The sequence below is a fragment of the Phyllobates terribilis genome, unplaced genomic scaffold, assembly GCF_046119375.1.
Source record: "Phyllobates terribilis strain yellow unplaced genomic scaffold, ASM4611937v1 Scaffold_1__5_contigs__length_1240528914, whole genome shotgun sequence".
NCBI classification, from domain to species: Eukaryota; Metazoa; Chordata; class Amphibia; order Anura; family Dendrobatidae; genus Phyllobates; species Phyllobates terribilis.
Window position 1 is genome coordinate 1,073,736,199 of NW_027362761.1, and position 72,089 is coordinate 1,073,808,287.

Here is a 72,089-nt window from a genome sequence, read left to right on the forward strand (position 1 = left end):
ATCAGAGCACCGGTCAAGCATCCGATTCATCCGGATACAGTGCAATTCTCTAAAAATCAGAGCACCGGTCAAGCATCCGATTCATCCGGATACAGTGCAATTCTCTAAAAATCAGAGCACCGGTCAAGCATCCGATTCATCCGGATACAGTGCAATTCTCTAAAAATCAGAGCACCGGTCAAGCATCCGATTCATCCGGATACAGTGCAATTCTCTAAAAATCAGAGCACCGGTCAAGCATCCGATTCATCCGGATACAGTGCAATTCTCTAAAAATCAGAGCACCGGTCAAGCATCCGATTCATCCGGATACAGTGCAATTCTCTAAAAATCAGAGCACCGGTCAAGCATCCGATTCATCCGGATACAGTGCAATTCTCTAAAAATCAGAGCACCGGTCAAGCATCCGATTCATCCGGATACAGTACAATTCTCTAAAAATCAGAGCACCGGTCAAGCATCCGATTCATCCGGATACAGTACAATTCTCTAAAAATCAGAGCACCGGTCAAGCATCCGATTCATCCGGATACAGTACAATTCTCTAAAAATCAGAGCATCGGTCAAGCATCCGATTCATCCGGATACAGTACAATTCTCTAAAAATCAGAGCATCGGTCAAGCAGCTGATTCATCCGGATACAGTGCAATTCTCTAAAAATCAGAGCACCGGTCAAGCATCCGATTCATCCGGATACAGTGCAATTCTCTAAAAATCAGAGCACCGGTCAAGCATCCGATTCATCCGGATACAGTGCAATTCTCTAAAAATCAGAGCACCGGTCAAGCATCCGATTCATCCGGATACAGTGCAATTCTCTAAAAATCAGAGCACCGGTCAAGCATCCGATTCATCCGGATACAGTGCAATTCTCTAAAAATCAGAGCACCGGTCAAGCATCCTATTCATCCGGATACAGTGCAATTCTCTAAAAATCAGAGCACCAGTCAAGCATCCGATTCATCCGGATACAGTGCAATTCTCTAAAAATCAGAGCACCGGTCAAGCATCCGATTCATCCGGATACAGTACAATTCTCTAAAAATCAGAGCACCGGTCAAGCATCCTATTCATTCGGATACAGTGCAATTCTCTAAAAATCAGAGCATCGGTCAAGCATCCGATTCATCCGGATACAGTACAATTCTCTAAAAATCAGAGCACCGGTCAAGCATCCGATTCATCCGGATACAGTACAATTCTCTAAAAATCAGAGCACCGGTCAAGCATCCGATTCATCCGGATACAGTGCAATTCTCTAAAAATCAGAGCACCGGTCAAGCATCCTATTCATCCGGATACAGTGCAATTCTCTAAAAATCAGAGCACCGGTCAAGCATCCGATTCATCCGGATACAGTACAATTCTCTAAAAATCAGAGCACCGGTCAAGCATCCGATTCATCCGGATACAGTGCAATTCTCTAAAAATCAGAGCACCGGTCAAGCATCCGATTCATCCGGATACAGTACAATTCTCTAAAAATCAGAGCACCGGTCAAGCATCCTATTCATTCGGATACAGTGCAATTCTCTAAAAATCAGAGCATCGGTCAAGCATCCGATTCATCCGGATACAGTACAATTCTCTAAAAATCAGAGCACCGGTCAAGCATCCGATTCATCCGGATACAGTGCAATTCTCTAACACAGGAAACTATCAATGATTAATAGCTGCTGTGTAAAAAAACAGATTGTACACGGATGACACGTGAGAAAAAATCGTCCCACTTTTCTAGGTGACCCTGAATGATTTTTTTATACTTCGGTGTGAACCTGCCCCTAGCATCGTCTACAACTCGCATTATACTTCAGTGCAGGTCGCATGCGACTTCTCTGCGATTCAGCCTTTTTCACAGCAGAATCGCAGCTGTGAACGGTCTGAACAGCAGCTGGCGCAGAGGTTTCCGGACACGCGTTATGTCCGGCCCCAGAGTTATTCGTCCTCATACAGAGAGCGCTATTTATACAGCGCCCGGAATAGGCCAGTGTGAGCGGCGCCTCCACCGCTACATTCCTATGGACCACAGGAACAAACCATTCCCTATTGATGGTGGGGGGGGGGGTAAAAAAGAAAACACAAAAACTGAATTTTATCTACGCTTGAATGTTAAGCCTTCATCACGAATAGTTTTTCTTTCATTTTACAAGCAGTCATGTACCTTATAGATGACATTTTCATACGTCGGTGTGCACCCTCCTCCCCTGCGTATGCTGGTGGTACAGTCCGGCTCCTCCTTTGTGTTCTGGAGGCAGAATAGAGCAGAGGAAGATGGCGGCGGCCGAGCAGGTCAGTGCGGAGCTGACTAGGTGCCGGTGTGAGAGGGGGAAGCCATGATCTGCCCGGGGAGACAGGCTGCATAGAGGCTGATAGCGTGACTGGTGGGGAGGACGGGACTGGTAGGGATGAGCAGCACACTATAGTGCATTAATGCAGATAATGCAGTGCACATGTCACCTGCTGACTGCCCTGTCCCTAGTGTGTATGGAGTCATATGGTCACAGCCATGTCCATCATTACAGTGAGGTCAGCGCTGAAGACATCGATGGCGCCCAAACCTATAGTATCACATATAAGTGAGAGGGGCGACGTTCCCTCCACCGGTGACAGACGATAAGTCACCGCTCGTTGGGAGAAACCGCACATCACGGCTTATCCACTATGCACTGGAAAAGCTACAAACCTTTCTGCAGCTGCGAACTGTGCACCTGATAATCGCAGGTATGGCGGCGGAGCGGCACATCGCCCCCTCTGCGCAGCGCTCATCAAACGCCAAGTTGGGGTATATTCCCACATGCAAAAGCCATTTTGATTTCAATGGGGAAAAATGTCGGTAAAAACAAAGAATTAACATGTTACTGTTTTTTGGAACACCATAAATGTAAATGAGATTTCACTGGTCAAGTAAAAAAAAATGATTGGCATGCTGTAAACGTAAAGTAATTAAAAAGGAAATGCTAGATTAGTATCTCCTTCTCCCCCCAAAAAAATGCAATCAAAGTGTTTGGTATTAAAATGTTAATAAAAACTACAGCTCGTCATTAGAAGAAGAAAAATCCCTCTCAACAATGAAGAAATAAAAAGTTATTAGTCTTTACAAAGTGCAATTTTTTTTTAAACCAGTAAATTATAGTAAATATATCCGGTTCTCACCATAATCATACTGCCCTGGAGAATTGTGTTGCCAGGTCATTGTTACTGCATACTGAAAAAATGAGGCCCAAAAATCAATGGTGGAATCAGCTTCTTTCACCTGACTTAGAATTTTTTACGGTACATTATATGGTAAAATGAATGGCGGTATTCAAAGCTTCAACTCATCCCACGAAAAACAAGCCCAGGTACAGCTGTGCTGATGGCGCACGGTGTCCGGCTCTCTCCACCACTTCTGTAAACTTTGGATTGGCAGCAAAAAACGCAAGACCGCCACTTCATTCAAGTAAGGGACATAAGTCTGCTATTCTGGCGATCATTGGTGGGCTCAGTGGTTGGACCCCCACCAGTCAAGGTTGTCACCTATCCTGTGGATAGAGGATGATCTAATATAACCAGAACACCCTTTTTAACCCCTTCACAACATCTGCATTCCCGCAAACCACTTTACATGTACGGCGTGATGATTGTGTGGGCTTATGCCAAGCACCAGCGCGATCAAAAGTGGTTATCAGCACTATAGGAGAACTGACGCTTTGCGGGAATGCCGACTATCGGTGCTAGCGCAGATCGCGGGTATTTAACCCATCTGATGCTGCTGTTAATAGTGACAGCGACATTCATCGGTATAGCAGAGGGAGGGAGCTTCCCTCTCTGCTTCGATCGGCCCAATGCGATTGTGATTATGCTGTGCCGATGGTGACCCCGGGCCGAAAGATGGCCGTTGAGGTCACCCAGGTACGGTGGCCTGTAAGATCCTGCTCAGAGCATGAGCTGACACGCCTCCTGTCTATGTGCGATGCACTGAGCTAATGCCCTGCAATGCAAAAGCATTGCAGAGTATTAGACCAGTGATCAGGGCAAGGAAAGTTGATGTCCCATCCTGGGATGAGGTTAAAAAGTAAAAAAAAATATTAAAAAAACAAAAAATCACAAAACAAAAGAACAAAAAAATAATATATATGAATCTAATAAATATATTTCATATATTTATATAAAAACAAAAATAAACAAAGTACATATTTGGTATCGGAACAACCTAAAAGTTAAAGTCACATAGAGGGACTAAGTAAGAAAATAAAAAAAGTTACAAAATTTTTTAACAATATTTTAAAAAAATCACAATATAATAAATATGTATATATATATTATATCCATAAATACGGATTTTTATGTAAAAAAAAAAAACAGTACACATTTGGAATCATTGCGTACGGAACGACCCAACCTATAAAACGGTTCCACTAGTTAACCCTTTCATTGAATAATGTAAAAAAAAGGCAAAAAAATGCTTTTTCATCATATCGCTAAACAAAAAGTGGAATAAAACACGAACAGTCAAATGTAAATAAAAATGATATAGCTGAAAATGTCATTTTTCCTGCAGAAAACAAGCCGCCATACAGCTACTTCAGCAGAAAAATAAAAAAGTTATAGCTCTCAGAATAGAGCAATGCAAAACCTATTCTTTTTTTGTATAAAATAGTTTTTGTTGTGTAAAAGCGCCAAAACATAAAAAAAACTATATGAATGTAGTATCGCCGTAATCGTACTGACCCGAAGAATAAAGTCGTTTAGTCACACTTACCACACGGTGAACGGCATAAAAAATAATTTCTGAATTGATTGTTTTTGTTCATTCTGCCTCTCAAAAATCGGAATAGAAAGCGATCAAAAAATGTCATGTGACCGAAAATTCTACCAATAAAAACCGTAGTTTCCATGTAAATCTCTGAAATACGTGATTCAGACGGAGCCCCCAACGGAAGATTCCCTGTAATGATGCAGATGTGGGCGCTGTCTGGCCTATGATCCAGCGGTGTCTGTCTTTTTAGACGTGCATAAAAGTGCGGTCAGCCACATTTTTGTGCACTTCTGATAAGGACACTGCTGAACAGAGGCCAGACAGAGTCCAGAGTAACTCTGCTGCTTTATTATAGTGAATGGATCCCTCGGGGGCTTCATCTGAATCACGTCACTTGGAGATTTATATGGAAAATCCAATGTAAGTGCTCAGCGTAGAGCTCAGGATAAACGTGATCCCAAATGCTATGTAAAATGTTCACAAAAAAAGCTTCAAATCAATCCACAAAAAAAGAAAGTCCCCACTCAGGTCCATCATCTGTTATCGGAAATATAGAGGTCTTTCATGTTACTTGTAGCACAAAAAAGTTGCAAAATTTCCGCCAAAATTCTGTTATTTTCACAAATCGACGCAAAAAATTTCAGCCTAAATTTACCACTAACATAAAGTACAATGTGTCATGAAAAAACATTCTCAGAATCCGTGGGGTCCGTTGAAGTGTTGCAGTTATTACCACATAAAGCGACAGTAGTCAGAATTGTAAAATTTGACCTTGTCAGGAAGTTAATACATAGTCTCCATAAAGCAGAGTAACCATAGGGGTTCATAAATTGTATGTAAGCCGCTGCCCCATAGGTGATATGTATCTTCTCTTCTATTCTTTTCCTTCAGTGATGGCTGCCTTTTAGACCTGCTGTATTAGGTTTGTGTACCTAATACAGAAAGCAAATGATGGCCATATTTTACATAAATATCAAATTTTTACCCTTAATATCCAGAATTTTATTTCACATTAATGATACAAGGAAAGATGCTTTCAGATCTGTACTGTGTGATATTATAAGAATCGCCCTGTATTGTCGCATTGCCATGGTGTTGGCTTGCTTGGGACAGAGTCATGTTACAGTCAGACCACTCTGATGGCTGTCTGATAAGTACAGGGATGCAAGTAACAGGTAGTTAGTGTAAACAGGTGCTTAGGACTGTTTAGAAAGGAAAGATTGCTCCTGAAAAACAAGTTAGAAGACACAAACAGTTCAAAATGGACCTGTCACCTCTGCTGACTCAGTTCAGCAGTCACTGGCTCCTTCCATGTGAATTATTAGCCTGGATTTCCTTTTTCAGAACTGTGTGTAAGGGCTTATTCACACCTCAGTATTTGTTCAGTATTTTACATCAGTATTTGTAAGCCAAAATTAGGAGTAGGTGAAAAATGCAGAAGTGGTGACGTGTTTCTATTATACTTTTCCTCTGATTGTTCCACTCCTGGTTTTGGCTTACAAATACTGATGAAAAAAATACTGACCAAATACTGAATGTGTGAATGAGGCCTTATGGTGTTCCTCTATTATTCCTCCTGGAGATATAAGAACTAATTGCAAATTAGACACTACCGTTCTCTTGTGTCCAGGAAGAATTTGTTGAGTGTATATAGACGTATCATATACAATGGGAACGGCAATAAAATTTTCAATTTTCTTTTGTAATCCTACCTGAAGAAGGCGCCTCTACTCTGGAAGCTTGCAGATATATATTTTTTCTGGTTAGCCAATGAAGGTATCACTCCAAGAATACTTTTTTTTGTCATTTTTGGCCTTAAAAGTGTTTACATAGATTTTTCTGGCTAACACGATACCTCAATATAATTTTGTATTGTACATCAATTTTCTTTAGATATTTTATGCTACAAGGATGGACAAGTTGTTTCCATTCCCAGGGGATTAAAATATTGAACTTGTTGAGATCTACCATGCAAATAGACAGACTACATCTGCTCAGATACAGACGGTCAATCTAAGAGATTGCAGCTTTCCAGTCTTCCTTTAAATGGAATATGTATGAGCAGAATTTCACCCCCCAGCAATACCTCTATGTGGCCAGTCCATTTTTCTGTTACTGATCAATTAGCATTTCAATTGAAAAGCAAATGAGGCTTAAAGACAATTTGTAGATCTGAAGCCTCTGTCACTCCAGCTCTATTGCCTGCCCAGCGCTGCATCCTCTTGCTTGAATCATGGTGTCTATGTTGAGTGAATTCAGACAAAGAGGCGGTCAGCCACGCTGGAGGCGGTGACGCTGGGCAGGGAACAGAGCTGGAATGACAGAGGCTTCAGGTCTGCAATAGCCCTTCAGTCTTAATTTGAGTTTAACGCACAAAAATTCCATTTTAAAATATTATGTAATGATTATAAAATGGGCATTAAATATGTGTCATAATATAATCAATTACCGGTAAATGCTATGTTTTTCTCTTTTACCTTAGAGCTCCAACGGACCAGTCAAGAAGTCAATGCGGGAGAAGGCAGTAGAGCGCAGAACTGTGAATAAGGAGCATAACAGTAACTTCAAAGCCGGATACATTCCCATTGATGAAGATCGCCTGCATAAAACCGGTCTGAGAGGCAGAAAGGGCAACTTGGCCATTTGTGTGATCGTCCTACTGTTTATCTTGGCTGTCATTAATTTAATTGTAAGTAAAGGCCAGACTGAAAGGTGATGGGTCAAGAGTGATATCTGATATTAACAAATGCTGCAGCATTCTGACGGACCTGCCGCAACGCGCAGCCTAGAGGTGATCCATGAGTGGATCCTATGGGGCCTATCAGGTTCTGCCCATGCCTGGGGAAAACAGCACTGTGTGTTGTGCCATTATTCCCAATGCATGTGTGAACATAGACTAAGCCAATAGTTTTGGGTTTGTTTTATTTTTTTGGCAGAACGACTTTAGGTTATTTTACACTTACAGATATCTGATTACTTTCCCATCAGGTCAATATGAAGCTTAAAGGGAATGTGGCACAATTTGTTGTATATCTAACCCCTTAACGCAAAATGCTGTATAGGTACGTCAGCTTAGGGGTGTCTGTGTGTGGTGCTGATTCAGGAGCTGAGCTCTCTCCACATTTGTCTGACCCTGGCTATATTACATAACCAGCATGTGTGTCTAACAGCAGCAGCCATAGCTAAGCTCAGGTTGCTGCTATTAACCTTTTAAGTGCTGCTGTCAATCTCTAACCGACTTCCATCGGTCTCCAGATACTTGCACTGAAGGGTTACTGTGATAGATGTGTCGGCCTTCTTTAGGCCCCATTACTGCCATCTTGGTACTCCTGTGAAGATCAGCTAATGCCTAAGCTTCATAGGGGACTGAGATTTTCACTATCTCTACGGTAATAGTGCAGTATATAATGTAAGCGTTAAATATTTGAATCACCTCCCGTTTTCCTCCATTAAAAATAAAGAATTTAAAAAAAAATTAACAAAGTAAACATATTCATTGCCATGTCCGTAAAAGTCCGGTCTATCAAAATAATACAAAGTATAAAATGAATGAATTTGTACAGTAATTGTAGTAACGAAAAAAAAAATCCAAAAAGGTGTAATTGTGTTTTTTCAGTCAGTACTCCTCTCTTAAAAAACTGCAATAAAAAGCGATCCTAGTGTCTTACGTACTCCAAAATGTTATCAATACAACCGTAAGCTCAGGAGGCAGTAAACGAGCCCTGACACATCTCAATCGGGGAAAATATAAAAATGTTATCGGTCTCGCAAAATGGCGACACAACCCACATTTTTTTATTTATTCTTTGTCAAACAGTAGAAAATAAGAAAAAAATTTTTTTTTCATATTTTCCACAATTTCCAAAAAAGTATAACTGTTCATTTTTCAATGACACATAGCCTTTAATTGGCATGTGAAAACAGGCAATATTTTGGATTGAAATCTATCCCATCTACCAGAAAACTGATCTGACATGCATAAAAATGTGTAACCAGATATGTGAAAGACAACCCCATTAATTTAAGGGACATTTTGGGTTATTTTAGGGCCATGATACTGGATGAAGAAGATAGGAATTAGTTCTACACTATAAAAATATCTGTAGGTGTAAACCGGCAGCTCCGACCAATTTCATCATGTGTCAGATTGGACTGATTGGTCATAATTCTTTGTATGTTAACCGGACTTATGTACATTCCTGTACAGCAACAATATGAATCCATAGGAACTTTGGGGCCAATTCGTCATTTGCTTTATTTATTTTTTTTAAGTCACTTTTTTTTTGGTTTGGTCTTGTGGCATTCCTTGACGTTTTTTTGCCCCAAAGTCTTCAAACGTGATTCATGAATTTTACACAAAATAAAAAATGCTCTTTATTTTTGTTCTTTACATTTCTTGTGCATTTTTTAGAGCAAAAAGTTGCACGCTCTGCTAAATGTGGTGAAATTTTCACACAAAAAATATTCAGGTGTAATTGAAATCACTCCAGGCTGGGACAGGATTTGTCCAAAAATATCGCCACATTAAGAAAAAAAAAAGTCTCACTTGGTGAATCGCTCACAATCATCTGGAAAAAAAAAAACGCGCTCACATTGGCAAACATAAAAGGAAAAACAAGCGAACACCTATAAAATAGACTTAAAAAAAATGTGCAAATTAAAAGAAGAATTTGACACTAATTAAAAACATCAAAAAAAATAGACAAATCCGAAGCAGATGCAATAATGAATTGGCCCATTGTGTTGTGCCTTCATGATTGACTGTATTCTCCCCTAGAGTCGATCTGCTTTTTTTTAGGATTAGTGTAATGAATTGTCCTTGTGTTTTTCTAGATCACATTGGTAATATGGGTTGTCATCCGTATTGGACCTAGCGGCTGTGAAAGCATGGAGTTTCATGACAACGGCTTACTACGGTTTAAACAAGTTTCTGACATGGGCGTAATACATCCATTATACAAGAGCACCGTGGGAGGACGTCGCAGCGAAGATCTGGTGATCACAGGCAACAATCAGCCTGTAAGTGACATGCATGACGCCTATGGTAGGATCGCCCTGTGAGCTGTACTGACTGTGCTGTAGAATTTTTTTCTATTCTTCCGGCTATAGCTGAGACATCTATTCAGAAATATCCTAATGTTGCATAACCCCTCAAATCAGTTTATAGTTTAAAGGGAATCTGTCAGCAGGTTTTTGTGTTCTAATCTGTGAGCAGAATGATGTAGGGTCAGAGATCCTGATTCCAGGGATGGGTCACTTGTTAGGCTGCTTGTTGTTGCTTCAATAAAATCCAGTGTTTTATCAGTAGGAGATAATCACTAGAGGACTAGTTGTCTTGTGCCATGTAGTCCTCCTTCCCTGTATAATCCCACCACCACCACTGATTGGCAGCTTTCTGCCTATGCACAATGTACACAGAAAACTGCCAATCAGCGGTGTGGGCGGGGTTATGCAGAGGTCAGTATTCAGAGAACTGCTAGATCTGCAGCAGAGAAAACTGATTTTATCAAAACTGCAGCAAGCAGCCCATCCCTGGAATTAATGAATCAATGACACATCACTGGAATTAATAACACATCGCTGGAATTAGGGTTTCTGTCCCTACATCATGCTGTTGTCAGATTACATAGCAAGAACCTGCTGACAGATTCCCTTTAAAATGTTATTTTTAAACTTTTTCTGGCAGCGTTATTAATGGACATTACTGCCTCTATGTTGCAGCATGCTTTGTTTATATATTCACCTGTAATTGCAGTTTTTATTCATTATTTTTTCGCATTAAACGCAGTTGTCCTCCCAGAATGGGTTTTTGGTGGAGTCAAGAAAAAATATCTGCATGACTCTGGTGCAGCGGCCACATCAGCAGCTTCTGGGCCAGTGCTCTGAGAACCACGTCCTACTTGCCTGAATCACCGGTGCCCTTTTTGATTAGTAGGCCCGATATAACTAATGGTGTGCGCACACATGGCATTGGGTCAGGCTTACTAATCAGAAGAGGCATTGGGGATCCTGGAGGGTAAGAGGAGGTTCACAGGGCCTCGTCTGATTGGCCATGGACTAGAGATGGGACCACTGGACCAGGGTCCTGCAGATCTTTTTGATTACAGCTGATAAAAAAACTCTCCGACACGATAGAGCTTCCAAAGTCATAGAATATTGCAAGGTGTCATGGGAACATACAGGTGCTTCTCACTAAATTAGAATATCATCAAAAAGTTAATTTATTTCAGTTCTTCAATACAAAAAGTGAAACTCATATATTATATAGAGTCATTACAAACAGAGTGATCTATTTCAAGTGTTTATTTCTGCTAATGTTGATGATTATGGCTTACAGCCAATGAAAACACAAAAGTCATTATCTCAGTAAATTAGAATACTTTATAACAACAGCTTGAAAAATGATTTTTAAATGCGAAATGTTAGCCTACTGAAATGTATGTTCAGTAAATGCACTCAATACTTGGTCGGGGCTCCTTTTGCATCAATTACTGCATCAATGCGGCGTGGCATGGAGGCAATCATCCTGTGGCACTGCTGAGGTGTTATGGAAGCCCAGGTTGCTTTGATAGCAGCCTTCAGCTCGTCTGCATTGTTGGGTCTGGTGTCTCTCATCTTCCTCTTGACAATACCCCATAGGTTCTCTATGGGGTTAAGGTCAGGCGAGTTGCTGGCCAATCAAGCACAGTGATACTGTTGTTTGTAAACCAGGTATTGGTACTTTTGGCAGTGTGGACAGGTGCCAAGTCCTGCTGGAGAATCAAATTTCCATCTCCAAAAAGCTTGTCGGCAGAGGGAAGCATGAAGTGCTCTAAAATTTCTTGGTCGATGGCTGCGCTGACTTTGGTCTTGATAAAACACAGTGGACCTAGACCAGGAGGTGACATGGCTCCCCAAACCATCACTGATTGTGGAAACTTCACACTAGACCTCAAGCAGCTTGGATTGTGGCCTCTCCACTCTTCCTCCAGACTCTGGGACCTTGATTTCCAAATGAAATGCAAAATTTACTTTCATCTGAAAACAACACCTTGGACCACTGAGCAACAGTCCAGGTCTTTTTCTCCTTGGCCCAGGTAAGACGCTTCTGGTGTTGTCTATTGGTCATGAGTGGCTTGACACAAGGAATGTGACACTTGTAGCCCATGTCCTGGATACGTCTTTGTGTGGTGGCTCTTGAAGCAATGACTCCAGCAGCAGTCCACTCCTTGTGAATCTCCTCCAAATTTTTGAATGGCCTTTTCTTAACAATCCTTTCAAGGCTGCGGTTATCCCGGTTGCTTGTGCCCCTTTTTCCTCCACACTTTTTCCTTCCACTCAACTTTCCATTAACCCCTTAACCCCCGAGGGTGGTTTGCACGTTAATGACCAGGCCAATTTTTACAATTCTGACCACTGTCACTTTATGAGTGTAACGGGTCCGGGAGGCGGAACCTCTGAGCTACTATACAAGGGGGCGGCCCTTGTACGGGAGCGGGTGGCAGTCTCTGGGTGAACGGGTAGGTACGACCTGTGATGGCAGAACCTCCGGGTAGGCTAGCAGGCAGATGGTAGATGTGTGCTCCCAGGTGAGCAAGCGAGAGTCTCTGGAATAGCAGGTGGTCACGGCACGTGACGGCGGAACCTCCGGGCTGGCAGGCAGGTAAGTAACGGAGAAGCGCTCCCAGGTGAGCGGGCAAGAGTCTCTGAGATAGCTGGTGGTCACAGCACGTGACAACGGAGCCTCCGGGCTGGCAAGCAGGCAGGTAGCGGAGAAGCGCTCCCAGGTGGGCGGGCAAGCTGGTCCATAGACAGACTGACCGGAGTTGTAAGGCAGACCGTCGGACCTCAGGCAAGCAGGCAGGTAGCTGATGTGTGCTCCCAGGTGAGCGGACAAGTTGGTCCTTAGACAGACTGACCGGAGTTGTAAGGCAGACCGTCGGACCTCAGGCAGGCAGGCAGGTAACAAGTAAGAAACTGGCAGGAAACTGGCAGGTAACTGGCAACGGGACCTGAGGGCTGAAGCACAGGTGAGACACTGGTGCAAACAACATTGCTCGGGCACCTCCATTTTGGAGGAGGTGCCTTATATATGATGAAGTCCTCCGGCCATTGGCCGGGGACTCCTTAGGACGACGCGCGCGGCCCCTTTAAGAGGAGGGGAGCGCGCGCGCGCGCGCCCTAAGCACAGGGGCCGGGAAGGAGCGCGCGCTGAGAGCAGAGCGGGAGGAGGACGCCGGGAAGGAGCGCGCGCTGACAGCAGAGCGGGGAGAGGACGCCGGGCACGGAACAGAGCGGTGAGGGGAGCAGCGTCCCTGCCTAGCAGAGGGCAGGGACGCCAGCGCTACAATGAGGTAATTACTCTGGAACACTTCAACGGATCCCCCTGATTCTGAGATTGTTTTTTCGTGACATATTGTACTTCATGATTGTGGTAAAATTTCTTCGATATCACTTGCGTTTATTTGTGAAAAAAAACGGAAATTTGGCGAAAATTTTGAAAATTTTAATTTTTATGCCCTTAAATCAGAGAGATATGTCACACAAAAGAGTTAATAAATAACATTTCCCACATGTCTACTTTACATCAGCACAATTTTGGAACCAAAATTTTTTTTTGTTAGGGAGCTATAAGGGTTAAAAGTTGACCAGCGATTTCTCATTTTTCCAACAAAATTTAGAAAACCATTTTTTTAGGGACCACATCACATTTGAAGTCACTTTGAGGGGTCTTTATGACAGAAAATACCCAAAAGTGACACCATTCTAAAAACTGCACCCCTCAAGTTGCTCAAAACCACATTCAAGAACTTTATTAACCCTTCAGGTGCTTCACAGGAATTTTTGGAATGTGGAAGAAAAAAATTAACATTTAACTTTTTTCACAAAAATGTTACTTTAGACCCAATTTTTTTTATTTTCACAGGGGTAACGAGAAAAAATGGACCCCAAAATTTGTTGTGCAATTTCCCCTGCGCATGCAGATACCCAATATGTGGGGAAAAAACACTGTTTGGGCGCACGGCAGGGCTCGGAAGGGAAGGAGCGCCATTTGACTTTTTGATTGTAAAATTTGCTTGAATAATTAGCGGACGCCATGTTGCGTTTGGAGAGCCCCTGTGTGCCCAAACATTGGAGCTCCCCCACAAGTGACCCCATTTTGGAAACTATACCCCAAAAGGCACCTATCTAGATGCATAGTGAGCACTTGGAACCCCCAGGTGCTTCACAAATTGATTCGTAAAAATGAAAGTGGTTTTTTTTTTTCACTTTTATGAATCAATTTGTGAAGCACCTGGGGGTTCCAGGAGCTCACTATGCATCTAGATAGGTGCCTTGGGGGGTCTAGTTTCCAAAATGGGTTCACTTGTGGGGGAGCTCCAATGTTTGGGCACACAGGGACTCTCCAAATGCAACATGGTATCCGCTAACAAATTGTCGGCTCAAATTGTTAGCGGACACCATGTTGCGTTTGGAGAGCCCCTGTGTGCCCAAAAATTGGAGCTCCCCCACAAGTGACCCCATTTTGGAAACTAGACCCCCCAAGGCACCTATCTAGATGCATAGTGAGCACTTGAAACCCCTAGGTGCTTCACAAATTGATTCGTAAAAATGAAAAAGTGAAAAAAAAAAACACTTTTTCATTTTTATGAATCAATTTGTGAAGCACCTGGGGGTTCCAAGTGCTCACTATGCATCTAGATAGGTGCCTTGGGGGGTCTAGTTTCCAAAATGGGGTCACTTCTGGGGGAGCTCCAATGTTTGGGCACGCAGGGGCTCTCCAAACGCAACATGGCGTCCGCTAACAATTTGAGCCGATTTTCCATTCAATTTGTTAGCGGACACCATGTCGCGTTTGGAGAGCCCTTGATGTGCCTAAACATTGGAGCTCCCCCACAAGTGACCCCATTTTGGAAACTATACCCCTCAAGGATTTTATTAAGGTGTATAGTGAACATTTTGAACCCAGAGGTACGACACAGAATTTGATAACATTAGGTCATCATATTGAATAAGTTGTCATTAGTCTTGAGCGCAAGTGCTCGCTACTTGAGTTTGCATCGGGTACTCAGGTATGCACCATGTACAGTGTGTGCTCGAGTGACATGCTCGAGTCCCTGCTCCGCATGTTTCACGGTTATTAGACACCCAAAAAAAAAAATGCGGGGATCGCTCGTGCATGGCAGGCAATCCCCGTAAAGTTTTTTTGGCCGCGAAGCATATGGGGCGGAGACTCGAGCATGTCACTCAAATTCCCACGATACTCAATGCATACCAGAGCACCCGATGCAAACTCAAGTAGCGAGCACTTGCGCTTAACACTAGTCGCCATATCGTCATCTTTTTTTCTTACTTTTGAAAAAAATCCCAACCCCATCACAACCCTAACCCCAAACCCAGCCCTAACCCTAGCCCAACCCTAACCCGAGAGTTTATTTTTGACGCCGTTCCTTGTGCGGTATAAGTGATTAGACGACTTTATTCTTCGGGTCGGTGCGATTACAGCAATACCAGAATCATATGGGGTTTTTATGACTGACAGCTGTCACACACTAAAAGACGCATTTTTTGTAAAATCTAGTTTTTGCATCGCCATATTTTGAGAGCTATAATTTTTCCAGATTTTGGCAGACAGTCATGTGAAGGCTCGTTTTTTGCGGGATGAGTTGACGTTATTATTGGTGCCATTTTCAGGCACGTGACATTTTTTGATCGCTTTCTATTCCGATTTTTGGGAGGCAGAATAAACAAAAACCAACAATTCAGGAATTGTTTTTTTTTTTTTATTATTATTATTCTGTTCCGCGTGTGGTAAAATTGATAAGGCAGCTTTATTCTTCGGGTCAGTACGTTTACAGCAGTACCACATTTATATCGTTTTTCTATGTTTTGCACTTTTACATAATAAAAGCAATTTTATAGAAAAAAATATTTTTTAGCATAGCTTTATTCTGATGAGAGCTATAACTTTTTTATTTTTCGGCTGATGGAGCTGTATGGCGGCTTGTTTTTTGCGGGACGAGATGACGTTTTCAGTGGTACCATTTTTATTTATATTTGTCTTTTTGATCGCGTGTTATTCCATTTTTTGTTTGGCGGTATGGTGATAAAGCATTGTTTTTTGCTTTTTTTTTTTTTTTTTTTTTTTTTTTTTTTTTACCTTGTTCACTGAAGGGGTTAACTAGTGGGACAGTTTTATAGGTCAGGTTGTTCCGGACGCGGCGATACCAAATATGTGTACTTTTATTGTTTTTTTGTTTTGTTTTTCTAATAATATTTATTGATGGGTACATTATATTTTTATTTTTGGTGGATTATTTTTTTTTATTATTTTTTTTCACTTTCTGAAAGTTTATATAGTTTATTACTTTGTCCCACTATGGGACTTTCACTTTTTTATCTCTGATCGCCTGCATGGCACAGGAATGCAGCACCATCCCTGTGCCATGCAGGCTGTCAGCGCTGGACAGGGAGAAGATTGTTTGGAGATGCACTGCGCATGTCCAAACAATCTTCCTGCTTGTCTGGTGACCCAGATGTTGTCATGACGACATCGGGTCGTCATGGCAACACCCGGGAAGCCGCGTCAGACAGCGCTGGAAGCCGGAAGAGGAGGTGAGTATCTGCGATCACCTCCCCTTGCCCCCGCAATGCTGCGATCGACTTCGATCGCAGCATCGCGGGGGTTAATGTGCTGGGAGCGGTGCAGGACCGCTCCCTGCACATAGTATCGGGTGTCAGCTGTGACAATCAGCTGACACCCGGCAGCGATTGCGCCCGCACAGCCTGTGTGCGCGCGTGATCACCATGACGTACTAATACGGGTCTGGCTCTTAAGTCCCAGGGCACAGACGCGTATTAGTACGTCAAATGTTGTTAAGGGGTTAATATGCTTGGATACAGCACTCTGTGAACAGCCAGCTTCTTTAGCAATGACCTTTTGTGGCTTACCCTCCTTGTGGAATGTGTCACTTAGTGCCTTCTGGACATTTGTCAAGTCAGCAGTCTTCCCCATGATTGTGGAGCCTACTGAAACAGACTAAGGGACCTTTTTAAACGCTTAAGAAGCCTTTGCAGGTCTTTTTTCTTAATTATTTTAATTATAGAGGTAATATAGAGATAATGACTTTTGTGTTTTCATTGGCTGTAAGCCATAATCATCTACATTAACAGAAATAAACACTTGAAATAGATCACTCTGTTTGTAATGACTCTATATGATATACGAGTTTCACTTTTTGTATTGAAGAGCTGAAATTAACTTTTTGATAATATTCTAATTTTGTGAGAAGCACCTGTATGTTTACAAAAAAACTATAACCAATCACATGCAGCGATACTATAGCCAAAACTTAAAAAGTAGACAAACAATTGAAACATAATGATATTTCTCATGAATATGAACCTATTACTAATAATAGTATATGAGTAAGGTATCATTCTTAAAATTCATGCTCTTAGGTTGTTTTGTTTCTAATTCCAAAATACCTAGAGTAGGTATGGTAATTATAGGATAAAAAACAACCAACAAATGAAAAGGAAACTATTACTAATTATCTCAAATATATATTCATTTTATTAAAGTAAAGCACGTGTAGGATGAGTTATCTAAAAAGTGGAACTGAAGAACACGAGGACAGGAGAATTATACAGACTATATATAGGATGATTTTTTTAGATTAATATTATCCTAACATGAGAACCATAATTAGCATATACGCCGAGCAATTCATGTATAGACAGTAGAAAGTGCAAAGCAGTCATGTTAAGTCAGAAATTGAACAGGGATGTGCAGAAATCCGCCATAGATTGAATAAATATAAAGTGTCCAGTGCCAGAGCACCAAAAGCATATATTGTGTGATTGGGTCAGTCCATAGAGTATACCTAGTTTCTGCATAGATTGTCATAGAAGTTCCTCATTAAATGGACTCTTGTCATCACAAAATCTCATTTTGGGTTTGGCTTTAATCCTAAGTCATGTGACAAGGCTTGTTAGAGAGTTGATATTGACTTTTAGGATTGCTACTTCCTATAGGTGGCACTAGAGTCCTCTTCCTCTCTGAAGAGACAATTTGCATATTTCCCACAGGCATTGCGGCTTAAAAGTCTCCTCACCTCGGCATGTCAGGATTGACATGTCACTCTCTACAAGGAGAAACGGTATCCCTTGGGTCACACATCAGTATTTGTAAGCCAGGTGAAGAATGTAGAATGAGATATTTTTCCTCTGATTGTTCCACTCCTGGTTTTGGCTTACAAATACTGATGTAAAATACTGAATGTGTGAATGTGGCCTAAGGGTGAAGGAACAATCCCTCATAAATAACAATAATCAGCACACATAGTACAAAGTAGTCTCACTTAATAAGCGGTCCTTCTGGTGTGTGTCCCTGCACAGCTTATTAACTGAGACTACTTTGTATTTTGTGTGATTGATACCTTATATTCTAATATTGGCAATAGGTTCGTATTTATGAGAAATATTATATTTCAATTGATTGTCTAGTTTCTATGTACTGGATGTTGTATTGCTACACATGATCAGTGTTAGGTTTTCTTTTTCTAAATATATTTTCCCATGGTACCTCACAATATTCTATGACTAAGGGCATGAGAGTTATCCGCTATAATCATGTAACATTTTGGCATTATTACAATTGGTGCCAGTATCCAATTTCTCTCTTTTGCAAGAAGTTCACTGTCGGACAGCATTTTGGAGTTGAATGTGAAATGATATAAGCAGATCTGACTATTCACATGGTGAGCTCTTTTTTCCTGTTTCATTATTAGTGTTATATATGAATATAAGGAACTTTGTAATATAGCTCATCAGACAAATCTACTTTTTACTCATGGAATAATCTTACAATTTAAATTCATAGGTAAAATCTGTATTCAGTGAATACAAATTTTCCTATTACTGAATATATGACAGTTGCTGCTTTTAACACTCTATGGAGAAGAGGAAGAGCTAGAGGCAGATCTATATAGTCTACTGCAAGTTCTCCTAAAGCCAAAGTTACATTTAAAAGTGTAACAGTCTTTTAAGGAAAACTTGCAGCAGAATGTCTGTATCTGACATTCTGCTGCAAGTCCTCCTTAAATGACTGTTACACTTTTAAATGTAACTGTAGTTTCAGGAGAACTTGCTGCAAAATATCTATATCTGCCTCTAGCTCCTCCTCCTCTCCATAGAGTCTTACGAGCAGCAACTGTCATCTATTCAGTAACAGGAAAATCTCATGAATCCACGAGTAAAAAGAAGCAGATTTTTTTGATGAGATCTATTAATATTTTCATATATGCTATTGATGATGAGCTACAAATTAAAATGACATGTACTTTTTAATTTCTGTTACTGGTATTGTGTTATACATTCTTAATCTTGATTCAAAGGTGATTCTGCAACAAGGTTCGACTGTCCTGAAAGTGGACAAGAACAAAACCTCCATCACCAGTGACATTGGCATGGAGTTTGTGGACCCTCGGACTCAGAACACTTTGTTCAGCACAGATTATGAGAAACATGAATTCCATTTGCCGAAAGGAGTAAAAACACTGAATGTACAGAGAGCATCTACTGAAAGGGTAATCTATATATATCATTGTGTATATCTACTTTGCCTCTAGGTTTTCTTATGTCCCTGTCATGTCTCGTACAGAAACTCATGTCTGTCTTTAGTTATAACATACGAGTACTATATTTTTTCACGTGTCAGACACTGCGGATTATTTCGGGTTTTAGGCTGCTGTGCCCACTAGCATGTCGCCAGTAGTCCGTATGAATTGGGATCATTATACCTTGTTCACATGGTCTGGAAAAACACTGCATGGAATAATGACTGCACCATAGTATTTCAAAATCCACAGCACGCTCTTAATTGGCACAAATTCTGTGGTAAAAAAGCCGTGGATTGGCTTCACTGAGATTGGAGTCAACATGCAGTGGATTTTCTGGAGTGAAAATCTGCTACATATTACAATTCAAGCGTTTTACAGAAGATTTTATAAATGTGTTAGGAGGACGGTTGCAGACAACTTTATTATAATGGAACGCAACCGACCCCGGGGTCCGCGATGCAGCCTGGAGGACTGCTGCAGGACACTTTCCGGGTGGAAAGTAAAGCAACCAACTTAAATGATAAACCCTTCCGTGTTACTGCACACAGGAACGGGTATAGCGGTTCGCTCTATGTCAGTTAACAGCACGGGAGATGTGCAACCGGGAAACTATCTGTAGCCCTGTTACTGCACAGGGACTACACTGGCGGCGCTAGGATGCGTGTGTGACTACGGGTACACGTGCCTCCAGCCGGCGTGCTACCGGACTGAAGGGTACTACTCCATGTGGCAGACAGGCGATGGCCGTGGATAGGACATCTGCAGGCTGCTCGGGGTGTTAGGCGACCCATTTGACAGAGCCAGACTGCTAGACGAAGCTACCTGCCTACTTTCACTAGCCTGCCTACTTTCACTACGTGAAGCACAGTCGTCCACACACAGCAACACTTGCTCAATGATCAGAGCGCGCCGCCATGTTTGTGGGCGGGCCTTTTAAAGACAGCCCTGCCCACCAACGCGCCATTGGTGATGCCACCTGTGGACCAATCAGGCAGTGCCAGGTCACCGGGTCAGGTGGGTGCCAAACCACCAATCATGATCCACCAGGTCACGGGCATGCTCAGTGCGGCGAATCCTGGACTTAGACTCCAAAAGCCCTGTTTCCCTCCGCAACCTATGCTTAACATTGCTAGGCACAAATACCCGGGAGACAATCTGTACATCTTATGGACCAGCTAGGCGTTGGGGCTGACGACGATGCTGAGCAGCATCAGCCCCGGCTGGACCGAAATGGGAGACCACAGAAGGTTCTGGACCCATTTCGAATCCAGCAACAGACCGACGCCTAACAGAATGCTTATCTACACTCTGCCTCTGCAGAGAACACATCCTCACCAGGCCAGTTTATGCTGCAGATGTGCATTGTGGTAAATTCTCAGCAAAATCCCATCTTTGTGTGAATATTTCTGCTGCAAGCATTTTGCAGCAGATAAGTCCCATGTGGATGTTCCCTTAGGCTGCGTGACCACTATGCTTTTTTCAAGCGTTTTTGCAGAATTTCCGCAGCGAAAACGCTTAAAAACGCTTGGTAATACGTGCCCCATGGTCCTCCAGACCTGGGTACCATAGAACCTATTAAAAAAAAGAATTAAAAAAAAAAAAAAAAAAAAGATTATTCTTAACTTCCAATGTCCTCCCGGTGTCTCCCCTCCGTCTGGTCTGCTGTATGGGTCGCGGTGTTGTGAAGCACCTGCCATGACGTCATTGAGCCATGTGATCAGTCACATGACTCAATGACGTCACCGCAGGTCCTTCACACCACTGCGAGCCGCCCAAGACACCGGACGCAGCGGAGAAAACACCGGGAGGACATCAGAAGGTAAGTATAATCTTTTTTTTTTTTTTTTTTTTTTACCATTCTTATTCTTTTTTTTTTTTTTTTTTAACTATTACTTGGTCACGCTATATAAATCCATGCCGGTTGCATGGATTTATATAGTGTGAACAAGTTGTCAAGCACTTTCCAAGTGATGCTAAAATCGCTTGGAAAAGAGCTTGATAACCCGCATGCAAAAACGCTTGACAAAAACACTTCTACCTGGCGGGATAAACGCATGTTAAAACCGCATGTGTTTTTCCTGTCAGGGAGAAGCGGAAAAAATATGCAGCATTTCTGCATCGTGGGCACATAGCCTTAAAGTGTTTTTTCCAGTTTCAGAAAACCATTGTCTCCCCTGTTGCAGTTCATTTTAAACAAAATTTTCTTTTTTTCACCCTCCCCAGGTCCAGCGCTGAGTCTCCATCTCTGCTCCTGATGTCTGCTATTGTCTACAGCGCTGACGTTATATCAACAGCGCTACAGTCGATCAGTGAGCTCATGGGCTGTGCACAAGTTGACAGTATGAGCTGCTCAAATCCGCTGAGCTGCAGCACTGTCAATGTGACGTCAGCACAACAGACACTGGAAGCAGTGACGGAGACTCAGCGCCGCAACCTGGGGAGGGTAAGAAAAGAAGATATTTTTTTTTTAACAAACTGCAACCAATTAGCAAGAGTTTTCCAAAACTAGAAAACCTTCTTAAATCCTTACTTTTGCACATTGCGGCAATAAAGTTCACTCATATCCTTTGCCCCTTAGCCACATCTTCCGTATGTGTACAGCAGATGTGCGCAGGAGGTGTACGAATCAAGATAAGGGTCTGAGCCAGGTGTAATCATGGTGGGTGCAGCCTGTAATTGCAGCAGTTTAACCCTTTATATGCTGTTGTCACCATTAAAAAAAAAAGTTTTTCAATACATTATTTGATCAATGAAATGGCACGATTAAAAAATACAACCCCTTCCATGTTTGGAAGATTTTTAAAGCATTCGCTTAAAGCAACTACTGTCTGGTTTCTGCAAATACACTTAAAGGGGTTGTCTGGCCTTAGGGTACAAGTCTGCAGTCACTTGTGAATGGTGCTGTGAAGTATGCGATTTGCATACTCCCCGCCACATTCCAACTAGACTGTTTCCGGCTTCGCTCAGTACACTTGCATTGAGCGAGGTCGCACCCATCTAGTCGGAATGTGGCCGGGTGTATGAAAATCATATACTCGGGGTCAAATCTCCAGGCACCAGAGAGTGACTGCAGACTTGTAGCTTAAGGACAGACAACCCCTTTAACTACTTCTGTGTAAGGGTGAGGCATGTGGCCGAAATTTCACCTATCACAGGGTCTAATGGCCACACAATTTCAGGACAAAATCATGTGGCCATTGCAGGTGAGTAGAGTTTCTTGTGGTCTCACCCGTAGTTTAATAGCTACTTCTCCATTGGAGGGAATCAGGCACCTGGGTGAGTCTTAACAGTCAGAGTGCACAGATAAATTGTTTACAACATTTTGTAAAATGTAATGCTCCTGTCTTCCAGCACATATACCGTACAGACCAAAAGTTTGGACACACCTTCTCATTTAAAGATTTTTCTGTATTTTCATGACTATGAAAATTGTACATTCACACTGAAGGCATCAAAACTATGAATTAACACATGTGGAATTATATACTTAACAAAGAAGTGTGAAACAACTGAAAATATGTCTTATATTCTAGGTTCTTCAAAGTAGCCACCTTTTGCTTTGATGACTGCTTTGCACACTCTTGGCATTCTCTTGATGAGCTTCAAGAGGTAGTCACCGGAAATGGTCTTCCAACAATCTTGAAGGAGTTCCCAGAGATGCTTAGCACTTGTTGGCCCTGTTGCCTTCACTCTGCGGTCCAGCTCACCCCAAACCATCTCGATTGGGTTCAGGTCTGGTGACTGTGGAGGCCAGGTCATCTGGTGTAACACCCCATCACTCTCCTCCTTGGTCAAATAGCCCTTACACAGCCTGGAGGTGTGTTTGGGGTCATTGTCCTGTTGAAAAATAAATGATGGTCCAACTAAACGCAAACCGGATGGAATAGCATGCCGCTGCAAGATGCTGTGGTAGCCATGCTGGTTCAGTATGCCTTCAATTTTCAATAAATCCCCAACAGTGTCACCAGCAAAGCACCCCCACACCATCACACCTCCTCCCCCATGCTTCACGGTGGGAACCAGGCATGTAGAGTCCATCCGTTCACCTTTTCTGTGTCGCACTAAGACACGGTGGTTGTAACCAAATATCTCAAATTTGGACTCATCAGACCAAAGCAAAGATTTCCACTGGTCTAATGTCCATTCCTTGTGTTCTTTAGCCCAAACAAGTCTCTTCTGCTTGTTGCCTGTCCTTAGCAGTGGTTTCCTAGCAGCTATTTTACCATGAAGGCCTGCTGCACAAAGTCTCCTCTTAACAGTTGTTGTAGAGATGTGTCTGCTGCTAGAACTCTGTGTGGCATTGACCTGGTCTCTAATCTGAGCTGCTGTTAACCTGCGATTTCTGAGGCTGGTGACTCGGATAAACTTATCCTCAGAAGCAGAGGTGACTCTTGGTCTTCCTTTCCGGGGGCGGTCCTCATGTGAGCCAGTTTCTTTGTTTTGATGCCTTCAGTGTGAATGTACAATTTTCATAGTCAGGAAAATACAGACAAATCTTTAAATGAGAAGGTGTGTCCAAACTTTTGGTCTGTACTGTATTTGCAATGAGGATGGATATGCAGCTGTGTGATTGTGTATATATGCAGTACTGTGCAAAAGTTTTAGGCAGGTGTTGGGGAAAAAAGCTGCAAAGTTAGAATGTTTTTAAAAAATAGAAATGTTAATATGTTATCTTTATCAATTAACTAAATGTAAAGTAAAAGAAAGGAAATCAAATCAATATTAGACGTGATGACCCCTTGCCTTTCAAACAGAATCAATCATTTTAGCTACTTGCACTTGAACTCAGTTTTTGAAGGAACCCGGCAGAGATTGTTCCAAACATCTTGGAGAACTAATCTCAGATCTTCTGTGGATGTAGGATTGTTCAAATTCTTCTTTCTCTTCATGTAATTCTAGACAGACTTTGTGATGTTGTTAAAGAGAATCTGTCAGCAGGTTTTTGCTACCTCATCTGAGAGCAGCCTGAATAGGGAAAGAGACCCTGAATCCAACAATGTATCACTTAGATTACTGGGTTCAGCAGATCTGACACACAGTTTTTAGATTTAGCATGAAGCAGAGCTGAGAAAGCTAACCCCGCCCACTCCGTGCTCTCTATTTACATTGTCTATTGACAGTGAGCTGCTCATCACAGGAGGGGGTGTGTCAGACTAGCATGCACATGCTGCTGTGTCCCAGCAATGATAAGCTCCTGGTGCTGAAACAATTATTGCAAGTAAACAAAACCAGCTAGTTTGATAAGAGAGGCATCGCTGAAATCTGTGTTTTAACCCCTACTGCATGCTGTCTTCAGATTATATAGAAAAAAAACCTACTGACGGATTCTCTTTAAGATCAGGACTCTGTGGGGGCCCATCATCACCTCCAGGACTCCTTGTTCTTTTTTACACCGAAGATAGTTTTTAAAAGGGGTGTCCCCCTACAGAAAATCCACATTCCCCTGGCACAATTTGTTATTAAAACACAAACCACGCTTATTCTCCTAGGGCCCACCACTTCTGGCAGCCAATCGCTGAGTTCAGTGGTCCTGAGCGGAGCATTGCATCTAATCACAGAGCAGCTGAGCTTAGTGATTGTTTGCCGCGATGTTACTGTCAGCGCTGTAGCCAATATCAGACACAGGGAGCTGCGGCAAGGGCTCAGCTTTGGACATTGGGGACGGTAAGTAAAGTGTGGTTTTTTTTTTTTGTATAACAAACTGTGCCCGGGGATCTGGATTTTTTACATCGGCTGTATTTGTGGGGTTGTCCTGCTGTAGAATACATTTGGAGCCAATCAGACGCCTTCCTGATGGTATTGCATGATGGATAAATATCTGCCTGTATTTCTCAGATTTTGACTCGTCAGTCTAACGCATCTGCTGACATTCTTATGCATCCCAGGTCCTATGTTTTTGTTCATAGTTGAGTTGCTTGGCCTTGTTTGCAATTTGTAAGTATTGCTTTTTAGCCACAATTCTCTCATTTAATGAAAACCACCAGATTATCTGAACAGTACAAATTGTAGCTGGGTCCTACTGGATGCTGCCAGTTTTGAGCTGATGGCACCTCTGGACATCATCTTATTTCAAAGGGAGGTAAGCATGATCTGCTGCATTTAGTTTCCTTGCCTGAGGACTTTGTCTGTGGTCCTCAATGTTGCCTGTTTCTTGGTGCTTCTTCAAAAGAGTTTGAAGAGCACTTCTTGAAACCCCAGTCTGCTTTAAAATCTCTTCCTGGGAGAGACCTTGCTGATGCTGTATAACTGCCTTGTGTCTTGTTGCTGTAATCCGTCTTGCCATGACTTGAGACATAATACTAGCTTCTACAACCTCACCTTTGTGGTGGAGATCGGCTGTTCCTCACTCAGTTTTAAGCCTCCTACAGAGCTGTTTCTGTTAACTATATTTCAACCTACATATGAAAATAATATTCAGACACATTCACATTTGGTATAATTGGTACCTCATATACCTGACTATAATCCTACAAAATCCTTTACTGTGTACAAGTGTACTTAGAAAAATTGATGCTGTTTTGAAGGCTAAGGCCGGTCACACCAAATGTTGATTTAATTTAGATTTTTCTTTTGTTCATTCACTTTACATTTTGTTAATTGATAAAAATAAACTTCTATTTTTGATAGCCTTCTTACTGTGAAGTATTTCTTCCATACCTATCTAATACTCTTTCACAGGACTGTAGTCTATTTCATATCTCTTGCTTTTCTTATTATTTTTATTATTTAGATTACCAGCAGCGCAAGCAGCGATCTTAAAATTAATGTTGATGGGCAAATCACTGTACGAGGAAATGAAGGAGTATTTATAATGGGAAAGACTATAGATTTTCGGACTGGTGGAAACATTGTACTAAAAGCAGTAAGTATTTGCTGTTCATTTACTAATAATGTGCTCCTGCTGGGTATGCACTTGTATTATTCAATTTGGATGTTGTATCTTTTTTTTATGTTTGTGGTGCTTGGGTTATTTTATTGTCTCTGCATCAAGTAAAAATATGGATTATAATTGGAAATGATTTCCAGCACGATCTGGAGTATTGGATGGCTATGAGCAACATGGACATTTTGCTTTGATTGCACAAAATACTTTACTGAGAGAGATTAAATTAATGTTTGTTATAGGGGTATTCCCATCTCAACCATTCATAGGAATTACTGCACTATACTGTTTCTGTAACTCCCATATCCAAGGTCTAAGGTTTCTCCTTGTGGAGAGTGAAATGTCAAGCCTGGCTTGCTAATGTGAGGAGGCTTTTAAGCCTTGCAATGCTCCTCTGGGAAATTGAATATGCAAATTGCCTCTTCAGAGAGGAAGAGGACTTGAACTCTAGCGCCACCTATTGGAAGTAGCAACCTAAAAGTCAATATCGACCCTTTAACGAGCCTTGCCACATGACTTAGGATAAAAGCCAAACCAGAATCTCAATTTGCAGTGTTTTGGGGTGCTACCCCTTTTCAGTGCAAAGTGTGAGATCTGGTTTGGCTAGATGAGAGACAAACACCCATGCAAATAAATGTGTGTTAGGCCTCACTCACACATCTGTGTTTTTCATCTACCTATTATAGTCTGCAGGGCTGTTCAATTTTCATCCAATTTGCAGATCAAACTCCTGTTCAAGTGAGTGATTCCTTGGAAAAAATAGGACAGCACTCAGACGTCATCCAACTGTTATCCGATTGCTGCACAAACACACTGACGGAAATGGACGAAAATTGGATCTAGCAAATGATAAAAGGTCCTTTTGTCCTTGTATGCAAAAACCCCTCCTTCCCCAGGTGTCTGAATGAAGCCTTACAGAAGCTCGCTGGGCTGCACTGTTAAGTTCTTTTCACTTCTATGGGAGTTCCAGAAACCGTGCAGTTCATCTTCAGCATCTGTTTCCTCAACTCTTCCTCCAGTGGTCGGTAACAACCCTATAATTTACAATAATAAGTATTAAACCTGGGACTTAACTCCTCTCATGTCTTTCTCTCACCAGGAAAACAGTATAGTTCTGAATGGCAGCGTGATGGTCACTCCTTCCCGGTTACCTACGTCCACAGGGGAGCTGATGTACGATGATGGGACAGAGCGTTACAAGCTGTGTATGTGTGCAGATGGGACGCTGTTCAGGGTACTGGTGGAGAGTCGTAACATGGGCTGCCAAACTTCAGTTAACCCTTGTGGTACAACATTTTAAAGCACGAAACCAAGCCATCAATTCATGCAGTATTTTACTTCTGTCGGTATTTTGTGTGATTGTTTGGGATGCTGTTCTATATTGCAGCCCTTTTTTAACAATATCATCTGTTTCATATATTTGAAATGACATCCCCATGTAAGGTCCCAGGAATTTACTGTGTGACAGGGATTGCATGTGTTTTCCGTGAGATTATGTGAATCGGCATAGTTCCTTTATATAGGCTTTGCCGTATTGCTAACCTAAAGTTAGAGTTGAGCGGATTTTGATCCATTGGCCAGGTCAGTAGTCTCTGACCCCTGGACGGGAGGTTACAAATCTCTTACCTTCCAGGATTCACGGCGCGGATTTTGATTAGCCGGACTGGCACAACATCGTCATTGGAATGTGATGCACAGATGACATTGTGCCCGCCTCAAAAGTCGTGGCGGGGATCCCGGAAGGTTAGAGATTCACAGAGCTCCCATTCCTGGCCTGGCAGATGGACCAGAGTCCCGCAAATCAATCCACCAAACTTTACTATATACATGAGGTGGTCTCTTTACTCTTCCACGATGGCACGTGTTGAGGAAATAAAGGATTGGACGTGTTGAATTTCATTATGCCCAATAATTGTGTTCCAAGAAATTGGAAACTGCTTCATGAAAATGGAAACAGAGTTGGGAGGAATAGCTGTTGGCTATAAGTGTACGGCACTTTAGTTTTTCTGTTTTTACAGAAGAACAGGCCAAAGTTACTTTTCAGTTTTTTTACATAATTCCAGTATTTTCGCTGCAGAATGCCCAGGAGAGGACAATCAGGATCAGGTTATTTTTGCAGATCAAAGGCAGGTATCACATTACAGAAGATAGAGAAGACATTCTGTACATAATCATTGTAAACAGATTATTTCTACCATGGAGATGTCTGCATTGTAAATGGGCGTTGACAAGTACAAAGTTCGTGTGAAATATATGGATAGTGTGAATAACACAGAAGTGGGAGGCATCTGAGGGTCACTGGCAGATCTAGTTTATTTCAGTTGAATCTGATATTAATTGTATGTGTATGATCAGCACAGATATTGCAGATCTCACCACATTCATCCGGATCTGCCAATGTTCTGCAGCATAACAACTATAACATCCCATTCTAAAGCTATAGGCGTTAATATGGAGTTGTCCCCCCTTAAACAGCTTCCACTGTACTGGGAAGGCTTTTTACATGATTTTGGAGTGTACTTGTGTTAATTTTTGCCCATTTATCCAGATGGCCAAGTTATAAAAAAAACAACCCTATAACATTATTCTTCCTCTACCAAACTTTGTAGTTGGCACAAAGCAGTCAGGCAATGTTCTTCTGGCATTTGCTAATCCCAGAATTGTCCATCAGATAGAGAAGTGTGATTTATCATTTCCACTGCTCCAGAGTCCAGGGGCAGCAGCTTTACACCACTTCATACAACACTTTTCATTGTGCTTGGAGATGTAAGGCTTGCATTCATTGCAGCTGCTTGGTTATGGACACCCATGCCATGAAGCTCCTGGTGCACAGTTTCTCTGCTGATATTAATGCTAGAGGAAGTTTAGAGTTGTATGCCCTCTGCTCACAAGCCATTCTTTCACAGATGTTAGTAAAGGCAGTCTATGTATTTTCTACACCTGTGATAATGGGACTGAATGGAAAACCTGAATTCATGATTAAGACCTGTGTCCCAATACTTTATGTAGTTGTATGTCATTTATACAGCCGACGTTTCATTTTCAGTTGCTGTTACTCCTTGTTTCTTCTGCATTAGCCTAGTTGTCAACTTAGATGGACCAATAATCTTTGAACAAGCGTTCGTAGGGACAGTTGTTTCCAATTTTTGGCCCTAATAAGCATACTGGCGATCACCTGACGAACAAGAAAAATGTTTGCTGATTGGGTGATTGGATAGTTTATGTCGGCAGTGAAATCATTGTTGTAGACAGCACATCACACTGTGTAATCAATGCTATTAACTTATGGGTACAGAATAACTGTTCGGCAATGAAGCCTGTAGACATGCGCCGATCAGCTTGTATCTAATCAATTGGAGCTCGTTAACGGGATGAATAATCTGGACACACAAGTTATATGTGTTTTATAGGATATACTCTATTCTTGTCAATATAAAGTAGATGGTGACTGTTATATAAGTCTGGTTGTGTCAGAGGGACTTGTCCCATGTACCCTCTGTATTAATGTGTTTATTAATGTAACACATTTTTCTTTTAAAGAGAATCTGTCAGCAGGTTTTTGCTACCTCATCTGAGAGCAGCATATAATGTAGGGAAAGAATCTGAATCCAGCAATGTATCACTTAGATTACTGGGTGCAGCTGTTCTCACACAGAGTTTTTAGATTTAGCAATGAAGCAGAGCTTAGGAAGCTGCCCCCGCCCACATCACAGCTCTGCATATACAATGTACATAGACAGTGAGCTGCCTATCACAGGAGGGGGCGTGTCAGACTAGCATGCAAGCACTGCTGTGTCCCAGCAATGATTAGCTCCTGGTGCTAAAACAATCATTGCAAGCAAAGAAAACCACAGAGCTTGATAACAGAGTCATCACTGAAATCTGTGTTTTAACCCCTACCTCATGCTGTCTTCAGATTACATAGCAAAAGCCTGCTGACAGATTCCCTTTAAATGTTTTCTCTGCAAAATGATTTTCATTGTATACAATTGTATTCAGAGGTAACTTGACAGTGGCAGAATTATCATAATTTAGCCTCTGTACACCAGTACCATGGAATAGAAACAAAGCCAAGAAGATTTGATAGAAGTGTCTCTTTTAAGTGGTTTTACAAAAATACCGCATTAACGTTTTAGAAATTACAGCCATTTTTACAATACTCCTTCCATTTTGACAGACTAAAAAGTAATTGGACAAATTGCCATAATTCTAAGAGTTATTTTTCATTCATTATAAAGAGTTTGCAGTGAATGGCTGCCTGAATTGTGGAACACATGGACAGAACCCGATATTGAGTCATCCTGGCCCGGCCTTTCCTGCCGCCATCATGATTTTCTGCTTTTTGTGTTTCTGCTTCTAGTAAATGAAAAGCTCCATCAGGTTAGGTGCAAGTTACTGAAGAGTACTCCAATTTTTTTAATTTAAATTGGGCATACAGCTCAAAATAGGGTATATAGTTACATCTCAGGAGTTGTTCCCATGCCATCTGCAAAATGAGCCGGCTGTAATACACTGCTAAGCTTCTGCTGTATGTACTGGGACCAAAACGAGCTCCAATCCCAGCACTTTAACCCCTCACATGACACTGTCAGTAGTAATAGCAGCATGTGAGGAGTTTGACAGAGGGAGAATGCTCCCTCTGTCTGCTCATCAGCACCCCGGAGGCAGGGTCTGATAGGCTAGTTGTCAGTCAGACACTGACAGCTTAGATAATACACTGTACTGCATAAGTTCTTTAGTGTATTATCAATGTGATCAAAGGATTGTATGTTCAAGCCCCCTGGTAGGACTAATGAGTATTATTATAAGAAGAAAAAAATATAATTTAAAAAAAGGATTTGTGGAAGAAACAAACCCCACAAAAACGACACGCATTTGGTATTGCCGTGTTCGTAATGACTCATTCTTTTGATCTATATTATTTAACATTCACAGTGAACATTATATACTATGCCATTATTGCCATTTTTGTTAGTCAAGACTAAAAAATGTAATTCAAGTCTTATATATCTCAAAATAGTGACAATAAAAGCTGCAGATCATTACCCAAAAAACTTTTGAAAACAGAAAAATGAAAGACTCACAATAAGACATAAAAGATATCTTTATTTCTTAACTGATTTTTCTTATGTAAAAGTACCGTATTTTTCGCTTTTTAAGACGCACTTTTTTCCCCTCAAAGTGAGGAGAAGAACTTATAAAGTGAAGACATATTTACATGAAAGCGCACACTGCACTATTACGCACCACGGCGCAGTGGAAGCTTGCAGCGGGCAGTCTGTGTGGCCGGCTGTCAATTGTGGCGGCGGGCTATCACAGGAAGCATGGGGCAAGGTCGACCACTAGTGACATCCTCCATTTATTGCTCCTCATTAGCTGGGGACCCCCTTTAAGGCAGAGGAGAGCGATTCTCCTCCCCCTCTGCAGGGATGGATACTGCTTGGTGGAGGGAACTGCTGCTGAGCTGCTCCACCAATCAGTGATCTGTCCCTGACAAAATTGTATCCTTTGTATGAAGAGTCGTGTGAGCCTAGGTGGGAAAAGACAGTGAAGAGGAACGCCACCCCCATCATTCTTCAAAATATATGATACCAATGGGTGGATTCTGAAGAATGATGGGGCTTGTAGTTGTATTTAGTGTAAACACTCCAGGGAGGGACTGTAATGTAAGTGGCCAAAGTGTTTATTGTGAATGTGACTACCACCTCCCTCATCTTTCAGAATACACCAATGTATACTGTAGGTGGGTGTATTCCTGAGGATGAGGGGGGTGGTAGTCACACTTAATTTAAATGCAGTACTCCAGGGACTGTACTGTAATTGGTCAAAATGTTTACTGTATTGTAATATGACAATAACCCCAGTCATCCCTAAGAATGCATCCAGACCATGCAGTACATATGTTAGGTGTATTCTGAAGGATGATGGTTTCCTTAGTCACATTTATTATACTGTAAACACTGCCCAAGCAATGTATGCCCCATAACAGTGCGTCCTCCACAGATCCCCCATAACATTGTGTCCTCTACAGACCCCCCATAAGTGCGTCATCCGCAAATACCCCATAACAGTTCATCATCCACAGATCCCCCATAAGTGCTTCATCTGCATATCACAATAAGTTCATCATCCACAGATCCCTCATAAGTTAGTCATCCGCAGATCCCCCATAACAGTGCGTCATCCACAAATCCCCCATAACAGTGCATCATCCACAGATCCCCCATAACAGTGCATCATCCACAGATCCCCCATAACAGTGCATCATCCACAGATCCCCCATAACAGTGCATCATCCACAGATCCCCACAGTGCGTCCTCCACAGATCCCCCATATCACTGCATCCTCCACAGATCCCCCATAACAGTGCGTCATCCATAGATCCCCCATAACAGTGCGTCATCCACAGATCCCCCATAACAGTGCATCTTCTGCAGATCCCCATAACAGTGCGTCACCCACAGATCCCCAACTACAATGTTATCCGTTTATATTCGCAGCTGCAATGCCCCCATAACTTTGAAGGACACAGTGCTACAGTTGTTTCAATACTAGATTTTGTTGCAGAAAAATACCGTTCTGTTGGCTGCTGCTGCTGCTGTATATTGTACATTTTTCAAGGATGTCAAAGCAGAAAAGGCTAGCGTATAAAAGTCCCTTTAAACTGGAGGTAATAAAATATGCTAAAGAGCATGGGAACAAAGCAGTGGAGAGACATTTGGGGCCGACTGCAACTGAAAAAAATGATATGAGAGTGGAGGAAACAGGAGGATGAGCTGGAATAAGTGGAAAAAAGCAATTATGGTCTTCAAGAACGTGGTGCAAACTGGCCAGAGTTAGACATGGACCTTAAAAAATAGATAATACACCACAGAAATAATGGCTTTTTGGTGTCTACAAAAATGATATTATACGAAGCCAAACGCATTGCTCTGGAGAAAGGCATTGATGACTTTATTGGATCATCATAATGGTGCCACAGATTCATGAGGAGATGTGACCTTGCTGTGCGCACCAAAACTTGAATTGCCCAAAAATGCTCCCAGAATATGAATCCAAAATGCTGTCTTTCCATAAATTTGTACTTGACACCAGAAAGAAAAATTATTTTGAAATAGGCCAGATTGGGAGTATGGATGAAGTCCCTCTAACCTTTGATATGCCATCTAACAGGACTGTTGATGTAAAGGATGCCAAAACCATAACAGTGAAAAGCTCAGGACATGAAAAAAACATTACACAGTTGTGTTGTCCTGCTGTGCCGATGGCACGAAACTGCCACCAATGTTAATTTTCAAAAGGAAAAACATGCCAAAAGATGCTATCCCACAAGGAGTTGTTGTGCATGTTCATGAGAGCGGATGAATGGACAAGAACCGAATGAGACTGTGGGTTGACAAAGTATGGTCCAAACGTTTTGGAGGGCTTCAAAAAAAAAACCTGAGATCTTAGTGCTTGACCAGTTTAGAGCACACATTAGCGAAACCACAAAAAAAGTCCTTGAAGAAGTGAAGGCCCATCTCGCTGTAATTCCAGGGGGTCTTTCCAGCCAGTTGCAACCCCTCGACGTTTCAAACAACAAATCATCTTCATGTGAGAAGAGTGGAACAAATGGATGGCTGCAGGCAATCATGATCTGACACCTTCTGGATGAATGAAGAGGCCCACTATCACTCAAGTTTGTGAGTGGGTGAAATCATGGCAGTCAGTGAACGATGAAACCCGTTGTAAGGTCATTCAAAAAATGTGAAATTGGCAATGCCTTAGATGGCACCGAAGATGGCATGCTATATGAGGACCATGAAGAAAGCCACACCAGTGACTGCGAGCAACTGAGCTTAGATGCTGACAGTAGTGATGAGGAATTCCTGAGGGTTCCCTGTCAACTGGAAGAGTGCTGTACCTGAGGATTCAAGTTCCTCCTCACATGTTATTCACAAACATAGTTAATGTTACTTGCAATGCTGCTGTTGAGTCTACATTGTTAAAATAATATTTTTTTATTTTATTAAATGGTTTAGCACACTATTTGGCTTTAAAAAAATGTCCTATTTTCCTCCTCTAAAACCTAGGTTCGTCTTATAATCAGGTGCGCCTTATAAAGCAAAAAATACGGTAGTTAAACAAAAAATATATAAATTGGTTATCAACGGAATCGCTTTGATAAGTAAAATAAAGTGGAAAATTGGCAAAACATTTAAAAAAATATATACATTTTATATTGTCATGATTGTATTGACTTGAACAATGAATGGAAAATAAAAAGTAAAATTGTTTTTTTTTTGTTCATTTTACCTCCCAACGAGTGTAAAGAAAAAAAATGCTCAAAAAATACTATGTCATGGAAAAAAAACACCTGGAAGAACACTGCTGGATACCCAGATTATGATACCAGTGTTGCAAAGCAAATGGAAGATTCATTGAAGAGAGAGCTAATATATATAGTCTGATGAAGGGGAACTTCTCCCCAAAACGTGTTACTGAAGCTCCAAATAAAAATATATATACAGTATATTACATATTTTCATTAAATATGGCCTCCCAAAAACATACAATTTTTTGAAAAGAGAGTATTAATTGTACAAAGGTAATACAAAGTATATATAAAACCATATAAATTTGGTGTTGCCATAACCATTCTGACCCACAGAATAAAGATAACACTATGTATGTGCAGGATAGTGAATGCAATATTATATAATGTTATTATAATGCATAATTAAATAGTGCAGTATTTTTGTATGACCTCTTCAATAAATACTGAACATTTACTCTCCAGTTACATCTTGACGGCTTTGCATCAACTCCATTGTACGGAGATTAAAGTATGATTATTCTGACACTGTCTAAATAGGTCTGAATCCTGCTGTATAACTCAAGCAAATTAGCATTTGCTCCTCGCATCGATGATTGAATTTGGGGAGCAGTAAATTAGTGCATCATTTGAATCACAATTGCAATTTTCTGTTTTCTTCCATCCTCTTGCATTCGGACTGTGGTCCTAGGCGAGGAGGTAAGACAACAAAGAGTGAAAATTTTAGGAGTCCAAGGAAAACCCAGATACACCATTTGCCAAGAATAACTCTTGAAATATAAAATCCTGTTTCTGAGATAAAATGTTTGATTTAATACTCTAACATTTTTTTCTTGTTTGGTTTGGAAACACTAATATATCTGACCTTAAACAACGTGCACTATTAAACCAATACAGTATTATATATGTATGTGTGCTGCGGTTGATAATATATTTATTTGTGGTATGACAGAATTTGAGTGTTTTTTGTTTTTTTTCCAGATTGCTGTAAAAATAAAAAGACAATGAAAAAAATAAAAAAAAACAAGACTGGTACATGAATGTGGTATTGTGTGTTTTGTTTCTTAGAGGATGTTCACTCAACATTTTTTAGGTGGGTTTGGAGCTCTGAAACCCGCCAGAAAAAAATGCTTTTGAGCGAATTTTAAGTGCTTCAGTTTTTCAAACACGACAAGAGGTTAAAATAAGTGACCTGACAATTCTTCAGGCAACTTACGCTCTGAAGACGCCCTATACTTTCCAATACAATACAATGGGAAGGCTTAAAAGACATTGGGTGGTTTTTGGAGTGTTTTGTCAGCATTTTTTGCTTCAAAAACCGCTAGTGGATTTGGCATTGAATGGAGTTTAAAAAAAAACCTCAAAAATTGCTAGAAAAATGCTGTCAGTCAAAAACATCGAAAAAGGGCTTAGGAAGCAAGCAAAAAAATGCTGAAGTTAAATGCTGCAGGTTTAAAACTACAGAGAAAAAGAGCATTTCCTGAAGCGCTTTACGCTTGAAAAATTAGAAGGGTTGTCCAGTACTTTTAAAAATATGCCAATGTGTTTTAATGATAAATAGAAGCTTCTTTCTAATATACCTCCTGGTGCTGTTTCTGCCTGTGAGCGGCGCTATCACTGGCCGCTCACAGGCAGCACGTGACCCCCCACTGACATCACGTCAAGTGAGGCGTGACTCAGCGCTGGGGTCCCCGCGGTGGCTGCTGGGTTGTGGGCGGGGGTATTCCCCGCGTCACACCCAGCATCCACCGCGCGCTTTCCCAGTGAATGAGGACAGAGAGAGCGCGCCGTGGATGCCGGGTGTGACTCGCGGGGTAACCCCGCCCACAACCCAGCAGCCACCGGTGGAACGCAGAAGAGGGACCCTCAGCTGCAGCCTGGACTTGTTGTGACGTCAGCGGATGTCAGAGCCGGCTGCAGCCGGGGGTCACGTGCGTGCTGCCTGTGAGCGGCCAGTGATAGCGCCGCTCACAGGCAAAAGCAGCACCAGGAGGTAATTAGAAAGAAGATTCTATTTATCATTAAAACACATTGGCATATTTTTAAAAGTACTGGACAACCCCTTTAACATTTTTATACACCTGAAAGATGTCATGTGCATATAACCCCACAGAAATGTCCTTTTTTAACCACTTCCAGACGTAGTACATAATAACAAGTACTCTAGGTGTATGGTGTAGGCTCTGAACTGTTATACAGCCGGCATCTGCCTGTAATAGCAGCAACTGGAGGTCACTCCAATTGCTGCTGTATAACCATTTACAATAGTGTTCAAAATAATAGCAGTGTGTTCAAAAACATGAATTAAGCACAAAATCTTTATACTAGTCTTTATTTCCTGCATTGGGAACATTGCACACTGTTTTCTAATTCAAAACACGAAGAGTAATGTATATAATTTTTAACTACTTTACAGAAAATAACAAAAAATGAACATTGGGCTGTTTTAAAAAATAGCAGTGTTTGCATTTGTCTTTACAAACTCACAATATGTACTCTTTTTTTTTTTTGAGGATTTACAGTAGCATTCCTGTGAATCACTAGCCTAATATTTAGTTGTATAACCATAGTGTTTTAGAACTGCTTCACATCTACAGCTCTGGCAAAAATTAAGAGACCACTGCAAAATTTTCAGTTTCTCTGACTTTTCTCTTTATAGGTATATTTTTGAGTAAAATGTACATTGTTGTTTTAGTCTATAAACAACTGACAACATGTCTCTGAAATTCAAAGCTAAAAATGGTGTATTTATTTGCAGCAAATGATAAAGCGTCAAAATACTAAAAAAAGAAACCGTTCTTTCAGACCTCAAATTACTCATGTTTTAACTCAGGAACAGTTCAGAAATCAATATTTGGTGGAATAACCATGATTTTTAATCACAGCTTTCATGCGTCTTGGCATGCTTTCCAATAGAAAACTGTTCAGTGGTCTCTTAATTTTTGCCAGAGCTGTATGTTGCATAGAGTCAACTAACTTCTGTCAACTGTTATTCCAGCCCAGGATGTTTTGACTACATCCCACAATTTTTTGGCATTTGTTGGCTTTGCCTCAGAAACTGCATTTTTGATGCCACCCCACAAGTGTTATATTGGATTAAGGTCCGGGGTTTGGGCTGGCCACTCCATAACCTCAATTTTGTTGGACTGGAACCAAGATTTTGCTTCTTTACCAGTGTATTTAGGGTCTTTATCTTGTTGAAACACCCATTTCAAGGGCATATCCTCTTCAGCGTAAGGCAACATGACTTCTTCAAGTATTTTAATATATGCAAACTGGTCCATGATCCTTGGTATGCAGTAAATAGGTCCAGCACCATAGTAAGAGAAACATTCCCATGTCATTATGCTTGCACCACCATGCTTCACTGTCTTCAGAGTGTACTGTGGCTTGAATGCAGAGTTTGGGGGTCATCTGACGAACTGTCTGTGGTGCTTGGACCCAAAAAGAACAATTTTACTTTAAACAGTCCACAAAATGTTCCTCCATTTCTCTTTAGGCCAGTTGATGTGTTCTTTTGCAAATTGTATCTGCTTAAGTACATGTCTTTTTTTTTTTTTTTTTAACAGTGGGACTTTGTGGGGACTTGTTGCTAAGAGATTAGCGTCACACAGGCGTCTTCTAACTGTCACAGTACTCACAGGCAACTTGAGACTGTCTTTGATCATCCTGGAGCTGATCATTAGCTGAGTTTTGCCTTTCTGGTTATTCTTCGATCCATTCGAATGGTAGTCTTCCTTTTTCTTCCTCGTCTCTCTGGTTTTGCTTTCCATTTTAAAGCATTGGAGATCATTTTAGCCGAACAGCCTATCATTGTCTGCACTTCTCTATAAGTTTTACGCTCTCCAACCAACTTTTTAATCAAACTACGCTGTTCTTCTGATCAATGTCTAGAACGACCCATATTTCTCAGGAGAAATGCATGTACAACATGTGCTGGCTTCAACCTTAAATAAGGGCCACCTGATTCACTCCTGTTTCTTCACCGAATGATTGACCTCAGTAACTGAACTCCACTCCGCTATTATTTTGAACACACTCCCTTTAAATTTTTATTCAAATACACAGACTCAAAAACATGCAGATCATGAATGCTGAGTCTGTTGGTTTTCTTAGAATCTACTGCACCAACTGGTAAATAGTTTGACATGTGGTAATATAATTTATACCAAAAACAGGAATTAATCTGGTTAGTCATATTGAACTGCTATTATTTTGAACACTACTATAACTGCCTCTGTCAATCACTGGCAGCGGCATTTAAATGACCTGGTTGCTAGTGCGTGCCCGTTCCTGCTCCTTTCGTGCACACCCTCCCCCTAGCGATTTGATTGCAGGGTGCCAATGGGTTGTCATGGCAGCTCGGCACCTGCAGAAGGCTCCCAATTGTGTCATATTGTTCTTCCTATGAAGCCAACCATATGGCTGGGCTTCATAGGAAAACATTATTTCCATTATATACTTCAATAGTTTGGCATTGCAGTATATCAAAGAAACAGTCGCAGATTCAAGTCCTCTTGGATAATTAAAAATAAAGTTAAAAAAAAATAGAACACAAATTTTTAAATATGTAAAACTAATTATTACATTTTCAATCACATCCCTTTTCCCAGTGTAAAAATAAAAAGTAAACATACTTGGTACTGGAGCTTGCTTAAAAGTCCAACTTATCAAAATATAAAAGTAATTAAACAGCAAGCTAAACTTTGTAAAGAGAAAAAAAAATCAAAATGCCAGAATTGCTATTCTTTGGTCACCATTAGAGTGCAAGTGCTCTTTACTCGAGTTTTCCAAGGGCGCTCAGGTACGCACCGAGTATTGTGGGTGCTAAAGTGACATGTTGAAGTCCCCACCCCGCATGTTTCGCGGCTGTTACTCAGCCACAAAATGTGGGGGAATACGTGCAATTCCAGTGAGAAGGATGGGGGGCTGTAATGGCAGCTTATAATCAACCTGTAAGCATGTGTAGTTGTAACAAGACACCTAGCCAGCTTCAAACAAGGGATTCACACCCCCACCAGCTAGCTATTGTGCAACCTTCTACAGGAAGACCCCCTGTGAATCCAAACCATGCAGTCTCCTTTGTTCAGACAGCTAGGATTTGATAAGGAGTTATGGAAATACTATACGTCCTAGCCGTATATCATGTATATTTCCGAGATCCCCAGGACATGGTGAGCGCCCACCTGGATCTCGATCTGGCTTCATAGGGTGGGGAGATAAGTAGAATAGCTAGTAGGAAACAGATAATAAAGCTGTGTTTAGTTTACATGTGTAGTAGGGACCCGGATGGATCAGATGACACTAGAACCGCCTCCCTAGGATCGTCCATTAAGGAGTTATAGCTCATCTGAAGTTTTGGAGTTATCTGCCAGGGGCACAGGAAGGGGACTTAGGTCCAGCCCAGGGGGGGCAGGAGGCGAGTGACACCAAAGGGGTTAAATGCTTGCGTAAAGCAGGGTCTAGTACTTTTTTTCTAAGAAGTTCACGACATATCATGTGGGGAGAAGTCCAGGAACAGAGGGATCCCCAAGCCTCCCATTTGGCAGCCCCTCCCCCTGCAAGCCAAGACTTTCATCTGACTGGTAACGGACGCTTAATATCTGTATACGTTTGTACCATTATTTGTATTTGCATATCTGACCATTGTATATTGTGACGATACAGCCTAAAATCTTAATAAGCCAGACATTTAGATTTGTTAATCAAAGAGAAATACTGAATTGTCTATGTGTATTTGTGTCTGGTCAATAAGAACAGACCAGCATTTGTATAACCCTGAATGTTGAATTCTATTCCTTTGGAAACGATCATGTTTACTATGCTAATGACCAATTGTACTTATAGCCAGCTAGATGTTTATTTACAACAGCCCCTGTGATACCAACTATGTAAATAGATTAGCTCAAACAATGATAGGTGAGCCCTGCACCTTTACCTCTATGGCTGCGTTCACACATTGCGTATTTCCCTGCGTTTTTTTACTCTGCGTATTTTCCTGCTTTTTTTAAGCAGGTAAAAAAAAGCACCTCCATTCACACACTGCGTAAAAAAGCGCAGCAAAAAACGCAGTGTGAAAATGAAGGGTGACATGTGTAATGTCACACTTCATTTCAGTGTGACTGTTATGATATGCTACAGGGACTAAGGAAAGACAGGAGAACTGTCCCTACAATAGAACTAAACTAGATCCCTACGATGTAACGGGGAACCTGATCCTGCGATCAGACCCGCTAAAGTCCTCGGCTAGTCTGAACGAAGACCTATAGATGTGAGGGAGGGATCCCTACAAGAACTAGGGACTGGGATAAGTTTGGACACCTCCTAGCAGAAATAGTAGCAGTCAAAGACAAACACACAACAAAAAGCATAGAGGTCAGAAGACCTAGCAAAACTAACAGAGAACGGCAACAGAGCACAAAGCTAGCTCAAGAGTAGTAAATACAATGAAGTCCAGCAAGACCAGGAGGGCGGAGCTGGATTAAATAGGCAAAAATGGTCATTTGACCAGCAAACTAAAAAAAAACTAACAGGAGAGTTCTAACAGTACCCCCTCTTCTAAGAGGATCCTCCGGATCCCCTAGGCCCAGGCTTACCAGGAAACCTCCTGTGAAGCGCTCTGACAAGTCTGGAAGCAGAAACATCATCCGCCCTCACCCATGAGTTATCCTCAGGTCCGAAACCCTTCCAAGCGACGAGATACTGCAAACTCCCTCTATACCGTCTAGAATTTAGAATGCGGGAAATTTCATATTCCCCGTCCTCCACCACCGGAGGAACAGTGGCAGAGGCGTCACCATCAGACACATCAGCTTTTTTTCAACAGAGAAACATGAAACACCGGGTTAATCTTCCAGGACGTAGGAACCTCCAACCTAACAGCAGATTGGTTAACTATCTGAAGCACCTTAAAGGGCCCTACGAACTTGGGACCCAATTTTTTAGAAGGAATCCTCAATCGCAGATTCTTAGAGGACAACCAAACCATGTCACCAACAGCAAACAAAACCTCTTGCCGTTTCCTATCAAAGTACCTCTTAGATTTTTTGTTAGCCTCCTGAAGATTACCACGCACATCCGTCCAAACTCTCTCCAAATCACCGGAAAAACTCTCCTCCTCAGGCACAGCCGAAACCAATTTGGAGAATGACACAAAAGACGGATGTCTCCCAGAACAACAAAAAAAAGGCGAACACCCAGCAGAAGAGGATGTATGGTTGTTAAGAGCAAATTCAGCAAGTGGCAGAAACTCAGACCACCCCTCTTGATTGTCTTCCACAAAACAACGCAAGAACTGCTCAACATCCTGGTTCTTCCATTCTGTCTGGCCATTAGACTCAGGATGATATCCAGATGAAAACGACAAATGACCTCCCAACCTGTCACAAAAGGCACGCCAAAAACGAGCCACGAACTGAGGTCCCCTATCAGAAACAATGTCAGTAGGAACACCATGTAGTCTGACAATTTCCTTGACAAAGGCCTTAGCGAGTGTCTTAGCGCAAGGCAGTTTGATGAAGGGAACCAAGTGACACATCTTGCTAAAACGGTCCACGACCACCCAGATGACCGTGAAACCTTCAGAGGGGGGAAGGTCAGTAATAAAGTCCATAGCCAGATGTGTCCAAGGTGCACTAGGAACCTCCAGAGGGCAAAGCAACCCCGCAGCAGGAGCATGCGAAGACTTGGATCTAGCACACACAGTACATTGGCGCACCCACTTAATGACTTCCTTCTGCCATCCAGGCCACCAAAAACTGCGACCCACAAGTCTCTTGGTCTCAAATTCCTGGATGACCTGCCAACCGAGACTCATGACACTCAACAAACAAATCTCTCCTAAAGGTCCTAGGCACAAACAACCTCCCATGGGGAGTGTTAGATGGGGCATTCTCCTGAGCTTTAAGAATCTCATCCTCCAAAACGGAGTCCAAAGCAGCAATCACAACACCTTCTTGTAAAATGCTCTCCTCTTCCTCCTCAACACCGACCATGGGAGAAAAGCTGCGAGACAAAGCATCCGCTTTAACATTCTTGGTACCCGGGATGTAAGTAACGGAAAAATTAAACCGCGAGAAAAAAAGTGCCCACCTAGCCTGACGGGCATTCAAGCGCTTGGCAGCATCAAGATAGATCAGATTTTTATGATCAGTGAAAACCTGAATGGGAAATTCAGCACCTTCCAAGAGGTGATGCCAGTGTTCAAATGCGAGTTTAATCGCCAGCAATTCCCGATTACCAATATCGTAATTAAGTTCAGTCTAAGAAAAATTTTTTGAAAAAAAGTCACAGGGATGTACTCCATCCTTGTTTTCCTGAGACAACACCGCACCGACCCCCACCAAAGAAGCATCAACCTCAACCAAAAACGGCTTAGTCACATCAGGCTGCATAAGGATGGGAGCAGAGGTGAACCTCTCCTTTAGAAACACAAAAGCTTCAATGGCCTCAGAAGTCCACTGAACAGCATTAGCACCTTTCCTGGTGAGATCGGTCAGCGGTTTGACAATAATCGAAAATTTTTTTATGAATTTTCTGTAATAATTGGCGAAACCCAAAAACCTCTGTATCGATTTCAAACCAATAGGCCTAGGCCATTCCTGCACAGCTTGAACTTTAACCGGGTCCATCTCAAAACCTTCACTGGAGATAATGTAGCCCAAAAAACTAATTCTCTGTACAGCGAACTCACATTTCTCCAGCTTAGCAAAAAGCGAATTGTCCATTAATAACTGTAATACCTCACGTACGCTCCGCCAATGAGACTCCAGATCAGGCGAATAAATCAGAATGTCATCCAAATACACAACCACATTTTTGCCGATTAAAGGTCTAAGGATGTCATTAATAAGATTCTGAAAAAATCCTGGAGCATTGGTAAGACCAAAAGGCATAACCAGATTCTCAAAATGACCCACAGGAGTGTTAAAAGCAGTCTTCCATTCATCACCCTCCTTCATGCGCAACAAATTGTATGCCCCCCGGAGATCAATTTTAGAGAACCACTTGGCCCCCACTAACTGGTTAAATAAATCAGGAATCAATGGCAGTGGGTAAGGATTGCGTACAGTAATTTTATTAATCTCACGAAAGTCCAGACAAGGACGTAAACCGCCATCTTTTTTTTTTACAAAAAAAAATCCAACAGCCACAGGAGACTTGGAAGGCCTAATGTGACCGGCGGCCAAGCTTGTCTGTATGTATTCCTCCAAAGCCTTTCTCTCAGGAATAGTAAGATTAAATAAACGACTTTTAGGAAGAGTCGCTCCAGGGACAAATTCAATGGTACAATCATAGTCTCTATGGGGAGGCAAAATTTGTGACTCCTCCTCAGAGAAAACTCTCCAAAAATCCTGAATAGGTACAGGCAATTCCCCTTTATCCACAGCAGCAATACGTCCGTTACAACACTTGTCATAACACTTAGGGCTCCAGGACTTAATTTCATTGGTAGACCAATCCAGTACAGGATTGTGCAATTTTAACCAGGGTAACCCCAATATTACTGGAGAAGGCAAATTATCCAATACCACCAAATCCAAATTTTCTTGGTAAATACCATTAATAGTGAGGGGAAATTCACAGACCTTATGAGTAACACTCTTCAAGGGAGAGCCATCAACAGAAACCACAGCAATAGGGGATGACAAAGTTTTAGGTTCTAATCTAAGTTTTTCCAAGAATCCCCCATTAATCACATTCAGAGTAGAACCACAATCCACAAATACCCGAAATTCAATTAATTCATCCTGAGCAGCGGTAGTAGCAGATAGGAATACTCCCTTAGAATTTAAACAGGCAATACGGGCATAACTGACCATTTTTTTTTCTTTCTTCAAACGAAGCACACAGTTCTTAATAAAATGACCAGAATTTCCGCAATAGAAGCACAAGCCTTCAGAAAGCCTGCGATCTTTTTCCTGAGAGCGGGGTGCCATCGCCCCAATCTCCATCGGCTCTCCATTGTCAGCACAGACCCTCTCAAGACTCGGAGCTGACATAGCAGAGGATTTGCTCTCATTAACCCTTGCACGCAGTCTCCTGTCCACCCGTATAGCTAATTGCATTGCCTCCTGCAAGTTTCCAGGTGTGGGATAAGCAATCAGTAAATCCTTAACCCTTTCACCTAGCCCTGCAAGAAACAAGCTTTTCAAAGCTGAATCGTTCCACCCCACCTGGGCAGACCACCGACGGAAGTGAGAACAATATTTTTCCACATTACCTGATCCCTGCCTCAAACGTCTCAATTCAGACTCAGCAGATGAGACACGATCAGGATCATCGTACAACAAACCCAAAGCAGAAAAAAAACTATCCACTGATCTAAAGGACGGATCACTAGGTTGGAGAGAGAAGGCCCATCCCTGAGGATCTTTGCGCAAAAGTGACATTATGAACCCTATGCGCTGTGATTCATCACCAGAGGATCCGGGTCTCAAACGAAAATACAATAAACAAGCATTTTTAAAAGGAAAAAAAATCTTGTTGTTCGCCAAAAAATAAATCAGGCAGACGTACCTTTGGTTCCACAAAATGTGCTCCAGAACAGCTACTCACGTGTTGTTGAAGCTTGGCCACCTCCAGAGAGAGTCCCTGCAAGCGTTGAGCCAAATCTTGAACCGAGACCATGATGGAAAACTGGAGGTCTTTCCTTAGAGAAAATTTTTTTTTTCTTTTAGGGCTGGACTTACTGTTATGATCTGTTACAGGGACTAAGGAAAGACAGGAGAACTGTCCCTACAATAGAACTAAACTAGATCCCTACGATGTAACGGGGAACCTGATCCTGCGATCAGACCCGCTAAAGTCCTCGGCTAGTCTGAACGAAGACCTATAGATGTGAGGGAGGGATCCCTACAAGAACTAGGGACTGGGATAAGTTTGGACACCTCCTAGCAGAAATAGTAGCAGTCAAAGACAAACACACAACAAAAAGCATAGAGGTCAGAAGACCTAGCAAAACTAACAGAGAACGGCAACAGAGCACAAAGCTAGCTCAAGAGTAGTAAATACAATGAAATCCAGCAAGACCAGGAGGGCGGAGCCGGATTAAATAGGCAAAAATGGTCATGTGACCAGCAAACTAAAAAAAAACTAACAGGAGAGTTCTAACAGTGACGTGTACCGTCTGTGTCTGTGTGTACTGTCTGTGTCTATGTGTCTATGTGTCGTGTGTGTGTCCCTAGCAGTGTATTGTACAGACTATGGATACTCACCTACCCGATGGATGAGAGACGCGTCTGCTACGTCCCGTGTTTGCATCATCTGCCGTGAAGCGATCAGCAGACTGTCAGCTGACCGGCTTGTAATCAGCTGACCGGAAGCCGGTTAGCTAACAGCTGATCGGCTCACCGGCAGATGCTGGAAGCGCGGGATTGGACCGGACCGGACGCCTCTCCCCTGACATCGGGTAGGTGAGTAGCCATCCTGCGCCCCCATAAAAAAGCGATGGAATTACGCAGTGTGTGAACACCACTGCGTAATTCCATCGCTTATAATGGGCACAATAGAGAGAAAGCGCAGGACGCAGCTGCGTAAATAATTGACATGCCAATTCTTTACGCAGCTGCGCTTACCCGCTGCGTAAAATTACACAGGGTCTGAACGGCAAAGTGAATTTCCCATTCACTTTGCTGGCAGACACAAAGCACATTGCGTATTTTCAAAAAGCGCACGAAAATACGCAATGTGTGAACACAGCTTTACATGTGACTAATGACCCTTGACCTTTGGATGTGTACTTAAAAAGGACATGTGCTTCTGTAGCAGAGAGACTCAAAACAGGGATATCTGTAGTCCTGCAAGCAGAATCAAGGAGCATCTGAAAGACTTTACAAGGAGAATGAGAGATATCCTTCAGGACAGCAGATGGATTGCATGGCATTACCCAAAGAGACACAGATTTGAATTCTATATGATTCTAGCCTAAGGGTACAGCCCTGACTGGAAAGATACGGATCTGCTCCATTGACCATCAGAGAGACCATGGATACATTTTGGGGAGACCAGGGTGGGACGAGGAAGTCACCTGGCCCCATGGATATGTTGTTTGGGGTTGCCAGGAGGGACCCACGGGTCGCCTGGAACTCATGAAGACATTCGGAGAAGCCAGATTGGGACTCGCCAGTCATCTGGCTCCATGGGATCTCATGGAGAGGCCAGGTTGGGACCCTCGGGTCTCCTGGCCTTGTACCTCATAGGACTGCTAGCTTCCTAAGCTTGACTCTACTTTCTCTCTGTGGGGGGCCGCCAGAAGCGGGGGCCACTGGTTGAGGTAGTCGGCCCTGGAAGTCTCCAAAGTCGCAGCTGTTCTATCCCAGGCAGGCAGAGAAATAAGGATGAGACTGTGTAATGTTGTACCATCTTGGGTATTTGCTGGGACTGTTCTGTGTGTTTATTGTCTGCTTTGTGGTTCAATAAAGTATTGCCTCACTGTTTTACATTCACCCTGTGTTGTCTGAGTAGTGTTACGCCCACGGAAGACTCCGTGTCTTGACATATATGTATAGATAATAAATTTGATTAGCGTGCACTCTGTCTTTGGGCGAGGTGCAGGTATAACTGAGTATGTAACCCGTAATCCAATGTAAAAGATTTCAAGTTTTTTGTTGATGCAAGTTTATTATATCTGTGAAGGTTATTCTATACACAGGTGCTGGGAGACATGTGACATAATAGAATTAACGATTCAATCCAACCTGGGTCTTAGTCATAATGCCACTGACAAAGAAGAGGCAAATATCAGAATGGTTCACAAAGGATATACGGTAGTAGTCATACATAAAATACAAAATAATACATTGTCCCGAATCTGATTACAAACAGACGATGCGAAGCAAAATTATAGCTAGGTACAGAGTTAAGCAGATTATTTACAGATGTACAAAAGTATATAAACGATATAATTGATGAAGTCAATATGAAATATAATATACAATATTAAATGGGGATTACATGTAGGTATTATTGATCTCAGCATATGGTTCTATTAGTAGAGTAAGGTACTGGAGGGAGAACTCATTTGTTAATTATAATCATAATCAGGCAGTATCAATCAGCAGAAGGCTTACTTGTTGATGAGGCAAGATTTCATATGGGGTTTCTATGGGGAGGAGTCCCAAGAGATTTTATTAGAAATTTTGTGCTGTAAACAGACAAGCAACGTGCTAGTAATGTATATGCCGATAATAAGACATGGAACGTCTCTATGGGGGAGAGTACCTGTATAGTCGATGATACCTGACATAGTGTGCAGAGAGAGAGGAAAGGAGAGAGTAAAATTGAGAAGGCTGGTCTGGGTGACTGATGGTCTATGGTAGAAATCCAGTTTGGAGTAGACATAGGGGAGAAGAGTGACTCCCGCACCTGTCAATGTTGCTTCCAGCGTGATCTGATGTGTGTGGAGGGGGTTTAAATTCTGGCGTTTATCGCCGAACCAGAAGTGTGTCACCTCTGGGGCTGTCCACCGGAAGTGACGTCACTTAGAAGTCGAGTCTAAGAACGCAGCTAACGTTCGAAACGCTCCGCCGTTTTCCTCACTCCTTATCCCCAACTCATACCTATGCTGAGGTGTATGCAGTAGTATTTGCTATATATTAAAAGAAACAATAAAACCTCATGGATTTTATGGACTGAAGCTGGATCCTCACCTTTCTTGCAAGTATAATTGACGTCTGGCAGAGACGTGATCCTGTGCTTCCAACACTGAAACTCAAAGGGAGTTTCCAACAAGGATGAGCTGATATTACTTTTTTAAAAACTGCATAATTCAAAACTACATCTTGTGCCGTGGAAAAAAAAATATGGTTTTGTTGACAGAACAAAAAAAAAAGTTCTGGCTTTTGGAAAAACGGAGGGAAAGTGGAAAAAGAAAAATTGGTCTGGTGGAATGGGGTTAAATAGGGTGGTCTCAGCTTGGCAATCAAGGGCCTATTAAGAGTAATATGGGTGACGTAAAGGGTTCGCTGCACAGGACTCACCCCCAAATAATCTCAGAAGTGTAAGATAAAATATGACACACCTGATTTATTGAAAATGTTGTAAATAGCAGTGGTATTGAGGTTAATAAATAGCCATGGAAACCTCAGCTACAATCTATCACAAGTATGTTATCAACACTTGTAGCAATAGATTTAAGGTTACTATACACTCATGCTTATCACTGAAGAATGCAAGGAATTTGGGTAAGTTTTGTATGGGCTATACTATATTCTATTTTATATGGAGCATGCCACAAAATTGTGTTTCTCTGCAAAAGTGAAGCTCACAGCGGCACTGTCCCATAGCGAGGCAGTTTAGCCTGTGGAGCCACATTACTAGTCTGTGTAGATCTGATCTCATTATTGGAGCCAAAAAAACAGTATTAGGGGGAATATCTTTTCCATTTCGTCCGTGTTCTAGGATAAGAAAAGTCACAAAATTTGCTGCAAGATGAATTTTGTGGAACCATTTGGCAACTTTTTGTCCTTTTCCACTGGCACTGGGTGGACTTTAGTAAAAGGGGAGTGGTAAACCGGCATATGACTGATTTGCTTTAACTTGCACCAAAAAAACGAGTAAATTATCAGAAGTCTACACAACCTCATAGCTGCTGTAGATCTCATTTAATGATCCAAATTGTTCAGAGCTGTATTCCAGACTGTCACAGAAGAAGAGGTTACCCAGCTCCTCGCTTCTTCTCGGCCTACAACCTGCAACAGTGACCCCATTCCTTCACATCTCCTGCAGTCCCTCTCACCGGTGGTCACCACTCACCTGACTAAAATATTTAACCTCTCTCTTTCGTCAGGTATCTTTCCCTCCTCATTTAAACATGCCATCATAACCCCTTTACTTAAAAAGCCATCCCTGGACCAGAACTGCACTGCTAACTATAGACCTGTCTCTAATCTTCCCTTCATCTCTAAACTCCTGGAACGCTTGGTCCACTCCCGTCTAATCCGCTATCTCTCAGATAACTCTCTCCTCGACCCTCTACAATCTGGTTTCCGCTCCTTACACTCCACTGAAACTGCCCTCACTAAAGTCTCTAACGATCTACTAACAGCCAAATCCAAAGGTCACTGCTCCCTGCTGATTCTCCTGGATCTCTCTGCAGCATTTGACACTGTGGATCACCAGCTCCTCCTCACTATGCTCCTCTCTATAGGCCTCAAGGAAACCGTTCTCTCCTGGTTCTCCTCCTACCTCTCTGACCGCTCCTTCACTGTATCTTTTGCCGGCTCCTCTTCCCCTCCTCATCCCCTTACTATCGGGGTTCCTCAGGGCTCAGTCCTAGGCCCCCTCCTCTTCTCTCTATACACTGCCCCTATTGGACAAACAATCAGCAGATTTGGGTTCCAGTATCATCTCTATGCTGACGACACCCAACTATACACTTCTTCCCCTGACATCACCCCTACCCTAATACAAAACACCAAGGATTGTTTATCTGCTGTGTCTAGCATCATGTCCTCCCTCTATCTCAAATTGAATCTCTCCAAAACTGAACTTCTTGTGTTTCCCCCCTCTAGTAACCTAACTCTACCTAATATCGAAATTACCTTGGAGGGGTCAACCATAACTCCCAAGCAGCACGCCCGCTGCCTTGGGGTCATATTCGACACTAACCTTTCCTTTACTCCCTATATCCGATCACTCACTCGCTCTTGTCACCTGCATCTTAAAAACATCTCCAGAATCCGACCTTTTCTCACTTTGGAAACTGCTAAAACTCTTACTGTCGCTCTTATTCACTCTCGTCTGGACTACTGCAACTCTCTTCTGATCGGTCTCCCTCTTACCAAAATTTCCCCTCTCCAATCTGTCCTGAATGCGGCAGCCAGGGTCGTATTTATGTCCAGCCGCTTCACCGATGCCTCCACCTTGTGCCAGTCATTACACTGGTTACCCATTCACTACAGGGTCCAATATAAACTCATTGCTCTCACCCACAAAGCTCTCTACAGTTCTGCACCACCTTATATCTCCTCTCTCATCTCAGTCTATCGTCCTACACGTGCCCTCCGTTCCTCAAATGACCTAAGGCTAACATCCCCCATAATCCGAACCTCACACCTCCGTCTCCAAGACTTCTCTCGTGCTGCACCAGTTCTCTGGAATGCTCTACCCCAGGCGATCCGATTGATGCCTAGCCCCGATGTCTTCAAGCGCGCTTTAAAAACCCATCTCTTTAAACAAGCCTACCACCTCAACTACTCAGTAAACTAACTTTCCCCTGTTCCCTCCTAAATACTATTCAGAATCTGCACCCTACTGTTCATCTGTTTCTACACCCTCCATGCACTCGATAACTGCACTCGGTAATTGAGTATTGCACTTTAACATACAGGCTGATGACCGGATCATACAGCTTTATATGATAATCCCCACTTATTATAATTGCCAGACCTGAAATAACAAACACTTTCCACCTATTGTGTCCCCCCATTTCCATGTAGATTGTAAGCTTGCGAGCAGGGACCTCACTCCTGATGTAACTGTTAAACTGTCTCACCTTGTATTGAATTTAATGTTTGTACATGTCCCCACTTAATTGTAAAGTGCTGCGGAATATGTTGGCGCTATATAAATAAAAATTATTATTATAATTATTATTATTCCTCTTAATACATTTTGCACATCTTTCTCCAGCAGGCTTTTTGTTCAAAACTGTCAGTCTTGATAAGTTTTGCCCTCCGTATTTATAAAATGGTACAAGAGAAGTTAAACAAATTAATGAAGTTGCCTATGTATAATGTAAAACCAAAAGAAATGAAGTGGAATATAAGTTGGTATACATGCAACATGTAGGAGCATGTTCACACTGGCTATTAACCCTTTCATGACCTTGTGATTTTCTGTTTTTGTTCTTTTTTTTCCTCCCCTTATTCCAAGAGCCATAACTTTTTTATTTTTTTCCATTCCCATAGACCTATCAGGGCTTGTTTTTTGTGGGACGAGTTGTACTTTTGATTGACATCATCCATTTTATCATATGATGCACTGGAAAGCAGGAAAAAAATCCAAAATTCCACAATTGTTTTTTGGGTTTTTTATTTACCATGTTTACTTTATGGTAAAACTGACCTGGCAATATGGTTCTCCAGGTCAGTACCAGTACGCAGATACCAAACATGTATACGTTTTGGTTTTTTTTATTTAAGTGTTGGAAAAAAAATTCAGAGGTTTGTAAGAAACAAAAATTTCACTTGTGTCAACATTTTCCAAGACCCGTAACATTTTCATTTGTCGAAATCTGGGGCTGTGTGAGAGCTTATTTTTTGCCCTTTAACCTGACATTTTTATTGATACAATTTTAGGGTAGATCCGATGTTTTGATCACCTCTTATTACATTTTATTGCAATGTAGCTGTGGCCAAAAAAACGTAATTCTGGCGTTTTGAGCTTTTTTCTCGTTACGTAGTTTACCAATCAAATGAATTTATTTTATATTTTGATAGATTGGACTTTTATGAACACAGCGATACCAAATGTGTATTTTTTTTATTGTTTAATTTTAAATGGGGGTGTGATTTGAACTTTTGTTTTTTTTCTATTTTTGTCATATTTTTAAAACCTTTTTTTACTTTATTTAATAGTCCCCGTAGGAAACTTGAACCTGCGATCATCCGATCACCTGTGCTACACATAGCAGGGCTTCAGCACTGCTATGTATAGCAGAAATCACGCCCTCCTATGAACGCGTGGCCGGCCTTCACAGGAGAATTGTAATAACAGGGGCAGAGTTCATCACCAGACCCCCGACTGTCATGACAATCCATCGGTGCCCCGCGGTCATGTGACAGGGGTGACTATGAATGACGCACTTCCATCCGGCGTGTCTTAATTCCCGCTGTCAGTGATTGACAGTGGGATTTAGCTGGTTAACAGCACATGATGACTGATGAATTCAGTCATCATGTGCAGGGAAAGCTGTGGGCTCCGCATGCGAGCCCACATCAAGGGCAGGGACATGACCTTTGACGTAAATATACGTCAAAGGTCGTGAAGGGGTTAAACAAACAAAACCTAACAGAGAAACAAAATGAACATATACCCTGCTGTAAGTAAGAAAAGCAATAGTGCATATAAATAGGTTACACCTGTGCTGTATTGTCTGGAGGACTTCAAGTTCCAGTGTGTCTAAGTACTAGGCTGCAGAGGATAGCGGCGGCTGCTTTCTATTTACGGGGTTGCAGGTAAGTACATAGTTAAACGCAATATCATAGCTTAACACAAGAGCATAGATTGGTGCTTTCCTTACTAGCCTTCCATTGTTTTTTTTCTGCTTTTATCTGTACAGTTTATCCCCATTTAATATGTGCTCCATGGACAATGCTACCAGGTGTGCATCTTGTGAGATGCATGCATGCCTTGAACAGCCTTTTGAGGGTGAATATATATGCGCTCGATGTCAGCGAGTTACATGTTTGGAAGCCCAGGTACTGGATCTAAATGTGCAGCTATCAACACTCAGGAGCATTGCAAACCTGGAGAGGAGTTTAGAGCTCACTGAGCTTGCACTGGTTGGGACCAGTGATATGGAGGAGAGTGGAGGTGGGGAAGATCAGGACCCAGAAGTAGGTACCTGGGTAACAGAAGAATGGGTAGGGGGAAAGGTGCCAGGGAGCTCAGTCCTGATCTAGCACAACCTAGTAAATATGCCAGTTTGGCTGTTATTAGGATTGCAAACCCTCGATTAGGATCACTGCAGCAGACGTTGCTCCTAGCAACCAGGAAGATGACTGTTGTAGGAAGGAGGGAAATAGGAGTGCAGCAAAGGCAAGACAGAGGTTGGTGGTAGGGAACTCTATAATTAGGAGGACAGACAGGGTCATCTGCTGCCGAGACCATGAATGCCAAACAGTGTGTTGTCTGCCAGGTGCTCAGGTTCGGCATACTGTGGATCGGATAGACAGATTGCTGGGTGGGGCTGGGGAAAACTGGGGAAGCTGAAGGCCAGGACCTCCAAAGTGGTGGTTTCAGAAATACTGCCGGTGCCACGAGCATCACTAGAAAGACAGCGGGAGATAAATAAGTGGCTTAGAAATTGGTGCAGGAAGGAAGAACTGGACCAACTTCTCTGTTGGGGAGGGTGCAGCTGTGCTGGGGAAAAAATGGTCAGATGGATGGAGGAGCTTTTAAACAAGGATCTAGGGGGAGGGTAGTTGTTCAAATAAGGGGGTAAATAGAGTAGACACAGTGAGACAGTAGGGGTTAATGAGGATTTGGGGGGCTGGGATATGCAAGGAAGGTAGGGAGGGGAGTAGAAGTAATAAATCTGCTAATAGTATTAAATGTCTGCTGGCAAATGCAAGAAGTCTTGCAAACAAAATGAATGAACTGGAGACTCTTATGTCGGTCATGGAATACGATGTGGTGGGTATTACGGAAACTTGGCTGGATGAAATCCATGACTAGGTTACAAACATAGAGGGATATACTACATTTAGAAAGGACAGGAAAGACAAAAAAGGTGGAGGGTGTGTATTTTCATTAAATCCAACTTAAAACCTGTGCTCAATGATGACATTGGGGGGAACTTTAACAATGTAGAGTCAGTATGGGTAAATGTACATGAGGAAGACAATAATGGAAAGCTGCTAATTGGAGTTTGTTACAAGCTGCCTAATATAGCTGAACAGGTAGAGGATGAAATGTTGCAACAAATTAAAAATGCAGCAATTACTAATAGGGTCCCTATTATAGGGGATTTTAAGTATACAGACATTCAATTGGACATAGAATTTTCTGGTTGTGCTAAAAGCTATAAGTTACAGGTGCATCTCACTAAATTAGAATATCATCAACAAGTTAATTTATTTCAGTTTTTCAATACAAAAAGTGAAACTCATATATAGAGTCATTACAAACAGAGTGATCTATTTCATGTGTTTATTTCTGTTAATGTTGATGATTATGGCTTACAGCCAATGAAATCACAAAAGTCATTATCTCAGTAAATTAGAATACTTTATAACAACAGCTTGAAAAATGTTTTTAAAATCCGAAATGTTGGCCTACTGAAATGTATGTTCAGTAAATGCACTCAATACTTGGACGGGGCTCCTTTTGTATCAATTACTGCATCAATGCAGCGTGGCATGGAGGCGATCAGCCTGTGGCACTGCTGAGGTGTTATGGAAGCCCAGGTTGCTTTGATAGCAGCTTCAGCTCGTCTGCATTGTTGGGTCTGGTGTCTCTCATCTTTCTCTTGACAATAGATTCTCTATGGGGTAAGGTCAGGCGAGTTTGCTGGCCAATCAAGCACAGTGATACTGTGGTTTTTAAACCATGTATTGATACTTTTGCAGGTGCAAAGTCCTGCTGGAGAATGAAATTTCCATCTCCGAAAAGCTTGTCGGCAGAGGGAAGCATGAAGTGCTCTAAAATTTCCTGGTAGACGGCTGCGCTGACTTTGGTCTTGATAAAACACAGTGGACCTACACCAGCAGGTGACATGGCTCCCCAGACCATCACTGATTGTGGAAACTTCACAGTAGACCTCAAGCAGCTTGGATTGTGGCCACTCCACTCTTCCTCCAGACTCTGGGACCTTGATTTCAAATGATAATAGGAACTCTGGGACCTTATGGAGCGTGTCAATGACTGCCTTCTGGACATCTGTCAAGTCAGCAGTCTTCCCCATGATTGTGGAGCCTACTGAAACCGACTTTAAACGCTTAGGAAGCCTTTGCAGGTGTTTTTTGTTAATTATTTTTATTTACTGAGATAATGACTTTTGTATTAAGCCATAATCATCAACATTAACAGAAATAAACACTTGAAATAGATCACTCTGTTTGTAATGGCTCTAATACAAAAAGTGAAACTCATATTATATAAAGAACTGAAACAAATTAACTTTTTGATGATATTCTAATTTAGTGAGATGCACCTGTATATGTTATTCAAGACATATTGAGGGATCTTGCTCTATTCCATTTGCAAATCTGCAAACAATTCATCTTTATTGCTATGGGCACAAGCCCCAAGCTCATCGCCCTAACTCATCCCAAAGGTGCTCTCTAGGGTTTAATTCATATGATTGGCTTGGCCATTGCAACAGGCGAACATTTTTCTTTGCTAACCAGTTTTTGAGTAAATTGGATGTGTGCTTAGGATCATTGTCTTGCTGGAATTTCCATCCCCTGCCTACTTTGGTTTTAACATGTGGCAGCATTTCATTCTCTAGTATATCCTTGTACATGGTAGCATTCATATTTCCATCAATTCTATGCAGAGAGCCAATGGCAGATGCAGAAAAGCAGCCCCAAACCATGACATTGCCACCACCATGTTTCACTTTAAGTGTTTGCTACCTTACATTTTTTGTTTTCCAATTGGGCAGTATATACTGTGCTTGCCATCACTACTAGATTGAACTTGGATTCATCCGACCACAACACCTTAGGCCAATCCGTCTCTTTCCATTGGCTGTGTTCAAACTCATGTCGGACCTTCTGGTACTTTGCAGAGATGAAAGGCTTCTTGACTGGAATTCGTGCATCCAACCCTACTGCTCTTAGCCGTCGCTCCATAGTTTGGCGACTCACTTTGACCCTATATTCTTCGTTCATTTCATGTGAAATCTGTACAGAGCTTTTATAGACATCAGAAACTGAAATTTTTCTTAATAATGTGATCAACTCTGGAGGAAGTTTTCCGTGGTCGTCCTCTTCTAGATTTGTCAGCTGTTCCATAACCTTCTTTTTCTTTCTTTAATATACATGACCCTTGACTCTGAGAACAGGTGAATTCCATAGCTGCCTCTTTTTGGCCTTTCCCTGACTTCACTCTTAGAATAATAAGCTTCCTGACATCTGGTGATAAACTTGGCTTTGTCTTTGCCATGTTTTAAACTAAAAACACACACAAGAAAAAAATAAATAAATACAATTTCAGGCAAAGATCGACTACCCAAGACAAAATACGCAAAACATTTGGCCCAGCAAATGTTGAAAACTAATACATAAAGGGATAAAACAATGTCAAACACAATTTTTGTCCTTATAGCAGACAAACATTTGGCTTCTGGTTTCCTAAAATCACCAGGAAAATGGCATCAACCAGACAGAAGTAATCACACTTTAAAAAGAAATGCAAAACTTTTGGTTGCTACGGTATGTGGTATCTCCATGTTTGTAAAAGTTCAATTTATCAGAGTATAAAATGAATTAACCAGATTGGTAAACACTCCAATGAGAAAAACAATCAAAATGGAAGAATTGCGATTTTTTTTTTTCGGCCACGCAATATTGCGTAAAAATGCAATAAGAGGCAATTTAGATATCATATCTACACAAAAATGGTATAATAAATATGTCGGCTCAGGGCACAAAAAAAGCCTTCACACAGCTCAACTGACCAAAAATTTAAAGCGCTTTGGGTCTCAAAATATGGTGACACAAGCAAAAAAAAATAAAAATTTTGTACTAATTTCGAAATTCATTAACTGCTTAAATAAAAAAAAAATACCATGCATGTTTGGTATGACCGTAATCGTACCAACATGGAGGATGAAATTTCCAGGTAATTTTTACTATAAAATGAACGCTGTAAAAACAAAATAAAAAAATAGCTTTTTTTTGCAATTTCCCGATACTTGTCATTTTTTTCCACATTCTAATACACCACATTATAAATTGGATGATATCATTCAAAAGTACAACTCGTCTCGCAAAGGAACAAGCCCTCACACAGCTATATTGATGGAAAAATTTTAAAAAATATGGTTTTTAGAATAAGTGGAGAAAAGAACAAAAACGGAAAATCGCTCAGTTGGGAAGGGGTTAAGAAAATGTGCTTTGGAATGGTTATGGAATGTGGAATACCAGTATTTTGGGGGAAAAATAGATCATGTTAAAAGAAGTGACAGATCTTTCAGCGGTAAATGATTCTTGCATGTTATGTATTTTGCTTCTAACTTACGGCTTGGTTGTTTTTTTAGCTCAACTCCTTTAAGGGAGAGCTGTGACCTTTGACAATAGTCTAGCTGCAGTGACTCAAGAAGTTGTGTGTAGTCTGAGACACTCCCCGGTTCCTCATTGGTTTTGGCTCTTGCTTCTGACGCGCCCCTGGGCCTTCGTCGCGCGGCATCGCGCGCACGGGGGCTTACCCGGAGCCGGATCCGATGGGAGTAGTAGTCTCGTGGCGGTGACCCGGTCCGTGCCCAGGGAGTCAAACTGAGTGGCGGTATATAGCAGTAGATGTTAAAAAGTTCGACTACGCCACCCGTTGATTGCGGCTATGAAGCCGCCGCTGCAGGGCAGACCGCTGAGGCCGGTGGTAGGATTGTGCAGCAAGGATGGTATAACCCCCAACGGGAGGGGTATGGCCTCAGGGCAGCAGATGTGGAAGATGGTGGTTGTGATGGTGCAGCAATGATGCTCAGAGACGTGTGATGCAGTTTCAGGGTTTTTACTCACAGGTGTTGCTCCGGTCACTTCGGCCAAGGGTGACCACCCGGGCCGTGCTGCGTCCACCAGGTGCGGGACTCGGTCAACTCCCGGGCAGTTCCAGAGCGTGGTCCTGAGCTCCCCTCTTTTCCTTCCTACTGGCCGTCCTCACCAGGGACCCACCTATGTCCGGCTCCCTCGGGCCTTTTGGTGGCGAAACCTTTCCCGGCTTCCCTGACCCTATTCGTGGTCTGCCTTCCTGGTGGATATGGTGAGGGTCGTGCCAAAGCTTGACCACGACCTCCGGTTCCTGGCTGAGGATCATTAGCCTCCACCAGTTTGGGTTCCGGTACCCGTTTCCGCCAACCCTTCACCCTTTTCGTTCTCCTGTGGGATCTCAGGGTTCCCTCTCTCCTTGTGTCTCTGGGCCTCTCTTCCTCCTTCTCTCTGCTTCAGGCCTGGCCCTGGAGCTGGGCCCAGCCGGAGCCACAGCTCCCTGTCAGCCCTCTTGGCTGAGCTCCTCTCTGAACTCTCTCCCTGACTCTCTCTCTGTCTTAAGATGGTGCCCACCATATATACTCCCTCTATGTGTGAGCCCAGGTGACTAGCACCCAATGGGCTCCTACCTCTATGCCCAGAGCCCCTCCCCTATCTGCCCCTACACTACTGGGATGTTCCTCCCCCCCTCCCACTCCAGCCAGGGACAGACGCTGTCGTACCTGCACATCTAACTGGTGGGAGTACCGTAGTTCTGTCCCCCGGAAATGGGATGAGTGTAGTGCATGCAGCTATTTGAGCTCAGTCCCACACTCCATCCTTACCCGGGAGTGGAATACCACACCTCTGGTTCGAGGTGCAATACCCCTGTAGCAGCCGAGTCCTCGGGGTGCTACACTTCTTCTCTTCGCGCTCCAGCTTTGCCTATTCTGATTGGCTGTTGTGTATAAGCACAGGTCTAACATGTGCTTCCAGGAAGTCAGAGGGTGGAGAGCTAAATTCTATTACACCAAGTGCAGAATTTTCTTAAATTACAGATTACTAAACCAGCAGTGAAAACCAGATACATTTTGGGAAATGTGACACATATACCGAGTGTTAGGCTCACTAGGTAAGATGAATCCTCAAAGCCCAGGGTTCATGTAGGCACATGGACATCTGTGCAGCAGGCACATTAAACACTCAGGAAACAGGTAGCAGAAGTCCTGGCAGCTGCAACCGGACAGGAGACATTCTGGAAGCCGCAGGCAGACATAAGCCCGGGAACACAGAGCACAGGTCCTGAAGGCCCGGAAACAAGTAGCAGAGGTCCTGGAAGCCCGGGAACATAGAGCAGAGGTCCTGGAAGCCCAGGAACGGGAAGCAAAGGTCCTGAAATCCTGGGAACATATAGCAGAGGTCCTGTAAGACTGGGAACAGGTAGCGGAGGTCCAGGAAGCTGCAGGCTAACAGGATACATTCTGGAAGCTGCCGGAGACTGGGAACAGGTAGCAAAGGTTTTGGAAGCCGCGGGCAAACAAAACTTAGGAACACAAAGTGTTAATACCAAGACACAGGTGTGTGTCTTGGTAGGCCTTAAATAGGCCCAGGCAGATGATCACAATGATCACGTGTGATCACGCTTGGCCATCTGTAAAGCCTGACATGGAGCAGAACAGAGTTCAGCAGACAGGGGTGAGGGTAGCAAAACCCGGATCAGGTACAGAACAGTGAGTCTGAAGTAACTCTTGACACACCGAGGTGTAACTATATTGAAGCAGAGGTAGTAATCACACCTGGTGCCTGAGAAGGCTACATATGAAGACACTAGTAGTATTGTGAGTAGATGGGGACCCTCCCATAGATCTTGCATTGGAGCCCTGTTTGCAGGTTACCAACAATAACTGTGTAGATGGAGCTAGATATGACAAGGGGCCTTGCTTGATAAGATTTTCACCATCTGATTTGTAAACAAGAGACAAAAATGTCACCTTAATCACCTCAAAGGAGCTGTACGTCTGCTAATAATTACCTTCTAGTCCAAGACTTTATTAGCTGAAACTATGTGATTGATCGCACATTAGATATATTCCAGGTAATTATTGTGCTAGACTTTGTCCAGTAATAAAATGAGCAGGAGGGGAGGGAAAGTGTGTGCACCCAGCAGATATTCTTACACTGGATACTGACAATACCAGAGCAGGTGCCGCCGATTCTCCGAGATACTACTCCTACTACAAGACCAGCTTTCAACAATTCCAGGATCAAACTCGTGTAATATAGATAGTAGGATAAAGAAAGATGGAGAATCAACCTCAATAATCTAGGAATCTTCATACGGAGATGTTCAGAAATGCAGGTATGTCTGACTTTGACCTTCCTTGCATATAGATATTTAAAATAAAGTGCTATTTTCTGTATGTATAAAAGTAATTTAAGATTTAACATATGTTTTGTTTTTGGTATCAGCAATGTAAAAGCGATATTGGAGTGCAACCACCTAAGCTTTCCAGTCTGGGACAAGTGATGTCACCACACCGAGTGCAATATCATTTAATGTGGGCTATTAAACCTGAGCGCCCAGTCCACCCATGTGTCAGAGTCTACTAATATGATCTCTGTGCTACTTTTGGAATGGACGTCACCTGCACCCACACAGCTGCCAACATAGCACCTAGCCCTGCCCAACTCCACCCAAGCTGCCTATCACAGGGAAAGACGACATTGCTGCTTAGCTGATAACATGAAGGCTATACTACATGACTGTACTGAGTATAGAATTTTTTTGGATTGATCTTTATTATTCAAGAAAGACCTAAAAATGTCATTGTTTATAGCTGTCCTTAAGAGATGTTGTATATCTACATGGAAATATCTAAGATAACCCACCACTGATTTACAGAATAAGGCTAGGTTCACATCATGTTTTAGCCACACATCAGTGGCTCCATTGAGGCTTCCATCTGAAGCCCTGAAAAATGGGATTCAGACATGTCCACCACAGGGCCAATGACTTTAATGAAGCAGATGGACTCACTTTGTGGTCTGTCTAACCTCATTTTCGTTAGTTTCCACCTTTTTCAGGCAGACACAAATTGAGCTTTTATGCATCTCTGAAAATGGCAGATACTGTCTAAAATGAGGTCAGACGGAGCACAAAGTGACTCCGTCAAAGACCCTGTCGGCAGATATGCATCAGGTCTTCAGATGGAGCTCCTGATGAAGCCACTGATGTGTGGCTAAAACGTGATGTGAATTTAGCCTTGAAAGGAACCTGCCACTAAGTTTGAGATCATTAAACCACCAACATGTCAAAACAGCTTTCTGTATTAGAGGAATTTTTATATTCAGAGATTACTCCAGTGGCATTGGGTCCATGCTACTGATGAAGCCTAGGACAATGCTTTGCTCAACTTTATACTCCAGAAAGCTGAAATGGTCACTTTTGGCATCGGCATGATTAGAAAACTATTTTCAAGCTATTTCATGACATGCAGGTTAGTGGCACCAAAGCTAGTAACAATTTCCCTTTAAAGATCTCAAAATAACACATTTGAGAGATTTCTGTTGCTACAGAAATCCAACACATCCAATATTTCTGAGCAGTGTCAAAGGGGGTTGAGCACACTATAGAGGCATTTCCTTCTGGTGATTAGTGGTGGTCCTAGAACATGCACTCCACCAATGTAATCTCACCTGTCTCAGAATTTCATTTCTTGTTTGATTTCCTCTTTAAATGGGAGTTCCTATCAAATAGATTCATGGTTCATCCACAAGATCAAGCCCTATGACCCTTGTTCGATGTCTCACCAAGGTAGCCCTCCTCATAAACTGGAATAGTGAGGTTGTCCGCACATGCACGCAACCCTCTTCATTCAAGTAACTGCAGAAAATTAAGAAAAATCAGTACACTTCACTAAGCATATAATACATAGAGGTAAATTGGTGGCAGATCATATCGGGGGAAAGGCACGTTTTTTGTAGTTGGAATCTAAAATTGCATTGACTGAGACTATATTCTGTGTTATGATAAAGAGATTACTATTTTGAGAAACCTATATATTTGCTAAAAGGGATTGTCCACCTCTAAACTTTTTTTTAATAAAAATCCACCGTTCTCTAAAGTAGTAAAATAAAATATACTTACACTACCATGGACCTTACGCTGATCCAACTTTTATTTCAATGTTGCCTACTTCTCAGTTCCTGTACATCCTGTCCCAAGCATGTGACTGGCTGCAGTGGTCACATCAGCTTTGCCAGAATAGAATGTACTGAGACAAGCTCTATATATCTTGTTATGCATGGAAATGTGATCCTTACAGCTCATTTTGCCCCAACATGATGTTTGGCGACTGGTGGGGTACCCAGGCAGCATTCAAAGAGCAGAGATGTGGCAATGGTAAGGTCGGTATATTTTACTTTATTATTTTGTGGATTTTTTTTAACCGTTATCAGGGATGGACAACCCCTTTAAGCTATATGGAAGAGTTTTTTGGGTAAGTTAAATGACCTCCTATTTTTTTTACCACAAAATATCAGAAGCTAGTCAAATTCTATCTTCTACCTAACTATGGATCTTATAATTTTATTTCTACTCATTTAGATACCATGAGGGGCTCCTGGCTATTTGTGATGACATCTTTCCTTCTTGCTGGATCTCTTAGAGGTCTAGAAACCAACTTCACATCCGGATGTCAATGGGACAACGTGTATTCTCTGAGATGCACTTCAGCTGGAATTACTAATCTTCAAGAGTTACAGAAATCACCTTCTTGGCCTCGAGCACCGAGATTACTGAAGACCATGAAACACATCAACCTAAGCAATAACCTGATATCTTCTTTTCATCTGAATATTTTTTACAAGTTCTCGTCTTTGGAAACTTTAAACATCAGTAATAATGAAATCTCCATGATTTCTATAAATTATGAGCAAGAGGGAAAATATGCAATGTTGGCTTCTCTAAACAGCCTTGTGATTGACAGGAACAGACTTACCTTTGTTCCAAAAGGTAAGATCACCTAGTTTAGTAGCAAATGTACTTTTCACCTCATGGCGTATCCTATATGTACTGTGCAACCAAAGCTTTCCTAGGGGCCAAACTATGAAGAAGCAACACAGATACAGAGAGAATCTAATATTTATTGGATTTTATAGATGAATTTTGGTTTTAGAACCTTTGAAGATGGCATTAAGAGATAAGAAATATACTTTAAACGATCCTCCAATCTGGGACTGAATAATGACTATACATTTCTCATGTATAGTCACCCTACAAGGTGCCATCCTTTTGCCCTCCTTTGCCGCTTATGCTCAGATTGGCAGTCCTTTCTGCCTATTTTTATAGTGGCATGTGGAATGCCTCTACTGCCAGTTAAAGGGTCGATATTGACGTTTAGGATCTCTACTTTCAAAGGTGGAACTAGCGTTCAAGTCCTTTTCCTCTACGAAGAGGCAATTTACATATTTAAATTCCCAGAGGAGCATTCCATGGCCTATAAGTCTCCTTACACTGGCATGTCAGGCATGTCACTCTCCACAAGGAGAAACGTTACCCCTTAGTCCCTAGTCAGATGCTTCTCATACAGCCAATCCAGATCTCATGCTTTGCACTGACGAGGGGCAACGACCCAAAACACGTGTCTGCAAATTGAGATTCTGATTTGGCTTTTATCCTAAGTCATGTGGCAAGGATCGTTAAAGGGTCAGTTTTGACTTTTAGGATTGCTACTTCTAAAAGGTCTAGAAGAGGTTTAAGTCGTCTTCCTCTTTGAAGAGACTACTTCACTGCACAGCACAGGCCTGGAAGGTGTGGTTTGGACTAACCAATGCACTTCCAATGCCACTGTGGAGGCCATCTTGAAAGCTAAAGGAGAGGAAGCAGTGTGGCAAACACAGAGCACCAGGTGCGATGACTGTACATGAGAAATGTGCAGACACTCTTATGCCCCAGGGTGAAGAATCGCTTTAGGAAAAGATACTTCCATGGGACAAGTCTTCATTTGAAGGGAATCTGTCACAAGGTTTATGCTTCCCTACCTGAGGGCAGTACAAAGTAGTGATGGGTCACAGTCACCTTTTGGTGTTATATTTTTTTTTTATATTTTTTTTTTTAGCTGCAGCGGGATCCGAGGCTGGAGTCTTGCTATTCATGCTGAATGTTGTGCTCACTATGCCGTCCAGCTGCCTATTCACAGCTACCTCCCTATACTCTGACCAGCGAGAAAGCTGTCAGGACAGGGATCATACGGCTCATGTATATCGGCAGTGCAAGCATTACATTGGGTGGACTGCAGATTTGGCTTTCACTGCAGCTAAGGCCTCATTCAGATGTCCAGGCTTTTTTTGAAAAATTGGACCAATTCCACTACATATTTTTTTTTTGTTTTTATGGTAATATAATCCCCAAGGACAGTATGAAAACGGTGATACAAAACTTGTATATATTTTTTTTATCTAAGTGTTAAGAAAAATTCAGAAATTTCTAAAAGAAAAAAAAAATGGTTTGTGCTGCCATTTTCTGAGAACCATAATGTTTTTAGTTTTCAATTGATGGAGCTGTGTGCTGAGCTGACATTTTTTTTGCTACCAATTTGTGTTTAATTTGATTACTTGATCGCTTTTTATTGCACTTTGGTCAGAGATGTGGAGATCAAAAAAATGCAATTTTGGGTTTGGTATGGGTTAATTTTAGATTTTTTAAAGATCTGACTTTTACAGACTCGAAAATACCAGATATCTTATTTTTCTTTACTTTTCACATGAAAAAAGGGGTGTGATTGGAATTTTTATGTTTTACATTTTTTTACCTTTTTTTTATTTTGTACTTTATTAGTCTCCTTAGGGGTTTTGAACCTATGATCAACAATATTATAATACCACAGTATTGAAGGATAAATAGAAAATAACGTTCTTCCATGAAGCCTAGCATTAATCTGGGCTTCACAGGAGGACTAAGATGGTTGTGGCAGTAATGGGGGATGGTTCACGTCATTTGACGGGGCATTTAAATGGATCAAAGTAAGTTCTAATCGTTGCTGTTATGGACAGATGCCGACTGTGGAACATATCTGGTATCTGCTGGTTCAGCTCCTGAAACAGCTTCATACATAGAGAAACTATTACCGAAAGTGGTAAAAAAGATGGACAACACTCTGATGACACACATCCGTGTGCTATTTTTGTCTGGGAACCCATTGATTTGAATGGCCGACATTGATCTGTGACTCTCTGCAAAAAAAGATGGAGACGTGAACAACCCCATAGGCTATAATAGGTATGTGGTGTATCCATCAAAAAGACGGATAGAACACGTACATAAAAACCTGCTTAAGGCCTCATTCACATGTCCGTGTTTAAACACGTATGTGAAAAACTGGCGGCGGTGTCATCAGTGTTTGATCCGTGAGTCCGTTTTTACTATCAGTATTTTTCATGATGGATAAAGAAATAAATAAATGACAAAGCTTCTCCTATACTTTGCAATGTTGCACACGGTCAGCACAGGATTACATACTGATACCATCCGTGTACTGTATGTCTTTATCACAGACCCATAGAATTATATTGGCTCTTGTCATCCGTTCTGCCGAAAAAACGGACATGTCTCCGTGTGTTTTGCACAAATATACAGTGAAAAGACACGGAAATTTGAATAGCACCATAGATTATTATAGATACATGTGGTATCTGTGAAAAAAACTGATACAACACATAGATGCAGCACGGACGTCTGAACACGACTTAACCGGCTGCATTAGTCACCCGAATGATGATTGGCATGTGACCCGGTGCAGGACTGGCAGGAAAGTGACGGGGCTGGAATTGGGGATGGGTTGAAATATGAGTTATGATTATTTCATTATGTTACTACATTGCCTGCTGTTAACCGAATTCCATAAAATCCGGGCGTATTATGGGATCTTATGGTTCCTTATTTGCTTACAGTGCAGGGAAATGTTTGAACCTGTGAAATATAGATATGGCAGAATAGATCATTTCTGTTATGGATTTTGCCATAAATCTTTGGCAAATCAGCAGCGAAATCCGCATGTGTGATATGAAGCTTTCGACATGCATTGTATATGTGAAAATAACCCATTACTTTTCTCTACAAGAATGAGAAAATTCATAGAATGCTATCAGATTTTCTCCACTAAATGAAGAGAGGTTTTGGAAATTTGTATTGTACTATAAATTATTGTGGCTATCTCCATGTGTGAACTCAGCCTTAGGTAGAATTCACAAGTGTGTAATATACGGTCCATACTCAGCCCACAATATCTGGCCTGGGTCTCCTGTCCTGAACTATCTGCCTCATACAGTTATATGAAAAAGTTTGGGCACCCCTATTAATCTTAAGCTTAATGTTTTATAAAAATTGGTGTTTTTGCAACAGCTATTTCAGTTTTATATATGTAATAACTGTTGGACACAGTAATGTTTCTGCCTTGAAATGAAGTTTATTGTACTAACAGAAAATGTGCAATCTGCATTCAAACAAAATTTCACAGGTGCAGAAGTATGGGCACCTCACCAGAAAAGTGACATTAATATTTAGTAGATCCTTCTTTTGCAAAAATAACAGCCTCTAGTCGCTTCCTGGAGCTTTTAATGAGTTCCTGGATCCTGGATGAAGGTATTTTTGACCTTTCCTCTTTACAAAACAATTTCAGGTTCAGTAAAGTTTGATGGTCGCCGAGCATGGACAGCCCTCTTCAAATGATCCCACAGATGTTCAATGATATTCAGGTCTGGGGACTGGGATGGCCATTCCAGAACATTGTAATTGTTCCTCTGCATGAATGCCTGAGTAGATTTGGAGCGGTGTTTTGGATCATTGTCTTGCTGAAAGATCCATCCCCTGCGTAACTTCAACTTTGTCACTGATTCTTGAACATTATTGTCAAGAATCTGCTGATACTGAGTGGAATCCATGCGTCCCTCAACTTTAACAAGATTCCCGGTGCCAGCATTGGCCACACAGCCCCAAAGCATGATGGAACCTCCACCAAATTTTACTGTGGGTAGCAAGTGTTTTTCTTGCAATGCTGTGTTTTTTTGCCGCCATGCATAACGCCTTTTTGTATGACCAAACAACTCAATCTTGGTTTCATCAGTCCACAGGACCTTCTTCCAAAAAGAAATTGGCTTCTCCAAATGTGCTTTTGCATACCTCAGTCGACTCTGTTTGTGGTGTGCTTGCAGAAACGGCTTCTTTCGCATCACTCTCCCATACAGCTTCTTCTTGTGCAAAGTGCGTTGTATAGTTGACCGATGCACAGTGACACCATCTGCAGCAAGTTGATGCTGCAGCTCTCTGGAGGTGGTCTGAGGATTGTCCTTGACTGATCTCACCATTCTTCTTCTCTGCCTTTCTGATGTTTTTCTTGGCCTGCCACTTCTGGCCTTAACAAGAACTGTCCTGTGTTCTTCCATTTCCTTACTATGTTCCTCACAGTGGAAACTGACAGGTTAAATCTCTGAGACAGCTTTTTGTATCCTTCCCCTGAACAACTATGTTGAATAATCTTTGTTTTCAGATCATTTGACAGTTGTTTTGAGGAGTCCATGATGCCACTCTTCAGAAGAGATTCAAACAGGAGAACAACTTGCAAGTGGCCACTTTATGCAGCTTTTCTCATGATTGCATACACCTGGCTATGAAGTTCAAAGCTCAATGAGGTTGCAAAACCAAAAAAAGTGCTTTAGTAAGTCAGTAAAAAGTAGGTAGGAGTATTTAAAACAAGAAAATGATAAGGGCGCCCATACTTATGCACCTGTCAAATTTTGTTTGAATGCAGATTGCACATTTTCTGTTAGTACAATAAACCTCATTTCAAGGCAGAAACATTACTGTGTCCAACAGTTATTACATATATCAAACTGAAATAGCTGTTGCAAAAACACCAATTTTTATAAAACATTAAGCTTAAGATTAATAGGGGTGCCCAAACTTTTTCATATAACTGTATATGCCTATATGGAAGTTTAGATCAGGAGATCCAAGGTTGGCTTTGGTATTACAGTGCTTTCATGGCTCGTATATTAACGTATTACCAAGTAACTTATGATGCCCCAGGAAAAAGAGCTCTACAAAGTCTCAGATGATACTTAAATGGCTTGTCCACTACCTGGATAACCCCTTGTTAAATGCAATTATGACCCATAGAAAACAAAAAACAAACAAACCAGATACTCACCTCCCTCACCGCTGCCGTTCCAGTGATGTCAGATCTGGATCTCTCAGCAGTCATTTGATAATACTATGACGAATTAGCGCTGCTTCCAATCAATGGCTGCTAATGGGCTGCGTTGCTCACACCTCCCTTGGAGGTTTGGGGAAGATGTGAGCGCTGCAGCTCATTAGTGACTGCTGATTGTTATTCCGCATGACAGCTGCCAAATATGTTGCTGGAATGGAACCAGTGCTGGAGGTAGCATTTTTTTAAATTATTATTATTATTATATTAAACGGGAAACACAGCATTTAAGAAGAGGTTGCCCAAGTAGTGGACAACCCCTTTAATCCCTTCACGACATATGACATACATGTACGTCATATGTCGTGCTCCTGCCTTTGATGCGGGCTCGCAGCCAAGCCTGCTCATTTGCATGCATGTGATGGCTGATTAAATCAGCTCAGCCATCATGTGTCTTTAACAGCCATTGGTGGAGTCGAGCTGCACCTGCAGCCGTTAACCTGTTAAATTTTGCTGTCAATCTCTGGGGGGCAATGGGGGCACGTAGTTCCATTGGCGTATTCATGACGTGATCGTGGGGCACTGATGGGTTGTCACAACAGCCGGGGGGGTTTGCTGTTGACCCCCGTGCCTGTCATTACGATCCTGCTGTGATAGCCAGCGTTTAGTTAACGTTCATGGGAGATTGTGATTTTCTCTACAGATAGCAGTGCTGATGCACTGCTATGTATAGTACAAGCGATCGGATGATCGCAGCTTCAAGCTAACAAATACCATAAAAAGTGGAGAAAAAAGTTTTTAAAGATATGAAAAAAAAAAAACAAGTTCAAATCACCCCCCTTTTGCCCCATTAAAAATAAAACTATTAAATAAATAAATAAATACACATATTTGGTATTGCTGCGTTCGTTTAAGTCCGATCCATCAAAATATAAGTAAATTAAACTAAATCGGTAAAAGGCATAGCAAGAAAAAAAAAAATCAAAATGCCAAAATTACTTTTTTTGGTCACTGCAACATCGTAATAAAATCCAATAAGAGCTGAACAAAACATCGTATCTACCTCAAATTGGAGTAAGTAAAAACGTCAGCTCAGGGTGCAAAAAATAAGCCCTCAAACAGCCCCAGATCCCGAAAAATAAAAATGTTATGGGTCTCAGAAAACGGCAAAAAAAAATCTTTTTTTTTTTTTTTTTTAGAAATTTCCTAATTTTTTTTTCACTACTTAAATAAAAACTATACATGTTTGGTATCTGTGTACTTATACTAACCTGCAGAATCATAGTGCCTGGTCAGTTTTACCATATAGTGAACATGGTAAATAAAAAAATAAAACAATTGTGGAATTGCACTCTTCGCACGAAAAAATAAGCCCTCATACAGCTATATTGATGGATATACAGGGTGGGCCATTTATATGGATACACCTAAATTAAAATCGGAATAGTTGGTGATATCAACTTCCTGTTTGTGACACATTAGTATATGGGAGGGGGAAAACTTTTCCAGATGAGTGGTGACTATGGCGGCCATTTTGAAGTCGGTCATTTTGGATCCAACTTTATTTTTTTCAATGGGAAGAGGGTCATGTGACACATCAAACTTATTGACAATTTCATAAGAAAAACAATGGTGTGCTTGGTTTTAACGTAACTTTATTCTTTCATGATTTTTTTACAAGTTTATGACCACTTATAAAATGTGTTCACAGTGCTGCCCATTGTGTTGGATTGTCAATGCAACCCTCTTCTAACGGTACCGTCACACTTAGTGGCAGGGATTGTTGCTACATCGTTATGTGGTCGCTGGTAAGATGTCAAACAGTCAACTCTTCCCAACGACGCAGCAACGATACGGCGACCCGTAGCGACCTGTATAACGATGTCGGCGGTCGTTGGGACCCTGTCACATAGCAGCTACTCTGACGATTCAAACCTCGATGAGGGACGACTTCTCAGTTCTGAGTCGCCAACGAGGTGGTTGGTAAGGTGTCAAACACACCAATGCATGCTACCCAGCGGGACCTCAACGATCAAAAAATGGTCCAGGCCATTTCGACACGACCAGCGATCTCACAGCAGGGGCCTGGTCGCTGCTACGTGTCAAACGTAGCGAGATCGCTGCTGAGGTTGCTGTTGCGTCACAAAACTTGTGACTCAGCAGCAATCTCGCTAGCGATCTCGCTAGCGATCTCGCTTAGTGTGACGGGGGCTTAACACTCTTGACACACTGATAGCAGCACCGCAGAAGAAATGCTAGCACAGGCTTCCAGTATCCATTGTTTCAGATGCTGCACATCTCGTATCTTCACAGCATAGACAATTGCCTTAAGATGACCCCAAAGATAAAAGTCTAAGGGGGTCAGATAGGGAGACCTTCGTGGCAATTCAACTGGCCCATGACGACCAATCCACTTTCCAGGAATCTGTTCATGTAGGAATGCTCGGACCTGACACCCATAATGTGGTGGTGCACCATCTTGTTGGAAAAACTCAGGGAACGTGCCATCTTCAATGCATAAAGAGGGCAACACATCATCATGTAGCAATTTCAGATATCCAGTGGCATTGAGGTTTTCATTGATGAAGAATGGCTCCACTATCTTTGTACCCCATATACCACACCATACCATCAAGATACGAGATGTGCAGCATCTGAAACAACGGATACTGGAAGCCTGTGCTAGCATTTCTTCTGCGGTGTTGCTATCAGTGTGTCAAGAGTGGGAGAAGAGGTTTGCATTGACAATCCAACACAATGGGCAGCACTTTGAACACATTTTATAAGTGGTCATAAACTTGTAAAAAGCTCATGAAAGAATAAAGTTAAGTTAAAACCAAACACACCATCGTTTTTCTTATGAAATTCTAAATAAGTTTGATGTGTCACATGACCCTCTTCCCATTGAAAAAAATAAAATTGGATCCAAAATGGCCGACTTCAAAATGGCCGCCATGGTCACCACCCATCTGGAAAAGTTTTCCCCCTCCCATATACTAATGTGCCACAAACAGGAAGTTGATATCACCAACCATTCCCATTTAATTTAGGTGTATCCCTATAAATGGCCCACCGTGTATAATACTCTTGGAAGAAGGGAAGGAGAAAATGATAAATCACCATGTCATGAAGGGGGTTAATGTACTATGTAGAAAACTTTAGTAGAACAGGTCTACGTATGGTACGTGTTAAAATCAGGCAATTATTATTACATCAAATGGAGTAGCTACATGCGTTCAGCTACTGATCTACTGATAAGTACTTTTTGAAAATGTTTGGAAGCATTTTAGAGTGGTTTATTTTTTTTTTTCAAATCAGCATTATTTTTCCTAATCTATTTCTATTTATTTCTGTATATTTGGAGCATTTCATAGATCCTGTGGGATGCTTCCTATATTGGAATAATGTAATTGATATATCATGTCTTAAGAAACTTCCTGTATATGAATTCTTTACTAACATTTTATGTCTTTTCATTCAAGGCCTTGGGAAACTGACATCTCTACAGACTCTGCAATTATCTGCCAACAGGATTGTGCGGATACAGAGGGGTGACTTTTCCAACTGCACCCAACTACAGAACCTCGATCTAGGAGACAATAGAATTCACAAAATAGATCCGGATGCATTCAGAGACCTTAGAAATCTGCAGGTGATTGATTTCACATTAGTTATGATATAGAAGCAGAGTTCACCCGTCCTGGTGTTTTTCTAGTCAGTGGTTGTTTTTCTTTATATTATTATACTAATGTACTAAGGCTGAATGATGAGCTCAAAATAATACTGCACACCCTGCAGTGCTCCGACATGGTCATAGTAAAATATTCCTCATTGCTGCTGGGGAATAAGGCCATGTTCACACGTTCGGTATTTGGTCAGTATTTTACATCAGTATCTGTAAGCCAAAATCAGGAGTGGGTGATAAATACAGAAGTGGTGACGTGTTTCTATTATACTTTTCCTCTGATTGTTCCAATCCTGGTTTTGGCT

At 41.9% G+C, this 72,089-nt stretch overlaps 2 protein-coding genes across 3 annotated transcripts in view; both read left to right on the forward strand.

Annotated features, from left to right (window-relative positions):
* The first annotated feature begins 2,222 nt into the window (after positions 1 to 2,222).
* SGCB (sarcoglycan beta) lies at positions 2,223 to 35,575 on the forward strand. Its single transcript, XM_073645503.1, has 6 exons — positions 2,223 to 2,290; positions 7,222 to 7,428; positions 9,573 to 9,758; positions 19,118 to 19,309; positions 26,073 to 26,204; positions 27,325 to 35,575. The coding sequence occupies exons 1-6, from the start codon at positions 2,273 to 2,275 to the stop codon at positions 27,523 to 27,525; spliced, it is 936 nt and encodes a 311-aa protein (XP_073501604.1). The 5' UTR covers positions 2,223 to 2,272; the 3' UTR covers positions 27,526 to 35,575.
* A 24,463-nt stretch (positions 35,576 to 60,038) lies between these two features.
* The window catches only part of LRRC66 (leucine rich repeat containing 66), a 38,447-nt gene continuing 26,396 nt past the window's right edge, over positions 60,039 to 72,089 (forward strand). The window contains exons 1-3 of one of the 2 annotated variants that reach the window (XM_073645504.1): positions 60,039 to 60,253; positions 62,501 to 62,908; positions 71,582 to 71,751. In XM_073645504.1, coding sequence (XP_073501605.1) covers positions 60,238 to 60,253; positions 62,501 to 62,908; positions 71,582 to 71,751 — 594 coding nt within the window. In that variant the 5' untranslated portion in view covers positions 60,039 to 60,237. Of the gene's footprint in view, positions 60,254 to 62,500; positions 62,909 to 71,581; positions 71,752 to 72,089 lie in introns of those variants that run through there. The other variant, XM_073645505.1, reaches the window with a different exon arrangement.

Bases quoted from the DNA above. Each gene is read 5' to 3' on its own strand.
- SGCB (XM_073645503.1), top strand. The intron at 19,310-26,072 runs GTAATCTATATA...TTTATTATTTAG, and splicing joins AGAGAGCATCTACTGAAAGG to ATTACCAGCAGCGCAAGCAG. The intron at 26,205-27,324 runs GTAAGTATTTGC...TTCTCTCACCAG, and splicing joins GAAACATTGTACTAAAAGCA to GAAAACAGTATAGTTCTGAA.